Source organism: Humulus lupulus, chromosome 7, assembly GCF_963169125.1.
Source record: "Humulus lupulus chromosome 7, drHumLupu1.1, whole genome shotgun sequence".
NCBI lineage: Eukaryota > Viridiplantae > Streptophyta > Magnoliopsida > Rosales > Cannabaceae > Humulus > Humulus lupulus.
The window spans coordinates 205,931,479-206,003,567 of record NC_084799.1 but is presented as its reverse complement, the minus strand read 5'-3'; the positions used below and the strand labels follow the sequence as shown (position 1 = coordinate 206,003,567).

Below are 72,089 nucleotides of genomic sequence, written 5' to 3'. Positions count from 1 at the left end.
CCGGCCACCAATACAATGATCTCACATCCTGGTACATCTTCGTGGTGCCTGGATGCAAAGAGTAAGGTGTAGTATGAGATTCATCCAGAATCTCCTGCCTCAATGCAATGTCTAATGGAACACATATCCGCCCCTTATACCTCAGCAACCCCAAATCAGACACTGTATAATCCCTAGATGCTCCAGCCAAGACATCCTCTCTAATCTTGATCAGCTGTGGATCACCCAACTGACCCTCTTTAATCCTCTCTAGCAGCGTAGACTGTAGCGTAATATTGGCCAACTGGCCCACCAGTAACTCTATACCAGCTCTGGTCATGTCATCAGCTAACTCTCTGGCTATCAGCCTAATACCATGAATCTGTCCCAGACCCTTCCGGCTTAAAGCATCAGCTACCACGTTGGCTTTCCCTGGGTGATACAGAATCTCACAATCGTAATCTTTTACTAATTCTAGCCAACGTCTCTGTCTCATGTTCAAGTCCTTCTGAGTAAAGAAATACTTCAAGCTCTTGTGGTCTGTATAAATCTCACACTTCTCTCCATAGAGATAGTGCCTCCATATCTTTAAAGCAAAAACCACTGCTGCCAACTCTAAGTCATGGGTAGGATACCTCTTCTCGTACTCCTTCAGCTGACGAGAAGCATAAGCTATAACTTTCTCTGATTGCATCAAAACACAGCCCAAACCCTGATGAGAAGCATCGCAGTATATCACAAACTTCTCCTGGTCTGTAGGAAGACTCAGAACTGGAGCTGTTATCAACCTCTGTTTCAACTCTTGGAAGCTGCTCTCACACTTGTCTAACCACACAAACTTCTGACCTTTGCGTGTCAACTCAGTCAACGAAGTAGTAATCTTTGAGAACCCCTCCACAAAACGCCTATAATACCCTGCCAATCCAAGGAAACTTCTAACCTCAGAAGCATTCTTTGGCCTTGGCCAATCTCTGACCGCTTCAATCTTTGATGGATCCACTTTAATCCCCTCCTTACTGACAATGTGCCCAAGGAAGGACACCTGAGACAACCAGAACTCACACTTCTTGAACTTTGCAAACAATCTGTGTTCTCTCAACCTCTGCAGAACCAACCTCAGATGATGCTCATGCTCTGACTCAGTCTGAGAATACACCAGAATATCATCGATAAAGGCGATCACAAACTGGTCTAAATAATCCTTGAACACCCTGTTCATCATATCCATGAAAGCGGCAGGGGCATTAGTCAACCCAAATGACATCACCAAAAACTCATAATGCCCATACCTAGTGTGAAAAGCGGTCTTCGGTATGTCTCCCTCTTTGACCCTCAACTGATGATAACCAGAACGAAGGTCGATCTTAGAGAATACCGTCTTACCCTGCAATTGATCAAACAGATCATCTATCCTTGGCAAAGGATACCGGTTCTTAATTGTCAGCTTATTCAGTTCCCTGTAATCTATACACATCCTCAGAGAACCATCTTTCTTCTTTACAAACAGAACTGGCACACCCCAAGGTGAAAAGCTAGGTCTGATAAAACCCAAATCCAACAGCTCTTGCAACTGTACTTTTAATTCTTTCAACTCAGCTGGGGCCATTCTGTATGGTGCTCTAGACACTGGCTCCGTCCCTGGGGCCAGTTCTATAACGAACTCAATCTCTCTGTGTGGTGGCAACCCTGGCAGATCTTCTGGAAACACGTCCAGAAACTCACACACCAGTCTAGTATCCTCTGGTCTCACTGGCACGACCTTGGTGGTATCAACCACACTGGCTAAGAATCCAATGCAACCCCCTTGCAATAAATCCCTAGCCCTCAATGCTGAAATCATAGGAATACGGGGTCCATGCACAGTACCAACAAATACAAAAGGATCCTCACCCTCAGGCTCAAAGGTGACCATCTTCCTTCTGCAGTCAATGGTTGCCCCATACTTGGCTAACCAGTCCATACCCAGTATCATATCAAAGTCAGTCATAACCAACTCTATAAGATCCACCGACAACTCTCTGCCCTCTACTATCACTGGCAAAGATCTGACCCACCTCCTGGATACAACCAGCTCCCCAGTGGGTAACAAAGTACCAAACCCCACAGCATGGAAATCACAAGGTCTACACAATCTATCAATAACACTACTAGTAACAAAGGAATGTGTAGCACCTGAGTCAATCAATACATTATAAGCAGTTCCTGCACTAAGAAGCTGACCTGTAACAACTGAGGGGGAAGCCTCAGCTTCTGCCTGAGTCAATGCAAACACTCGCGCTGGGGCCGAGCTGTCTGCCTTCCTGGGCTCTTCCTTTCTTGCCTTAGGGCAATCCTTTTTCAGATGACCCACTGCTCCACAAGAGAAGCAGGCCCTTGCCTTACACTCTCCCAAGTGATGCCTCTTGCATCTAGGACACTCGGGATAGGACTTCCAGGCTTCACTGCCCCCAGGACGACCTATTGTAACACCACGTGGTCTCCTGTCAGGACATGGAACTGGGAAGGTATCAGGAACCTTCCTCTTCTGATCACTGGGGCCAACACCCCTACCAGAACCCACACCGATTCGATTCCCTTTCCGAGTCGTAGAAGAAGAAAGAAACAGACAGTCATGCCTATCCAGCCGGTTTTGATATATCCAGTCGGTTTCGAAACAGACAATCATGCCCATATGCCACTTTTCTGAATCTTCCAAGTCACTTTGATGCCCAATTAAAAGTAAAAAACATAGACTATGTGTCTATGCCTTTTCACACTACTGCTGCTTTCGGAAGATAAGATTAGTAGTAGTCGACCATTTAAATTTCCATTCCAATTCAAATACGATCGTCGAAAGAATTACACAAGCTACACTGTGTTCAATTGCTCTTCGCTTTGCAGCCTTAAATTGTTTCCTTCTAATGATGAGATTGATGAGGATTAGGACATGGGCTGTACCAAGATGTACGACACTCAATCTATTCCAGACAACATAAGCACGTCATATAGATATAGTGATTCAACTGTTGTTACATTGACATGGGCCAAACCGGATTATAGATCTTGTGAAGCCAATCGCATGGGATGCAGATTTAAACTACATAGCCATGACCAAGTTGAGTTTTTCCACATACCTATACACAAAAAAGGTAATTATTACTAGAGATTACTTTTTTAAAATTTTTAAACATATAGTCATTATATTATTAGCTATTAAATAATGATAATTTTGTTATAAATATTTCAAAACAGGTGCAGAAATTGTTTTGCAAGTGATCAGAAGTACTATATGTGAGTTTGGACTAAGTCCAATAAATATTAATTTTGTTGTAATTGATTCCTACAACAAAAAACTCAGCAATACACAAACACCAATGCAATAACTAATAAAACTGTCAAAATAATGCAAGAAACAATCAAACAATAAATTGCCAAGGTAATGCTACAGCAATTAAAGTCAGCAAAACATAACAATGAGCAATAATGCAGTAAAGTAATCAAAGACACAAGAATTATACAGGTTCGGCCAAACCAAGGACCTACTTCCTGTTTACTCCCCTGAGTAGTCTCTTTTATTGATTTAAGAGATGAAATTACAAAGCTAAAAAAGTTAGGTGCATCACTAGTCTCAAACTTCTCCAAGAACTCAATTCGAGTTCTTTCTTGAGTCTTCTTGAAGTCAATCGGCTGAACACTTCTTTACAGCTTCACAATCTCTCTATCTAGGCTCTCAAATCACTAATTCAATATGAATTACAGTACAATACAATGTGTATCCCGAGCCCCTTTTATAACTAAGTCAAAGAGAACGAAATGACTAAAATAACCTTGATGCACACTAACTAACTTTAACAACTAACTGTATAAACTAACAGTATGTTAGATTATCTTTTTACTGTGGATTACAATTCCACAAATTCCACCTTAATCCATAGTAAAAAGATCAATAGCTTCAAACTCAGGGAAGTGATCCAGCTTTCTTAAAGAGAGGTTATATTCAGTAGTTCCAAGCAATGTTGGAACTTACTGACTGAGAGAACTTTAGTACCTGCATCTGCAGGATTTTCTTCACTAGGTACCTTTCCAAGTTCTACTTCTCCTTCCTCTATCTTATCTCTGATCCAAAACAATCTGATGTCAATGTGTTTTGACCTCTCATGATAAACTGGATTTCTACAAAGATGAATAGCTGATTGGCTGTCCGAGAACACATTCACCTTGCCTGTTAACAATTGAATCTCATTCAATAATCCTTTGATCCAAACAGCCTCCTTGAAAGCCTCAGTGGTGGCCATGAATTCTGCTTCAGTTGTTGAGAGTGCCACCACTTGTTGCAACTGGACTTTCCAACTGACACAACATCCATTCAGTAAGAAACAGTAGCTAGTTATGGATTTCCTAGTATCTCTATTTGATGCATAATATGCATCAACATATCCTTCAAGATATACCTTTGTCTCTGACTTGACAAACTGTAAACCAACTTTGGTTGTAGCCTTCAAGTATCTCAGCAGCCATTTCAACCCTTTCCAATGTTCTACTCCTGGATTGGACATGTATCTACTCAACATACTCACTGCATAGGCAATATCTGGCCTGGTGCTAATCATGGAGTACATTACACTCCCAATGACTTCTGCATAGGGTACTTCCTTCATATCCTTTATTTCTTGATCAGTTTTAGGTGACTGATCTGTTGACAAATTAAAGTGCCCTGCTAGAGGTACATTTACCTCTTTTGAATCTGACATTTTGAACTTCTGAATCACCTTCTTCAGATAACCTTCTTGTGTTAGCATAAGCCTCTTTGCATTTCTGTCTCTAATGATATCAATTCCCAGAATTTTCCTTGCAGCCCCAAGATCCTTCATTTCAAATTCACTCTTCAACACATTCTTTAATCGAGTTATTTGTTGCATATCCTTGCTCATTATAAGCATGTCATCCACATAGATCAACAAGAAAACAACTGAGCTTGAATCCAAATCTGAGAAGTATAGGCAGGTGTCATACTTGGATCTTGTGTACCCCACTTTAGTCACTACTGAATTGAACTTCTTGTACCATTGCCTCGGGGACTGCTTCAGTCCATATAAAGACTTCTTGAGCAAACACACTAGTTCACCCCTCTTTGATTCCACCTTGAATCCTTCTGGTTGGGACATAAATATGGTCTCTTCTAATTGACCATTTAGAAATGCTGTTTTTACATCCATCTGCTCAATACTCCATTCAAACTGAATAGCCAAAGCCAGCATTATTCTGATTGTCTTCATCTTGACAACTGGTGAGAATATCTCAGAGTAGTCCACTCCCTCGACCTGTGTGAACCCTTTTGCTACAAGCCTTGCCTTGTAAACCTTTGGCTCCTTCTCAGTTATTCCTTCTTTTACTTTAAATACCCATTTGCAGTCTATAATCTTCTGTCTTTCAGGTTTGAATACCAACTTCCAGGTGTTGTTTTCTTTAAGTGAGTTCAGTTCTTCCATCATGGCCTGTTTCCATTTCTGAGAATCTCTGCTATTTATTGCCTCTGAGTAGCTTCTTGGTTCTGGTTCTGTTGACTGGTTTGCAATAGAAAGTGCATATGCTATGATGTCAGCCTCTATGTATCTTTCAGGTGCCTTGACATCTCTTCTAATCCTGTCTCGAGCTAGCTGGTAATTACTTAAGTCTTCTTCTTGAGTTTCAGTCTCAATCTCAGGTTCAAAACTCTCCTGTTCATTCAGTTCTATGTTGGGAGGTTCCACCTCAATCTGAACACCAGCTTTGCTTGGTAACTTGTTACCTGAAACATCAGAAACAGAACCTTTCTCATTTCTTTTAAAGGGGAAATCTAACTCATTAAAAATCACATCTCTACTTATTAAAATCTTGTTAGTTTCAGTAGAAAGTAACCTGTAACCTTTGACCCCAACTTGGTATCCCATTAAAACACATTTAATCGATCTCTTACCAAGTTTGTCTTCAACATTATGTGCATATGCTGCACAACCAAAGGTTCTGAGATGTGCAAGAGATGGTGGTCTTTTACTCCACAGTTCCTCAGGAGTCTTCAGATTAATTGCTCTACTTGGACTCCTGTTTATTAGATAACAAGCAGTATACAAAGCCTCTCCCCAATATTTCTTGGGTAAACCAGATTCAAGTAAAAGACATCTCACTTTATTTAAAAGTGTTCTATTCATTCTCTCAGCAATGCCATTTTGCTGAGGAGTTTTGACTACTGTCCTATGTCTTTGCATACCATTTTTAACACATAAATCAGAGAATTCCTTATTTATAAACTCTAGTCCATTATCAGTCCTAAGTGTTTTTATTTTTAACTCAGTTTGAGTTTCAACATAAACTTTCCAGTTTTCAAACTTGTTTAAACACTCACTCTTATGTTTCAATAGTAGTACCCACACCTTTCTACTATAGTCATCAATAATGGACAAGAAATACTGGTTACCTCCTGGAGTTTTAATCCTGCTTGCACCCCATAAGTCTGCATGTATGTATTCCAGCACCTTGTTTGCTCTATAATTGCTGTGAGAGAACTTTAGTCTATGTTGTTTACCCTGCACACAAATCTCACAGAAAGGTAGGTTAGCATGATTATAATTCTGTAACAAACCTTGTTTAGACAACTCAACTAAACCTTGTTCACTTATGTGCCCCAATCGAGCATGCCATAATTTTGAATTTGTTTTGCATTTGCTAACAGCAGTTGCCTGTGCAGGAGGTATGGTCTTTCCATCTAGGAAATATAATCCAAGCCTCTTAATGCCTTTCATGACCAATAATGACCCTTTTGTAATCCTCATAGTCCCTTTACCAGTTCTATACTCATATCCTTCATCATCCAAGGTGCCTAAAGAAATCAAGTTTCTTTTCAAATCTGGAATATGCCTGACTTTGTTTAAAACCTTTATTGTGCCATCTGCATTTCGAATAGCAATATTTCCAATGCCAACAACTTGACATTTATGATCATTGCCCATCATAACACTCCCACCATCTATCTCTGAGTAGTCCATAAACCAGCTTCTATTTGGACTCATGTGGTAAGTACAACCACTATCTAGAATCCATTCTTCATGGTCTCTAAGACCTGAACCTGTGCATGCATCTCCATTGCTCAATTCTGTATTCTTTCTTTGTATGTTGATTACAGCAAATACATCTCCATCTGAGCTGTAAATATCATTAACTACTGCATTCGAATCATTGCTCTTGTTTTCTTCTTCCTTGTCCCTTTTCTTTTTGTTTCTTAATTCCCAGCAGCTTTTGATCAGGTGTCCTACTTTGCCACAATGGTGACATCTTCTGGTCTCTTTTGATCTTGATTTTGATCTTGAATTCCTTCTGTTTCTTGAGTTGTTTCTCCATGGTTGTCTGCCTCGAGTGATCAAAGCCTCATCTATCTTTGACTCCTGTTTTGCAGCCTTCTGCTAGTTTAATTCAGCATCTCTCGATCTGAGAGTGCTCATCACATCTTCAAGAGTCAAGGTATCCCTGCTATACATTATAACAGTCTTCATCTCCTTGAATTGTTCGGGTAAACCATTCAGAACAATCACTGCTTGATCTTCCTCTTTTATGACCTCTCCCATGTTAGTCAATGATAGAACAATCTTGTTCAAATCATCTAAATTCTGTTCAAGTGAAACAGTAGCATTCATCTTGAAACCATAAAATTTACCTTTCAAGAAGATCTTTGTTGCAGTGGACTTTGCCATGTACAATTGATTCAATTTGTTCCAGATTCCTAGAGCCGTTTTCTCTCCAATAACTTGCCTCAGTACATTGTCTGCCAAATTCATGATGATTGCTGATCGAGCTTGTTTCATCACAGTGTCAGTCTCCTTCTTCTTTACTGCATCAGTTTCTTTCTCGGATTTCTCAGTGACCTCTTCCAATGCTGAATCGAGTTTTTGGTAGATCAATATGGCCACCATCTTTTCTTTCCACAGACTAAAGTCCCCTGATCCATCAAATTTCTCTAGATCGAATCTTGTTGAAGATGAAGCCATCTTTATGCAATTCTTGAATCTTCACAGCTGAGTTCTTTTCTTTTCTTTGAATCTTCAACCTGGCTCTGATACCACTGTTGTAATTGATTCCTACAACACAGAACTCAGCAATACACAAACACCAATGCAATAACTAATAAAACTGTCAAAATAATGCAAGAAACAATCAAACAATAAATTGCCAAGGTAATGCTACAGCAATTAAAGTCAGCAAAACATAACAATGAGCAATAATGCAGTAAAGTAATCAAAGACACAAGAATTATACAGGTTCGGCCAAACCAAGGACCTACTTCCTGTTTACTCCCCTGAGTAGTCTCTTTTATTGATTTAAGAGATGAAATTACAAAGCTAACAAAGTTAGGTGCATCACTAGTCTCAAACTTCTCCAAGAACTCAATTCGAGTTCTTTCTTGAGTCTTCTTGAAGTCAATCGGCTGAGCACTTCTTCACAGCTTCACAATCTCTCTATCTAGGCTCTCAAATCACTAATTCAATATGAATTACAGTACAATACAATGTGTATCCCGAGCCCCTTTTATAACTAAGTCAAAGAGAACGAAATGACTAAAATAACCTTGATGCACACTAACTAACTTTAACAACTAACTGTATAAACTAACAATATGTTAGATTATCTTTTTACTGTGGATTACAATTCCACAAATTTAACTCTCTCTTTTCACTTCTACTTAGTAAACATATATATATATATATATATATATTCTTTTATGTGTTTAATTTGCATGCAGTTGTGGTGTTAGCCTCATCAGTCTTTAGTTTAATGGCGGCAGCTGCATCATTTTATCTTTACGCAATATACGAAAAAGATAAAGAATATCGGCTAAGAATTGGAAAGTTTTTAGAGGATTATATTGCTCAAAAACCATCAAGATATACTTATTCTGACATTAAGAAGATTACAAATCGTTTCAAGGATAAGTTGGGCGAAGGAGCCTATGTAAATGGGGCGGGTCTGCCCCGCCCCGCTTCCGCCCCGCCCCGCCCCGCTTCCGCCCCGCCCCGCCCCGCCCCGATTAGTTTCTTGGAGCGGGGCGGGTCACCCCGTCCCGGCTTAATCGGGGCGGGTCTGCCCCGCCCCATTTAACTTTTTTTTTTTTTAAGAAACATTAAATTATAATTTTAGAATTTTCCCTACACCTAAATATTATTTTTTGTTGTAATCTTTATATTTTACACTTGGTATCAACTACACCATCAAATATTATATTTTGTTTTTTTATTTTAACATTTACAAAATAAATACAAGAATAAGGATGAATTATATAAAACATATTTTTCAATATTTATAATTCTTTATAGTCTATATAGAATTAAAAATATTCTAAACCACATATAAAATGTCAATTTTACGTACTATGTATATAAATAGCATGAGAGAATTAAATTAGAGTATAAAAAAAAAAAATTGAGGCGGGGCGGCCCCGCCCTGTTTAAATTCCTAGCGGGTCGGGGCTGCCCTGCCCCGCTTAAATTCATAGCGGGGCGGGGTGGGGCGACGCCCCGCCCCGAATTCCGCCCCATTTTTACCGGGGCAAAGATGCCCCGTCGGGTCGGGGCCCCGCCCCGCCCCGCCCCGCCCCGCCTCCCCATTTTGCCATCCTATGGAACAGTGTTCAAAGGAAAGCTTTCCAATGAGATTTTGGTAGCCGTGAAGATCCTAAACAATTCATCAAAGGCAAATAATGGAGAAGAGTTCTAGAATGAAGTGGCTACAATTGGTCAAATTCACCAGGTGAACGTGGTTCGCTTGGTTGGATATTGTGCCGAAGGATTTAGAAGAGCTCTCATCTATGAATTCTTACCAAATGGTTCGCTTTATAACTATATATCCTTAGAAGCCAGTCGAAGTGGAGACCGTTCACCACTAAGTTGGGAAAAATTACAAGAAATTGCCATAAGCGTTGCCAAGGGAATTGAGTATCTCCATCAAGGTTGCGATCAACGAATCCTTCATTTTGATATGAAGCCACACAATGTATTGTTGGACCACAACTTCAAACCAATTTTTTTTTATTTTGGGTTAGCTAAGTTGTGTTCTAAGGATCAAAGTTTGGTATCAATGACTACAGTTAGAGGAACTGTAGGGTATATGGCACCAGAAGTATTCTCTAAAAACTTTGGAAATGTGTCCTATAAGGCAGATGTTTACAGTTTCGGAATGTTGTTGTTGGAAATTGTAGGAAGGCGGAAGAATACTAAAATTTATTATCCAGAGTGGATATATAATCTCTTAGAAGAAGGAGAAGATCTTCGAAATTTTAAAAATCATTCAAAAGAAAACCTTAATTTCATAGAAACTTTAACTAAAGTGACTTGGATTGTGTTGAAATTTAAAGCGTGTTCATCATTTTCTTTATTAATCATTCATATATTTTCATGATATTGCCTATATAAATATATATTTATATATATATTAAAAAATTGACTAATAGAACATGACTTTGTCTATAGTCCTTGCATGATTTTGTCTTGGTCATTGTTCGAAAATGACAAAAAGCAATTAATACATTGAGTCTTCTTATCAACAATTGTCTTCTTCGTTTCATTAATGAACTTTATGAAAGTGGGCTCCTATTAACAACAAGTGTCTAGCCTCTTCTTCTTCATGGATACTTTATCAATTATATCATCGTATTTTCCACAGATTATACATCATCATTACGCGTTTTACATATCATATAGTATTAACAAGTTTTATTGATTGATGTAAGTTGAATCGACAACAAAAATAATTTATTTATAATAAAGACACAAATCAAACAAGTATGTTTACAATAAATATAATATAGAATATTAAACATTATAAATCCTAATGTCTAAATTAATTTCCCAAAACTGTGCAATTATTTCTTTCTATCTTGGACCATTAATTATATGACTTTCCCATCTCTTTTTTTCTTGACTCTTAACAAGTTTGGCATCCATAATGTCAAGACTAATTGGATTTTTGAGTTTGTGACAAAATTATTCTTGACTTTTGTGGGCCATGGGACAAATTAATCAACTCTTTTTTTTATACAAACATGTTTGTATATATACTAGATACAAGCAACGTGCAATATGCACGCTTGCTTAGTTTTATTTATAGAATTTATTAATTATTTTTATTAAATTTATATTAATGTCATATAAATTTTGAAATAAATATCTTATTTTAATTAAATAATTTATTTATTTTTGTTTAAATTTATGTTTGTTCTCGTTTTTGAATTTGGGAGTGACAACAAGAGATTATATAATATATATTTAACGTAATATTATATATTATACGTTGATTTTAAATTTAAGTTTCTTGCTAGTTTTTTTTTTTTTTTTAAAAATTTGTTACTAATTCACATTAGATTATATTATATGTTTAATATGATATTATTCTAATAAGTGAGTTTAAGTTTAAGTTTAATTAAATTTTATTTAAGTTATAAAACGTATGATTTTATTATTTTTAAATAATTATTATTGTAAAATATCTCAAATATATCATATTTTAATTTGTTTAATTATTTATTATTTAAAAATAATTATCATTGTAAAATATCTTATTTTAATGTGTTTAATTATTTATTGTTTTTAAGTAATTATCATTGTAAAATATCTCAAAAATATCATATTTTAATTTTTTTAATTATTTATTTTATTTTATTTAAGTTTAAGTGTTTACAAACTACCGTTGAATATAAAAATATTCTGTTAAATATAATAATATTCCGTTAAAGTTAACATTAAAAAAAAAAAACCGTTAAAACTAAGAATTTCCGTTACTCTATACACTTTTTATATAGAAGAGATATACTAGATGTTTTGTTAGTTATATTTATAAAATTTATTAATTATTTTTATTAAATTTATATTAATGTCATAAATTTTTAAATAAATATCTTATTTTAATTAAATAATTTATTTATTTTTGTTTAAGTTTATGTTTGTTGTGGTTTTTGAATTTGACAGTGAGAACAAAAGATTATATATTATATGTTTAATGTAATATTAAATATTATACGTGGATTTTAAATTTAAGTTTATTCCTATTTTTTTTTTTAAAAAGCAATTTATTGCTAATTCACAGTAGATTATTTATATTTTTAATATGATATTATTGTAATACGTGATTTTAAGTTTAATTAAATTTTATTTAAGTTATAAAACGTATGATTTTATTATTTTAAATAATAATTATTAAAATATCTAAAAGATATTATATTTTAATTTGTTTAATTATTTATTATTTTAAAATAATTATCATTGTAAAATATCTTAAAAATATCATATTTTAATTTGTTTCATTATTTATTATTTTTAAATAATTATCATTATAAAATATCTAAAAAATATCATATTTTAATTTTTTTAATTTTTAATTTTATTTTATTTAAGTTGAAGTGTTTACAAACTACCGTTAAATATAAAAATATTCTGTTGAATATAATAATATTCTGTTAAAGTTAACATTAAAAAAATAAAAAACCATTTAAACTAAGAATCTCCGTTATCTAAACACTTATTATATAGAATAGATACATGCTACTTAATAGGTACATGCATTCTTGACTTTTGTGGGCCATGGGAAAAGATTCTATTTATGAAATTTTAAAATATAATTAAAATCAACATATTATAAAACTTTGATGAAAAATAAGTTGAATAATATATTTGTAGGAATTATACTATTTTTATTATTATTATTTTTTATTTTCTTTTTGATACCAAAACATTGCTTAGTATTAGTTATTTAAATAAATTAATGTTATATGTTTATAAGGTTATTTTTTATTAATTAACAAATATGAGATGTCCAGTGTTTAAAATAAAATAAAAAAGATCAATATTTTTTAAAATTTTTTAAAAATTATTTAAATCAAATAAATTTAATAAAATTTTAACAAAAAATGAACAAAAAACTTTTGACAAAAGTGAATTTTGCTATGACATTAATCTTGCAGTAAAGCTCACGGCAAAAGTCTTGGTCTTCTACCAAATACCAAGACCCACTTTAGTTGTGAGCCTTACAATTAGGTTAAAGTTATAGAAAAATTCACCAAATTTTTGTCCCAATTGAAATATATGTATATATGTCTTGTATTAATATGAAAAATAATTGAAAGAAAAACCTTATATATTTATGTAGCAATCTGAACTAAGGTCACCTGGACTGTGTTGTAATTTCAAGCGTGTTCATCACTCTCTTTATTAATTATTCATAATCTTATTGACTTGAATCATCTAGGCAATATCCAAGTTTTGTGACATTGCCCATACACTTCCTCAAAATATGGCTTTCTATGCCTTTTTTTCTTTTCTTAATACATTGCCGTTTTCAAGACTAATGCGAACTGCAGTTTATTCGACTGCAGAGAAATGTTCACGAAAAAACTGCAAATAATTATATTTATAATATTATTTATTATATATTTTTCTTTTAATATATATTTTGATTTCAGATTAAATAATTTTCTTAATACCAATATAATTATATTTATAGTACTACATTCAATACCAAACTATGTTTAAATTTTTAATATAAAATTTTATCATACACCTAATTTTTCTAAATTATTATCTAAATAAACATAATATATAAATTAAAATTAAGAAAAACATTCACATATTATTACTAATTAAAAGATGTCATTTATATATACATATAAATAATATAAATATATATATATTTACCTCCTACAAACGGAATGGAGAGTGCAAGAGCACAAATCCGAAATGAGAGAGAACCTTTCCTTTTGTAGTGCCTCATTTAAGCAAAATACTTTCGAAGCCTTAGCTGTTTTTCTTTTATGAGTGCATTGCGTTCCAAGAAAGATTGATTGAAATGAGAGTGACAAAATCATATAGTTTATTTTGGATATAAGTTTAAGTTTCAGTGCTTGATTATTGAAGTATGCTCTAAAATTGTAGAGCAGCGGTGGAATATGAGCAAAAAGCTAGGGAGTTTGTTAAGACAGCCATGAAAAATCTCGGATTTCCAGCCAAGATTCTTTGTCCATGCAACAAATGTCACAATCTAAGACATCAACTTTCAGACGAAGTTGTCGAACACTTAGTTTTGTGGGGCATGGACCAATCTTACAAAACATGATTTCATCATGGGGAAGATCCAGTTCAAAGCAGCACGACAAACACAAGTTTTGAATATGATTTATTTCGGGCAGCGGGAGTATTTTCAAGTAACGCCAATGATTTTGGTGATGATAACAATGATGCTGATTTTCATAGTCTATTAGCAGATGCTGAATCTCCATTGTATGAAGGGTGTTCAAAGTATACAAAAATTTCTTCTATCGTTGGGCTGTATAATCTAATAAAAAAGCATGGAATCTCAGATGTTGGCTTTAGTGAGATGTTGGAGATGATCAAAGAAATGTTGCCGAAAGATAATCTCCCACCGACATCAATGTATGCAGTTAAAAAGTTTCTAAAGATGTTTGATCTGAGCTATAAGCATATCCATGTTTGTGTCAATGATTGTTCTTTGTATACAAAAGAGAATGCTGATGCCCAAGTATGTCCCACTTGTCAATATCCAAGATGGAAGCAAAATGAACAGACAAAAGAGATTCTACAAGGGCAACCTGCAAAATTGTTGAGATATTTTCCTATTATACCAAGGTTTCAAAGGATGTTTAGAAAAGAAGAGACGACTTTAAGCTTAAAATGGCATTCAACCAATAAAAGAACAAACGGGAAAATGCGGTACCCAGTAGATTCAGAGGCTTGGGATGCAGTTTATGAGAGATGGCCAGATTTTCAACTTGAACCTAACAGCCTTCGATTAGGACTTGCTGCTAATGGGATCAATCCTTACAAATATATGAGTTCTACGTATAGTTGTTGGCCTATAATGCTCGTTGTATATAATCTGCCACCTGCATTGTGCATGAAGGATGAATTTACCTTTCTATCTATGTTGATTCTTGGACCTAAACAACCCGAGAATGACATAGATGTTTACTTAGAGCCCTTAATAGACGAGTTACTAGAATTATGGAATGGTGTTTATAAATATGATATCTCTACAAATAAGTTTTTTCATTTAAGGGCCATGTTACTATGGACCATAAATGATTTTCCAACTTATGAAAACTTAGTTGGATGTGCAACTAAAGGGAAGTATGGTTGTCCTGTTTGTGGCGAGCACTCAAATGTTGTTTGGTTGAAGCATATTAAAAAAATGTCCTTTTGCAATCATATTCGATTTCTACCACAAGAACACCGTTATAGAAAGAAGAAATATACAGCAGCTAGGGCAAGGGAACGAGCACCACAATGTCCAATTATATTGACAGGTGTTGAAGTAGCTCAGAAGTTAAGCAAAGTGACTAATGACTTTGGAAAGGGAAAAAAGAGGAGTCGCGGTATAGACACAGAAAAAATATGGAAGAAGCAGTCTATTTTTTTAGGCTGCCTTATTGGGAAATATTAGTTGTTCGTCATAAATTTGATGTTATGCATGTTGAAAAGAATGTTTGTGAAAGCATACTTAACACATTGCTCGATTGCAAAGGAAAATCTAAAGATCACTACAACTCGAGATTAGATTTGGCAGAGATGGGAGTTATGCCTCATCTCCATCTGTATGAAGAAAATATTGTTACTTGTCTTCCTGCTGCAGCTTACACTCTATCAAAATCTGATAAGAAGTTTCTTTGTGAGAGGCTATTTGATTTGAAATTTCCTTATGGATATATCTCTAACATTAGAAACTGTGTAGATGTGAAGAAACAGAAGCTGACAGGACTTAAGTCTCATGGTTGTCATGTGATTATGCAACTACTGTTGGCTTTTGCTATAAGGGGTTTAATGGAAGAAGGTTGTAGAGAGACAATTCTTCGGCTCTCTAAGTTTTTCCATGGATTGTGTCAGCGTGTGGTTGATAAGGAGGAAATTATGAAATTGGAAGTAGAAGCCTTTGAAATTATTTATAAACTAGAAGAATATTTCCCTCCTTCTTTCTTTGATCCAATGATTCACTTGGTTGTTCATTTAGCACGAGAAGTTAGACTTTGTGGTCCGGTGCAATTTCGATCGATGTACCATTTTGAGAGATATATGAAAGTATTGAAAGGATTTGTAGCAAATTATGCACGCCCAGAAGGATGTATTGCAAATCGCTATCTTGCTGTTGATTGTGTACGCTTTTGTGAAACCTTTTTAAAGCAAAATGATAATCAAGATAGTACATTACTAGAAGAAAATCCACTATCAGCAGTAGAGTGCTTTGAGCTTGACCGATTGAACTTGGCAGTAGCTCATTGGTATGTGTTGTTTAACTCAGATATTGTAGAACCATTTCTCAATGTCCATATGGATGAGCTCAAAGAAAGGCACTCAAATCTGAATAACAATCAAACTTTGTTGTGGAATCGACATTCTGAAGGGTTTCCATTATGGTTTTATGAAAAGGTTGTATTCTATTGCCAAGATAAAAGTTTACGTTTTGTTTTAGTGTACAAATTTCTTACAAGTATATTTTTATTTTCAGATTTCTAACTTGAACAAAGTAGATGACATGTTAGCTCAATTGGCTAAAGGTCCAAGTCGCGGTGTCACTTCCTATAAAGGGTACATGATTAATGGAATTCGATTTCATAAAAAAAGAGCTGAAAAAACAACTCAAAACAGCGGTGTATACTTGGAAGCACATGACAGTGGGCAATTGAATGATAAAGAAGAGTATTTTGGTGTTATCAAGGATATAATTATGCTTGATTATCATACTTTTAAAGTGCCATTGTTTTGGTGCGATTGGACGAATATTCGAATGGGTGTTAAGAAGTCGGAGTTCTATACGCTTGTAAATTTTAATATAGGACAAGCTCAATCCATTAGGGATCCATTTGTATTAGCTTCACAAGTGAAAAAAGCTTTTTATGCAAGGGAGAATGAGTCAAGTAATTGGTATATAGCTTTAAAGGATTCAAATAGAGGGTGTTTTGGACTTGAATCCAATGAAGAAAATTGATTTTTCTGTTGTTTCTTATGTACTTTGAATAAAACAAATCTTCTTACACTTTTTGTATGTAATTTTGGTGTATTATTACTCTTTTGTTGAATGAAACAAATCTAGTTTTATTACTCTCTATGGTGTAACGACCCGACTTTTCTTAACTAGACCCACTGAACACGACTATGACTATTCGGGGTCGGGTCAACTGCTCAGTACAAGGCCTTGTGAGGGTGGATCCCCATGCAGTCGTACAATGGGGTTATCTGCCAAGTTAGTAAAGTCATCGTGTTTTAGCGGAGTGTACCCCTTTGGTACGGGAGGTGAGTATTCTCTGGGCCGTGGAGACCACACGGGGATTAAGACCCCACAGATAACACGATGGTTCAGTTATATGATTTTAGTATGTTACGTAACACTTTGACTTATGTGAATATGCTAGAGGTGTTGCTCAGTTTGTAGTTTCTAGATATGCATTTCTATTATGAAAAGTTTATTTTGAATAGTATAATCATGAGTTGTAGCTAGCTTCCTTACGGAGCGTTATAGCTCATCAGTTACTATGTGTGTGTAAGTAAGGGCAAAGCTTAAGGAGCAGTGCCATGAGCTGGAGGGGATTCTGTCTGAAGTATGCATACTGTGAAACAACCGACCTGCAAGGTTGTCAGGGTTCTCTTAAGTTTTCTGCTGAGTCCAGTAATAGTTTTATCAATTTTATGTTTACTAGTTTATCTAAAGAAAGCCATGTGGCTACAGACTATTTCTTAAGTTACGTTTAAACTACATTTTTTTTTTAAAAAAACTATGGGATCCCATCCAAATACTATGTTATTTCAAAGTACTCCAATGTAAGATTTTCCAAAGTTTACTTTAAAGTTTATTTAGTTTCTAACGTCCGATTTTTACAAAAGTTGACCGTAAAGGTCCAGTTGACCCCGAATAGTCATAGTCGTGTTCGGTGGGTCTAGTTAAGAAAAGTCAGGTTGTTACAGCTTTTACTTGGATGTCAAAGAAGCAACCATTCGTCACGCTATCAACTTGTGAAGTTGAATATGTTGCTGCTGTAGGATAAAACTCATTGCAGGATCTTTATTTATTTTCATGCAATTTACATATTATCAAACAAACATGCAAATTCCTAGAACATGCTCCTATGAAATTGATACAAATACAAAGTAAAGTAAAAACTTACATTACGCAGCGGAACTGGAACAACTCCATCCTTCAATCTCTCTAACCCTTGATTCCTTTCTGTAGCAGAGTATTATCAAGAGATTGAACAAGATCAGCAACACAGTCTTCCTCACCAAGCCTTTGATCAACCTAGAACTAGTGTGGGCTGGTTCTCAACACATGAGACAGAGATCTAGAAAAGAAGAAGATATTGTGGCTAAGAAGGGATTAGAGTGTCTAGGTTTTCACTTACCCAAATCAACTGAGACTGACTTGCTTCTGAAAACCCTAGATATCATATTCCTTATATAGGCAACTTAATGAGATTTATTTAAATTTAAATTTAAATTAATTAAAAATAATAAACAAAAATAAAAGCATTGGGCTGCCATAAATGGACTTGGGCCCAATCTCTTTGTTTTGAATTTAAATCCCAACTGGGCCTAAATTCAAAACCTTTTATTTATTTATTTTTAATTAATTAATTAAATCCTTATTCAAATTAACTAATTATAATTTGAAACTTGATTTAATATTATTTATTTATATTGATACCAATTTATCAATATTAATAAATTTACCCAAAAATTCTCTTTTATTTTCTAAATCTCATATCTCTGTAAATTTTTCAAAATTGACCTAGTCAACTTTTAAAAATCCTAATTGATAATTAAATCAATTAATTGAGACATTCTAGATGATTTACTCAAAGGTGATGCGGGGACCATGGATCCATGAAATCAAGCTCCAACAAGTTACCGTGAATTTATTTACGAATAATTTCACTACCTTATTAATTCCTCGTGACTCCACTATAGACTCGGAATTGAACTCTTGAATTCATAGAACGTATTTTCAAAACCATAAATACGTTATCCATTGTTATAACCATTACAATCAGTCAATCCTCTATCGATGACTTACTAATGAGCTGGGTGCAAATTACCGTTTTACCCCTCATCAGTATTTTATCCTTAACTCCCACTAAGTTCCTTATAAATGATATTTCCGTGAACTTAATCACAGAAATGAGATCTCAATCATTTAACATTTTGAACAAAGCAATTAAGGAAATCATCTTTTCACTTCTCATACAGAAGTTATAGATTTCGTATCTATGAATAATACTCCCACTCAATTACACTAATAAATCTGCAAGATGTAAGTATGGGCTAGACCGTAGGGTAAGCTGGTAACGAACAAGTCAAAAGATTTAAATAATATAATTAGTAGAATATTATCACTCAGAATTAAGATCGACTTAATATATGGTCAACGTTGTGACATTGATTAGATTTGATAACAACGATACTTATTTATCAATCAATAATCAATATCGGTCCTAGTCCGATGTAACTAAATACATCCGATCTTATCTACTTGGTCGATGCCTTGGACAAGACATCACACCCTGAATGTGTAAGTAGATCATATCATAGATTGCCTAATCAGTGAAAATCCAATGCACTGATCTAATCTTAGGACTCGTTCTTTTGAACATATAATTACAACTATAATCCACTGTGACCTAGTAACTATAATTGTAACTATCCATATGTTCAGGATTTTATAAATGTTTGTATTATTTCAATAATCATGTAATAAAACAAGCAAGCAACACAGTTGTCAAACTAAATGATTTCTACTACTTTTATTGATAATATGAAATCGTGCTACATGTCCGACATGGTTTTATAAGGGCATAAAACCCAACAAACTCCCACTTGCCCTTTTAAAACAAATGGGACATGTTTCTCAAAACCATGCATTCTACATGCTTCACAATTATGTTTTCTGCTTATATCTTTGTAAAGGGATATGAAAGATTGCCTTACAATGCTATCTTCATCACCTTCACTTCACACCTTTGCCACACATCCTCGATAATGTGGTACTTTCTCTCTATATGCTTTGCTCTTTTGTAGCTTCGAGGTTCTTTCGAATTCGCTATTGCCTCATTACTATCACTAGACAAAATGAGTGGTTTATCCATTTCTGGAACAACACCAAGATCCGTATAGAACTATCTTAGCCAGACTATTTCCCTAGCCGCCATAGACGCAGCTATGTACTCAGCCTCCAAAGTGGATTCTAAAATGGCAGATAGCTTAACGCTTCTCCAAATTATAGCTCCACCCCTAAGAGTAAACACATTTTTCAGAAGTAGACTTCTTGTCATCAACATCAGTCTAAAATCTGAATATGTGTAGCCTAACAGGTACAAAGATCCACCTGAAAAGACTAACATATAGTTTCTAGTCCATCAAAGATACCGACTTCCATCTATTGTTTATTTCCAAGGTTTTACTGACACTTGCTCACCACTCCCACTGCATAGAAGATCTTCGATCACAGCACACAACATAGCATGCATTAGACTTCTGATTTCAAATGCATAAGGAATTCATTACATCTTTTCTTTCTCTTAAGGAGTCTGTGGAGACTGCTTCTTAGAAAAATAAATTCCATGTCAAGACACTAAACATCCTTTCTCAGAATTTGTTACAGAGTAATGAACAAGCACCTCACTAAAGTAGGTCGCTTGAGTTAGAGCTAAAGTTCAGTTATTTATTTCCCTGATGTTCTGGATACCAAGAACATGACTTGCTACAACGAAATATGGAATTTCGTTTCTAGCCAGTTCTTTATGTTTGATAATTTCTTGACATTGTTTCCAATGAATAAAATATCATCTACATAAAGGATTCAAAACACCACAATGTCTTTTTCCTTAAGTTGTCAAACACAAGGGTCAACTACATTTTGTTCAAAAACTCAGGTCTTAATGTTTCCATTTAACCTTAAGTTCCAGGAGCGCGAAGCTTGTTTAAGTCCATAGATTGACTTACTTAGCTTGCCGAATTTCTTGTCCAAGTACTTTAAATCCTTCTGATTGATGCATGTTAATTGTCTCATCAAGATATCCATTAAAAATGCTTCTTTGATGTCCGTTTGCCTTATCTCTTAATCAAGAGTTGTGGCTATGGATAAGAGTATACTAAATGAATTTTAACATGGCTACCGGAGAAAAAGTTTTCTCTAAGTCAAATTTCTCTCTCTGCCACGAGTCAAGCCTTTAATGTCTCGACCTTTCTATCAGCTGCTCTCTTCTTCTTATAGATCCTATTGCACCCCATGGGCCTAAAGTCCAATGGCACATCTACAAGATCTCAGACAAATTAAGAGTACTTAGACTTTATTACCTGGTACTTGGCTTTGAGTCAAAAATCCCTTTCAGACTTACCCATTGCCTATTTAAAGGCCAACGAATCATTGTTACTTGTGTCCCCAACCAACTTAATAAACTAGGAAACTATTTTTTCTATAATTCAAACTCGGATAAACTCTAATAAAAATATTTAAAATATATGAAAGTAAAATTGCAATCAATTTCTAATTACATGAGGCATGTTAGGAATCATGCAATGAAGAAGCAGTTCAGCAGATACATATTAAAAAGGTAAATATATTAATTACCTGTTCTACACCTTGAACTGGGGACCTTTCCTTTCTGGAAGCATCACCATGTTCAGCTTCAGCAGCTAAATTGTCATGGACGTCCACAGCATCCTATTAACAATGGCAAATGTGAGAAGTAGTGAAGCCATGATCAATCAGTCAAGGGTAAAGGACTTGTCACTACTAAAAAAAATCGAGTTCTAATTTTTATTTATTTTAGAGCCTTAAAAAGTGAGGTCTTTTAGGACTCGCAACTCACATTGAGAGTCCTGAAAAGTTTTATTTTTAATTTTTAAAAAATTAATTGGTGGGTTTTGAAGCCCAAAGCACGATGGTGGTCACCGGCTGAGACCCACGGTGGGGCTCAGGCGACGACGGTGGCACCACCATTCAAAGGTGGTGGTTTGAAAAACAAACTATTGGTTTTTAAAGCCCAAGCCAAGGGAAATGTCATGGTGGCGGTGGTTTAGTTTGAAATGGCTTAGAAAAGCTCGAATCTATGCTTGAAGGTTCGGAAATCACCATGGATTCTGACGAGCATTGACTTCCAACTCTAGTGACCATTGAGTTTGATTCTTTAGTGGGTTTTGAAGCCCAAGAAGCAAGAAGTATGGTGGTGGTGGTGGTTCAGCTCGTGGTGGCCGAAAAGTGCTCGGAAAGTTTGGGAGAAACCCAAAATCGCAGAACTTCGAGTGCCCCGTTGAGGGCCTTAGGCCGCGCGTGAGGTGCTAGTCTTCAGGGGGTTTCAAGGGACGGTACGTCGATTGGGCTGGTGCGTTGCGGTGGCCGGCGACAGGAGGGCGATCGTTCGGCTCTTGCAGAGACGACGCATGGAGAGAGAAAGGGATCTGAGGAGAGAGAGAGAAAAAGCGGCTGAGTGAGTTTTTGTTTTTGTTTTAATAAATAATAATAAAACTTTTGTCAAAAAAATTATTCAAACTTTTAGGACACACATAGCTCGCACTGCGTGTCCTAGTTTTAGGACTCGCACTGTGTGTCTTAAATAAATTCTTTAAGAACTCTAAGAAGTCCAGGAGCTGTTTTTAGGGCTCGCATCTAGGTGAGTGCCCTTAAAAAGCATCATAAAATCATATTTTTTTAGTAGTGTGTCTTTTCATTTTCTTGAAAAAAAATAGTAAAGAGAGGACTTGTACACCTATTATATATACTCTCAATATCAACATTTGTTTTCTTTTTTCCTTTCACAAGTCCATATAGAATTTGTTTTTTTTTTTTAACTTAATTTCAATTTTTAACATATAATTAATGCATAGTTAAAGAATTTTCAAAGTGATGATCAAATATGTGCAAGCGGACTTGAATCTTTGATGAAAAGATGATCCAAATATTAATTTATCCTTACAGAGATTAATTAATACTATATAACATTTGTTTTAATTAATTTCTATATAAGCTTGATTTGAATTATGTATTGATCTCTGAATCTGTTTGTGTATATTTGTTTTCTCTAATTTTATTTTTTTTTAGGGAAAAAAATGTCATAAATTTTAAAGCTGTAGTATTTAAATGTACGTACACGCCTGCATGTGCATTTATTATACTTGTCCAAAATTTTCAACGTCAAATAATGTTGAATGTAATAAAAGTCTTGATCCTTACTTGCCTACATGTACCCACCCACCCACCTACTAAAACTATTACCACATTTATTAAGATAATTAAAAGTGGGTATCTACTACATGTGGCTGACAATTATTGAACTCTAATAATGTATTAAATATTATTCATTAAAGGGCATATAATTTTATTTATTTTATTGATTAAAATGGTGAGAATTATTGGAGTGCAATAATATGAGTGGTCCACACAGTCATCAAAATAATAATTATACTGTGAAACGAATAATAACATGGAAATTGGTATTTTCAAACTTTACTTTCTTCTTCTTCCTCTCAACTTTCACCTTCTTCTGTATTTCTTGCGTTTGAATTTTCAGTATTTAAAAAAACAAAAACAAAATTATCTATACACAATTTGAATACATCATTAGTTGCTGTCGGTCATTGTATGCATACAATCACCTATACACAAAACATATATATATATATATTTGTTAACATTTCTTAAGAGCTAGTTTGATATAGCTTTAAAAAAAGTAAGAATCTACTTTCTAATAAAGTTGTACAATAAAAGTGAATGGTAAACAATAAAAAAACGATTATTAAAGAATTTATGTAAAAAATTTAGTTTTTCTTAAAAGTTGCTTTTTGAAGAATTCTACTATAAATGTATTTTTTTTATCTAAATATATCTACTTATTTATTATATATTAACTCAAATTAAAATATTTAAAATAAATTAATATGATAATAACATAAAAAATATTTTAATCTTAAATATTTTTATTTTGATCTAAAAATATTTTTATAATTTTGTATTTATTAGATATTTTTAAACATTTCTTTTATTTTGGTAATTTTATATTAACAAACTACATTATTATAAAGTTATTTTAAACATGTTTAATATAGAAATTATTATACATTATAATATTATTTTTCCATCTCATAGCAAAAAAAAAAGGGGAAATATTTAAAAACATAAAAAGTGAGATATAGAGTCCAAGAACTTTACTTAGCTAGTTAGATAGTAGTAGTAATAGTAATAACTAGTAGTAGTTATACTATGTTTATTACTGTGGATTTTGGTTCAAGTCGGGACTTAGTTGGAAACTCTTAGCAATAGTTATGGATTTTATAAATTTGACCTATTGTTTAAGAATATTAATTATAATATAAGGTTTGATTAATATTGCTGGTTATTAATATGATAATTATTATATTGTTACTCGTCTTCCTGCTGCAGCTTACACTCTATCAAAATCTGATAAGAAGTTGCTTTGTGAGAGGCTATTTGACTTGAAATTTCCTTATGGATATAGCTCTAACATTAGAAACTGTGTAAATGTGAAGAAACAGAAGCTGACAGGACTTAAGTTTCATGGTTGTCATGTGATTATGCAACAACTGTTGACTTTTGCTATAAGGAGTTTAATGGAAGAAGGTTGTAGAGAGACAATTCTTCGGCTCTCTAAGTTTTTCCAGGGATTGTGTCAGCGTGTGGTTGATAAGGAGGAAATTATGAAATTGGAAGTAGAAGCCTTTGAAATTATTTATAAACTAGAAGAATATTTCCCTCCTTCTTTCTTTGATCCAATGATTCACTTGGTTATTCATTTAGCACGAGAAGTTAGACTTTGTGGTCTGAGACAATTTCGATCGATGTACCATTTTGAGAGATATATGAAAGTATTGAAAGGATTTGTAGCAAATTATGCACGGCCAGAAGGATGTATTGCAAATCGCTATCTTGCTGTTGAATGTGTACGCTTTTGTGAAACCGTTTTAAAGCAAAATGATAATCAAGATAGTACATTACTAGAAGAAAATCCACTATCAGCAGTAGAGTGCTTTGAGCTTGGCAGTAGCGCATCGGTATGTGTTGTTTAACTCAGATATTGTAGAACCAATTCTCAATGTCCATATGGATGAGCTGAAAGAAAGGCACTCAAATCTGAATAGCAATCAAACTTTGTTGTGGAATCGACATTCTGAAGGGTTCCCGTTATGGTTTTATGAAAATGTTGTATTCTATTGCCAAGATAAAAGTTTACGTTTTGTTTTAGTGTACAAATTTCTTACAAGTATATTTTTATTTTCAAATTTCTAACTTGAACTAAGTAGATGACATGTTAGCTCAATTGGCTAAAGGTCCAAATCGCGGTGTCACTTCCTATAAAGGGTACATGATTAATGGAATTCGATTTCATAAAAAAAGAGCTGAAAAAACAACTCAAAACAGCGGTGTATACTTGGAAGAACATGACAGTGGGCAATTGAGTGATAAAGAAGAGTATTTTTGTGTTATCAAGGATATAATTATGCTTGATTATCATACTTTTAAGGTGCCATTGTTTTGGTGCGATTGGACGAATATTCGAATGGGTGTTAAGAAGTCGGAGTTCTATACGCTTGTAAATTTTAATATAGGACAAGCTCCATCCATTAGGGATCCATTTGTATTAGCTTCACAAGTGAAAAAAGCTTTTTATGCAAGGGAGAATGAGTCAAGTAATTGGTATATAGCTTTAAAGGATTCAAATAGAGGGTGTTTTGGACTTGAATCCAATGAAGAAAATTGAGTTTTCTGTTGTTTCTTATGTACTTTGAATGAAACAAATCTGCTTACACTTTTTGTATGTAATTTTGGTGTATTATTACTCTTTTGTTGAATGAAACAAATCTAGTTTTATTACTCTCTATGGTGTAACGACCCGACTTTTCTTAACTAGACCCACCGAACACGACTATGACTATTCGGGGTCGGGTCAGCTGCTCAGTACAAGGCCTTGTGAGGGTGGATCCCCATGCAGTCGTACAGTGGGGTTATCTGCCAAGTCAGTAAAGCCATCGTGTTTTAGCAGAGTGTACCCCTTTGGTACGGGAGGTGAGTATTCTCTGGGCCGTGGAGGCCACACTGGGATTAAGACCCCACAGATAACACGATGGTTCAGTTATATGATTTTAGTATGTTACGCAAAACTTTGACTTATGTGAATATGCTAGAGGTGTTGCTCAGTTTGCAGTTTCTAGATATGCATTTCTATTATGAAAAGTTTATTTTGAATAGTATAATCATGAGTTGTAGCTAGCTTCCTTACTGAACGTTATAGCTCATCAGTTACTATGTGTGTGTAAGTAAGGGCAAGGAGCAGTGCAATGAGCTGGAGGGGATTCTGTCTGAAGTATGCATACAGTGAAACAACTGACCTGCAAGGTTGTCAGGGTTCTCTTAAGATTTCCGCTGAGTCCAGTAACAGTTTTATCAATTTTATGTTTACTAGTTTATCTAAAGAAAGCCATGTGGCTACAGACTATTTCTTAAGTTATGTTTAAACTACATTTTGTTTTTTAAAAAACTATGGGATCCCATCCAAATACTATGTTATTTCAAAGTACTCCAATGTAAAATTTTCCAAAGTTTACTTTAAAGTTTATTTAGTTTCTAACGTCCGATTTTTACAAAAGTTGACCGTAAGGGTCCAGTTGACCCCGAATAGTCATAGTCGTGTTCGGTGGGTCTAATTAAGAAAAGTCGGGTTGTTACAGCTTTTTCTTGGATGTCAAAGAAGCAACCATTCGTCACGCTATCGACTTGTGAAGTTGAATATGTTGCTGCAACTTCATGTGTTTGTCATGCTATTTGGCTAATAAACTTGCTGAAAGATTTGAATGTGCCACAAAAGGAACCTATCGAGATTCGTGTTGACAGCAAATCAGCATTTGCACTAGCAAAGAATCATGTCTTTCACGAGAAGTAAGCACATCGACACACGTTATCATTACATACGAGAATGCATTGGAAGAAAAGAAGTGAGGTTGGAGTAAGTGAAGTCTCAAGATCAAGCAGCAGACATCTTCACCAAGCCACTCAAGGGAGAAATGTTCGCCAAGTTACGAAGCATTCTTGGAGTCACAAATCAAGTTTAAGGGAGGGTGTTGAAATATTAAACTTGATTTATTATGGTTAGTTTCTAGAATTTTCATGAATTTAGAGTTTCTAGAGTTTCCATGTATTTACTAGAGTTTTTAGTGTCTTCATATATTTTTAAGAATTTCTAGAATGTACATGTAGTTACTAGAGGTTGTTGAGTCTTTAGCATTCTAGAACTATCATTTCTTAGTTAGAATTATCTAGAATAATCTATTAGCTAATAATTTAATTTTGTGTTTCTAGAAAAGTCCATAGATTCCTGTAAATAGAGATGTAGTCCCACCATTTTGTATCAAGCCAAAAACACAAGTTGAGTTCTATAAAATAGCCTCTTCCATCATAATATTATCTCCCATATTAACATTATTAGTTTTCAACAAAGTCTTCAACTTCTCTCCCAAATTCATCTTAATTTCAACAAGCTGAAATTTCGTAATTAAATAATCTCATAATACATCTCTTATAAATAGAGTTGGGGCATGGAAACATACTGTATCTATGACTTCTTTAACAGACACCTTGCCACCAACATCAGTTCCAGTTTCAGACGTTGCTGTAGACTCTTCTATCACTTGTGTTGTGTGCTATATAGGGAGACATCGATGCAAAAGAGGTTCAGAAAATGAGAGGAAACACAAATGAAAGTGATACTTTTATAACTAAGTCCAAAAATATTTGATAGATAGCTATAAATAAGCCGTCTTAAATAAACTAGGAAACTATTTTTTCTATAATTCAAACTCGGATAAACTCTAATAAAAATATTTAAAATATATGAAAGTAAAATTGCAATCAATTTCTAATTACATGAGGCATGTTAGGAATCATGCAATAATCTAAAATACATGCAATGAAGCAGCAGTTCAGCATATACATATTAAAAAGGTAAATATATTAATTACCTGTTCTACACCTTGAACTGGGGACCTTTCCTTTCTGGAAGCATCACCATGTTCAGCTTCAGCAGCTAAACTGTCATGGACGTCCACAACATCCTATTAACAATGGCAAATGCGAGAAGTAGTATTTGAGGCAAAAACATAAATTTTGAGGCATCCAAAATCAGGAACAAACTTAAAACGATGAAAACTTGGTTCGATCAATTCAAAACTAGAACAGAAGATAGACCCAGTTCAGTTTTCTGAAATACATATACAGAAAAAAGGACCCGAAAAAAGAAGTTTCAAAAACAGAGAAATCTAAATCATTTGAATTCTTACATGAAGACATATTTCACAGATTGTATTCCCTTTCATTTTTTTTCCAAACCTGAATGCATCAGGTGTTGTAAACATTGACAGATTTATACACCAAAAGTTTTACAATTATATACAACATTAAATTTTTTTTTAAACAAAACTGCTTTGTACTAACCAACACAACTTACCTACAACATTAAAAAATCAACACAACTTACCTACTGTAAAATTCCTTCAAAGGAAGAATGAGATTGAGCATTACGATATCCCCTACTAAAGCATGCATGACTCCAAATCTCACAAACCACCGGAATTCATAGATGTAGACTTTGGTCTCCAGACCAATCATAACCATCATAGAACACCAAGCAAGTGCCTCGATTATGACAGAAACTATCTGTTGAAAGAGGACACAAGATGGAGTCAAAATTTAAGGGAACTGATTACAAGAGCTAAGTTAAACATGCTTGCATGGGCTAATATGCTCTCATTTAAATGTACTTTATGGGAGATCACATATGATTTCCCAAACATTGTATTTCATTAACTATTAATACAAAGTTGTTTCTTTTTCAAAAAACGTATGCTTGCATGGGTTATATACATGGCTTGTGCTAAATCTTGAACAATAAGTTGCACTTTTCAAAACAAAAAAATACATATATACATAAGAAACAAATAAACTAACACTTGAATCGCATGCTGCCCAATAATCAGATTGCTAAGAATGATAATATCGTGGCCATAGAAATAGCCTAGTGGTAATACATTAGTTCTCACAAGAGGAGGTCCCAAGTTCAAATCCACCCTCCCCAAGTCAAAAAGAAAAAAAAAAGAATGATGATATCCAGTTCACTCACACAAAAAATAGAATTGAGACTTGATACCAACTCCAAGACAGCTTTTGTTACAAAGACAAAATACTTATAAAAACAGAAGACAATGCATCATCAAGAGAGGACCATGCAATTTGCTGCAAAATCCCATTAGTTGGTTCCTAGCCAAATCATTTTCATTCACATCCACATTTTCTTTGGCATCCTTAGTGGTCTCTCCATCTTTCACCTACCATAAAAAATTAGAATCATACAATTTCTAGGCTAAAGTTGTATATATTAGATAAAAGTAGAAAAAGGCTTCCCATTGGTTCAAAAATAGTGTTTTTGTTAACTTGTTTTTATATCTCTTCAACCCCATAGAAAACTAAGTATAACTAAGATAAACCAAAGCCAGAGAACTCTATCAATACCTAAAACTTAATGAAAATGAAAGAAACATTCAGCAGCATATAATTCTAAAGCACAACAGAAGACTTTCTTCTTTATACCTTGACAAGGGCTGATGAAAGTCTTCTTTTTGTTGGTCGTTCGTCTTCTAACACGGTCATATCAGCCTATTATGAAAGAAAAATCTAAGCATATGAATTTTCCACAAAACAAACAGTTAAATTCAGAAATGAAAGTGAATGAGAAATTCAGAGAGGATAGAGAATGAATGAAGAAATATATAGAAGTGTTAAATAGAAGAAGAGAATACATCACTTATAATGAGCTAAAAATTAGAGTAAGACTAACAGATTCATAGAAAACCATAACAGATCTAGCAGCTACCACTTAATAGATAAATTTTGTAGTAATAAAAGTACTACAATCTTTCCATTAATCATTTATAGTGTGCACAAGGGAAATAAAAAGCCCACCTGTTCAGACGATGTTAGAATGCCCTGTATAAAGCCCTGACAGTATATCCATGGAGATCAAAAGCATTGCTTGTCTCAACAATAAGGGCAGGCCATACATCATCTTTTACATAATTTCCAGCCTCCTAAGCATGGCATAAAAATCAGAAACTTCTTAGTTAAAACAAAAAATCATCTTATATTAGTCCAATTAAAGTTTATTACATTTATATTGAGAGTCAATACTATTATGCTTAGATTCACCATTGCAATTGCTCAAAAGGGAGCATCGCTGTCGGCTTTCGCAAGTGGCGTTCCTCGGGCACATTATATCAAAGGACGGAGTTGCAGTAGACCCATCAAAGGTAGAGGTCGTGAAGGATTGGCCCAGACCAAAGAACGCATCTGAAGTAAGAAGCTTTCTAGGGTTAGCAGGTTATTATAGGAGGTTCGTAGAGGGCTTTTCTAAGATAGCACTCCGCTCACCAACCTGACCCGGAAACAACAAAGATTTAACCGGAATGATAGATGTGAAGAAAACATCAAGTTGCTTAAGGATAAGCTTTGCTCAGCACCAGTACTCTGTGTACCGACACCCAATGATAAGTTCGTAGTTTACTGTGATGCATCGAAGCAAGGATTGGGTTGCGTGTTGATGCAAAATGACAAGGTGATAGCCTACGCCTCACGACAGTTGAAGGAGTACGAGCAGCGCTATCCAACTCACGATATGGAGTTGGCAGCGGTGGTCTTTGCGTTGAAAATCTGGCGCCATTATCTTTACGGAGAACGGTGCGAGATTTATACGGACCACAAGAGTTTAAAGTACTTCTTTACTCAAAAGGAGCTTAACATGAGGCATCGTAGGTGGTTAAAGTTAGTAAAGGATTATGACTGCGAAATCTTATACCACCCAGGGAAGGCGAACGTAGTTGCCGATGTGCTTAGTAGGAAAAGTTATGGAAATTTAGCAGCTTTAGCCGGAATAGAAAAGCCGCTACAGCAGGAGCTGATCAGTGCCAAAATAGAAGTAGTTGTAGGCAAGCTGGCTAACTTGTCTATCCACTCGAATCTGCTAGAAGACATACGGTTTTGTCAGGACATGACGACACACTAGAAGCACATATGGATGCAGTCAGAGAAGGCAAGGCTACAGATTTCTCAATATCTAGTCAAGGTTTATTGAGATAAAAGGATCGGGTATGCGTGCCAAATGATCAGAAAATTAAGAGGACGATTCTGGAAGAAGCGTACAGTACCCCGTACTCAGTTCACCCAGGGTCTATCAAGATGATTCATGACATCAAGGTAATTTATTGGTGGCCATGGATGAAGAAGGACATAGCAGAGTTTGTGTCTAAGTGTCTTATATGCCAGCAAGTGAAAGCAGAGCATCAACGACCTGCAGGCTTATTGCAACCGCTTAGCGTACCAGAATGGAAGTGGGACGATATAGCCATGGACTTCGTGACAGGTTTGCCAAGAACGAATAAGCAGCATGATTCCACTTGGATAGTAATAGATAGACTAACCAAGTCGGCTCATTTCCTGCCTGTTAAGACTTCATATACGGCAGACCAATATGCATACATCTACGTCCAAGAGATAGTACGGTTGCATGGAATCCCCAAGACAATAGTGTCAGATAGAGGATCGGTGTTTACATCGAGATTTTGGGGAAGTTTACAACAAGCTATGGGTACTAAGTTAATTCTTAGTACAACTTTTCATCCTCAGACAGACGGGCAGTCCGAGCGTACAATTCAGATTTTAGAAGATATGCTACGCGCATGTGTACTTGATTTCGGAGGATCATGGAATAAGTACTTGCCGCTGATAGAGTTCTCCTACAACAATAGCTACCAGTCAATGATCGGGATGGCACCTTATGAATTACTATATGGAAGAAAGTGCCGATCACCGTTGCATTGGGATGAGGTAGGAGAAAGGCAGCTTCTAGGTCCCGAAGCTGTTAGACAAGCTCAAGAAGCAGTAGCGCTTATTAGACAGTGTATGCTTGCTGCTCAAAGCTATCAGAAAAGCTATGCGGATGCCAAGCGATGCGATGTGGAATTCAAAGTCGGAGATCAAGTCTTCTTGAAGATATCTCCTATGAAAGGTGTAAAGCGGTTTGGGAAGAAAGGCAAGCTTAGTCCCCGATTTGTAGGTCCTTTTGAGATATTGGACAAAGTGGGAACAGTTGCGTATAGACTAGCCCTACCGCCAGCACTAGCAGATAGTCACAACGTGTTACACATCTCGATGCTATGCAAGTATGTGTCAGACCCATCTCACGTCCTCAAGTACGATACGATAGCACTCCAGAAAGCCTTGAGTTACGAGGAACGAACGGTTAGCATCCTGGATAGGGGGTGAAGCAGTTATGGTCCAAGAGCATTCCTATAGTCAAAGTCCTATGGAGTAATAGTTCTGAACGAGAGGCAACGTGGGAGTTGGAGGAGGACATGCAAGACCGGTATCCGGAGTTATTTGGTAAGAAAATTTCGAGGACGAAATTCTTGTTAGTAGGGGAGAATTGTAGAGTCCAAGAACTTTACTAAGCTAGTTAGATAGTAGTATAATAGTAATAGTAGTAGTATTCTTATGACTATGGACTTTGGTTCAGACCGGGATTTATTTGGACACTCATAGTAACACTTGTAGATTTTCTAAGTTTAACCTATAGTTTAAGAATATTAATTTTAACCTAAGGTTTGATTAATATGACTGATATGGATGATGATATTCATTATATTGTAAGGTTTAGATAGACCCAATAAGAAAGTAACACTTGTCATGTGTATGTTTAATGATAATTAAGTATTTTTGAGGAATAAGTTTATTAAGATTAAAATTTGAATATCCTAGGGTCTGTCAACAGCTTTGAAAACGTTAGAGGACTTAGTCAAGGCTGTTTACTCAATTCAAATTAAGCTTAAAATGTGCAATTTCGTGTTTAAATATTCATCGTATGCTGATATATCGCAGCTATAGGGGGCGATATATCGCAGCTATAGGGGGCGATATATCGCAGTACAGGGATACGAAAAACACGTAACTTCGCACGAGCACCTCGACGAGCCTCGGGCATGCTAGCCCAGGCGATATATCGCCTACAAGGGGCGATGTATCGGCTCCTTCAGTGTACTTTTGAATATTTTTGAAAACATTCCCATTTTAATCTTTAACCTCTTGATAAGTCCAGCATCTTTCTGACCGAGTCTTCAGCCTCTGCTGAACGATAATTCAAATATTTTTCACTTAAAAAGCCATTATTTTATTCAAGTTAAATGAAGATCTTTTCATTCTTGAACTCTATAAATAGGACCTAGTACCTAGCCATTTATTCATTCATCAAGCTAAGTTCAGAGGCTGCAAGCTGCTAGGTTATTTTTTAGAGTGTAAACACTTGGGTTGGGGATTATAAGCTTACCAAACACTTGGGAAGTAAGGTTTATAGCACATTTCAGTTCAAGGTTTAGATTGGTCATAGAAGCATTCAAGGTATTCCAAACTCTAGTTCATTTGGTATTGTTTTCTTTAAGTTCTTATAGTTTTCTACTTAGCACCCTAACTTTATTCTTTATTCTTGAATAGGAAATCTAAGATCTTGAACATAAGATTCTTGGTAAGTGTATTTTGATGGTATAATTCTTTCATCACTTTCATCCCTTTTTCTTTAGTATACTCACCCTTTCATTTATGGTTTTTAGGAGTGTTCCAAAGTCCCAAACTTGTCCTCATATCCCGGTACTTTTGGTAAGGAAAATAGGATAGAATTCTATATGTTATGTTATGTGTTATCTTATAATGTATGTGTTATGTTAACCTATGATTTATGTGATGTTATGTATGTTTGTAGACTTGGGCATATGACCTGTACAACTAACAAGCCCCAATAAATTTATGGGCATATGACTTGCTTAGCTAGCAAGCCCCACGAATCTAATGGGCATATGACTTGTTTAGTTTATGGGACCCCAAGTAATAATGGCCATTATAGTATGTATGTGACATATGTTTATGATATGTTTTATGTTGCATTATGAATTTTATGTATATGGTTTACGTGTTAGGTTTTCCTTGCTAGGCATTAGGCTCACTCCTTTATGTTTATATGTCCAGGAAAATAGCTTTGGTGGCGGGAAAGGTTCTTGGTAGCTTGGGGATGTGTATTGAGGCGGAATGGAGTCAAAGGACCAAGAGTTCAATTCGAGGATGAAGTTTCTTTAATTATGGTTTTATATGTATTTTCCGCACTTAATTATGTAATCCATTTTATTTACAATTATGTTATGTTTTTCTTTTAAAACAATGGGATCCCATATCCTACTTTAAGTTTTATGTAGTTTAACATTTGTTTTTACAAGTTTTTAATGAAGTAACGATTATTTCACTTGTAAGTGTTATTAAAGATTAGTGTCTATGTATAGTTGTCGTTAATGGTCCAAAGTCTAGAGTGTTGGGTTTTTTGCCCTTATAAAACCATGTCGGACATGTAGCACGATTTCAAATTATCAATAAAAGTAGTAGAAATCATTTAGTTTGACAACTGTGTTGCTTGCTTGTTTTATTACATGATTATTGAAATAATACAAACATTTATAAAATCCCGAACATATGGATAGTTACAATTATAGTGACTAGGTCACAGTGGATTATAGTTGTAATTATATGTTCAAAAGAACGAGTCCTAAGATTAGATCAGTGCATTGGATTTTCACTGATTAGGCAATCTACGATATGATCTACTTACGCATTCAGGGTGTGATGTCTTGTCCAAGGCTTCGACCAAGATAAGATCGGATGTATTTAGTTACATCGGACTAGGACCGATATTGATTATTGATTGATAAATAAGTATCGTTGTTATCAAATCTAATCAATGTCACAACGTTGACCATATATTAAGTCGATCTTAATTCTGAGTGATAATATTCTGCTAATTATATTATTTAAATCTTTTGACTTGTTCGTTACCAGCTTACCCTATGGTCTAGCCCATACTTACATCTTGGAGATTTATTAGTGTAATTGAGTGGGAGTATTATTCATAGATACGAAATCTATAACTTCTGTATGAGAAGTGAAAAGATGATTTCCTTAATTGCTTTGTTCAAAAGGTTAAATGATTGAGATCTCATTTCTGTGATTAAGTTCACGGAAATATCATTTATAAGAAACTTAGTGGGAGTTAAGGATAAAATACTGATGAGGGGTAAAACGGTAATTTGCACCCAGCTCGTTAGTAAGTCATCGATAGAGGATTGACTGATTGTAATGGTTATAATAATGGATAACATATTTATGGTTTTGAAAATACGTTCTATGAATTCAAGAGTTCAATTCCGAGTCTATAGTGGAGTCACGAGGAATTAATAAGGTAGTGAAATTATTCGTAAATAAATTCACGGTAACTTGTTGGAGCTTGATTTCATGGATCCATGGTCCCCGCATCACCTTTGAGTAAATCATCTAGAATGTCTCAATTAATTGATTTAATTATCAATTAGGATTTTTAAAGTTGACTAGGTCAATTTTGGAAAATTTACAAAGATATGAGATTTAGAGAATAAAAGAGAATCTTTGGGTAAATTTATTAATATTGATAAATTAGTATCAATATAAATAGATAATATTAAATCAAGTTTCAAATTATAATTAGTTAATTTTAATAAGGATTTAATTAATTAATTAAAAATAAATAAAAGGTTTTGAATTTAGGCCCAGTTGGGATTTAAATTCAAAACAAAGAGATTGGGCCCAAGTCCATTTATGGCAGCCCAAGGATTTTATTTTTGTTTATTATTTTTAATTAATTTAAATTTAAATAAATCCCATTAAGTTGCCTATATAAGGAATATGATATCTAGGGTTTTCATAAGCAAGTCAGTCTCAGTTGATTTGGGTAAGTGAAAACCTAGACACTCTAATCTTTTCTTAGCCACAATCTCTTATTCTTTTCTAGATCTCTATCTCATGTGTTGAGAACCAGCCCACACTAGTTCTAGGTTGATCAAAGTCTTGGTGAGGAAGACTGTGTTGTTGATCTTGTTCAATCTCTTGATAATGCTCTGCTACAGAAAGGAATCAAGGGTTAGAGAGATTGAAGGATGAAGTTGTTCCAGTTCCGATGCGAATGTAAGTTTTTACTTTACTTTGTATTTGTATCAATTTCATAGGAGTATGTTCTATGAATTTGCATGTTTGTTTGATAATATGTAAATTGCATGAAAATAAATAAAGATCCTGCAATGAGTTTTTCCAACATAGAGTAGTTGGGTCATTACAGGCACAGATAGAGGGAATCGAATGGAGGGTCATGGTACACTTTTTGGGCTCGGCAATAGGCTTTCAAATCAAGTGGAATAACAAAGCATCATAATATCTTTAGATTTCGTTGTTCACTTTTTAAGTGAAACATGGAAGTTTTTTCAAATTTTAGCTAGAAGTTTATTATAATGACTTTGATTCTCTAAACTTTACTTTGTGAAAATTGTTCACTTCTTAAGTGAAACATGTATTTGGACCGAGTTACCTAATATGATGATATTGACATTTTTGTTATCATGTATTTGCAGATCTAATGTTTTTTTTTATCATTATATTGTTATCAAGGTACAAAAAATAAATTTTATTAAAATATAATATAAATAAAAAAATAACAACTATAACCAAAAGTTATCATTAATATAATAATAACAAGCACAAAATGTTATAAAAGAATCTATAATAACATTTTTTTACAACTCTTAAATAATCACATGAAATAAGCATAATGTTTGACTCTTGACAAAATATAACAAGCACAAAATATTATAAAAGAATCTATAATATCATTTTTTATAACACTTAAATAATGTCATGAAATAAGAATAATGTTTGACTCTTGACAAAATATTTATAAGCTTGATAAATAGATATTGTATGTATTTTATAACAAAGAAAAACTGTTATGAAATGGTCAAATATAACACTATTGATAACACTTGAAAATTGTTATAAAAATGTCCAGACTTTTAATAACATGGGCTATGTTAGCATTGGGTAAAGTGTTATAAACTGTGTTTTATAGCACTTTTTCAGAGTTATCCATAATATTTTTTCTTGTAGTGGTTGTTGTTGGAAATTGTAGGAAGGCGGAAGAATACAACTGAAACAGATGAAATTTATTATCCATAGTGGATATATAATCTCTTAGAAGAAGGAGAAGATCTTCGAATACAAATTGAAAACGAGGAAGACAACAAAATTGCTAAGAAACTTGCAATTGTAGGACTGTGGTGCATCCAGTGGCACTCAATGGGACGTCCAACGATGAAAGTTGTTGTCCAAATGTTAGAAGGTGAAGAAGCTCTCAACATGCCGCCAAATCCATTTGTGTCAACAGGCCAATCAAATACACATACAACAATACCATCAAGAATAATGACCCCTGAGTTAGAAACAATTTTTGAATGAATGCAATGGTTCTGTGTTATGTAGTTTATTTTGCACTTTATGTTTTCCCTTTAGAATATGATTTTTTTGCATGTCGTATTAAAGTAATGTAAGGAACAACAATAAAGTAGTATGTTTAACATCTTGCTATTTTGTTTAACTGTTACTTCATGAATTGATTGAACTATATGAGTAAACATTAAAGTCTATGTAGGACGCCCTTCATATATGAGGGCGCTCGACATCAAAAATTATAGAATTTTGTTATGGTTTGTTTATCTAATTAGTCCACATCTGACGTGTTTTGAACCAAAATATTCAATGAGTTATAACTTCATTAATCATAAATGAATTTGGTTTGGTCTCTACTCTCTACCAATTATATAAGAGCACTTATTTGACACCTTAAGGTATAGGTAACATTAATGACAACGAGATGAATCAAGATCCTTTGTCGAATTAGAGTGCCTCGTATTGTGTCTAACCAATGGGATAAGGGTCTGCTTACTCTGTAATTCATGCATACATTAAAAGATTTTTCAATCACGTGTATAAGTCAAATTAGACAACATATGCTAAGACTTTTGCTTCTTATTTCGACTTATCCATATTTCAGATCATTATTAATAGTCTATCTTTTATACCATTCCCAACATCACAACACCACACATAAGTGTCATTTTGTCTTAATGAGGGGTTCTAAGTAAAAATAAAATGCTAGGAATTTAAATCATTTAAAAAAAAATGACAATTCTTTTAACAATACCCAAAATATCCCTCTCATAAATTTTCTCATTCACTTCCTCTTCCCTCTTCCCTCTCTCTCCCCTAACCCATTCATCTCAACTCCCTCTCTAGAAAAAAAATTCATGGGTAAGGTAAAATATAATAGAAATCAATGTAACAACAAGTATTCCTCACTTAGGATACTAAGGGTGTGATTGGTAGGGGATTCAAAAACAGTTTTATCATTTTCAGATTTAAAAAAATGAAAACAGCAATGAAAACTTGATTGGCACACTTGTTTTAGAAAATAAAAAAAACCATTTTTGAAAACTAAGTTAAAATCCTTCAGCAAAAGAGAAAACAACAAATTGTTGTTTTCTTTATTTTCAAATCATTTGATTTGAAAATAATTTTCTAAAATTATATTTTTGAATTAACTACCAATTAGCCCCTTAATGTTTTCAGTATAATCTTACTATTTAAAAAAAAAAAAATTCTTGCTATTTTTCTTATAGTCTTGATTTTTTTTCTTTTGTAATTTTTACAAGTCAATCTACTTTTTAAAATTTTTATCTATATAAATTTAGTAAAATAATTAATTATAAAATTATATAACAGAATATAATTTAATTCTAATTTACAATATATTTGCTAAAAAAAATCATTGATCAAATAAAAATTACAACAAATAAATAAAAAAATATTTTCACTTCAATTATTATTATACAAAAAATAAAATATATATATATTACATATTCAATTTTTAGATTTTCTACCAAAAAATTATTCAATTTTATAAAACTAAAAAATAGTTAACGGACAATACATTCAATCACATTTTCATAAACATATTTTCAGACACTAAATCTAGATTCTTTTTTCAGAATCATACTTTTTCAAAATACAATTTTTAAATCACTAATCAATCGTGTCCTAAAAAAATATAACTTTAATATAAAAAAAATCAAAGTTAATGACAATGCAATATTGTTATGAATTTAATTAATGCAATATTATTAAATTTTAATTTATCAATATAATTAAATTTTACTTTCAGCTAAACCAATCACATATTCAGTTTCTGTTATATTTTCAAATTTAATCTCAATTACAGATTCAGTTTTTTAAAACTCAAAAACAGTTTACTGACATTAAACCAATCACATTTTCAGAAACATGTTTTCAGTCACTAAATTCAGATTTTCATTTCAGAATCCCACTTTTCAAAAATACAGTTTTCTAATCGCGAACCAATCAGACCCTAAAATACTACATTTCGAACAGATCTGGGCATGATTTTTGGGTTTTTTTGCGATTTTTTTTTTCAGATCTGAAACTTTGAAATCTGCAGAAAATCGACGTGGTTCGAACCTCCATCGAACCACCATCGAGCAACATCGATTTTTTCATGAAAAACTTGATTTTGAAGGCCCCATCGAGCTGGCATCGAGCACTATCGAACCACCATCGAATCACGTCGATTTTCTACAGATTTCAAAGTATCAGATTTGAAAAAATCACAAAAAAAAAAACTAAAAAATCATGCCTAGATCTGTTCGAAATGCAATATTTTAGTGTCTTAAGTAAGGAATATCTGCTATTACATTGAGCTCTCTTATATTTTACCTTACCCATGGATTTTTTTCTAGAGAGAGAGTTGAGAGGAATGGGTTGAGGGAGAGAAAGGGAAGAGAGAATAGGAAGTGGATGAGAAAAATTATAGGAGGGGTATTTTGGGTATTGTCAAAAGATTTGACATTTTTTTCAAATGATTAGAAGGCCTAGCATTTTTTTTTAAAATTTTAGACACCTCGTTAAGCATAAAAACTCAAATTTCCCTATTATAATGACAAAGACATGGTTTTAAATTCACCCATATTAATCTAAGCACTCAAAACCAAATATGTAATGAACAATATTTTCAAAAGTCTATTTTCATTATTTACTCCTTATATAACGTTTTTGTCTAAAGAGACCAATAATCTCACTACATAAATCAATTTCTGGTTTTATATTTTGTTTCGTGGAAATAGACACTTTTAAAATTAAGTCTTATGCTAAATTTACTGAGTTAATACTTTGTCATTTAAAAGAAGAGGACCAAGAGTTACTTAATAGTAGAAGACCAAAACTTTAGTAGTGAACAATAAGGTTAAAGTGATAGCAAAATTTATCAAAAATTTGACCCGATTGGAAATACATGTACATATGTCTTGTATTAATTTTAAAAATCATTCAAAAGAAAACCTTAATTTCATAGAAACTTTAACTAAAGTGACTTGGAATGTGTTGAAATTTCAAGCGTGTTCATCACTTTCTTTATTAATCATTCATATATTTTCATGATATTGCCTATATATATATATATATATATATTAAAACATTGACTAATAGAACATGACTTTGTCTATAGTCCTTGTATGATTTTGTCTTGGTCATTGTTTGAAAATGACAAAAGGCAATTAATGCGTTGAGTCTTCTTATCAACAATTGTCTTCTTTGTTTCATTAAATAAACTTTATGAAAGTGGGCTCCTATTAACAACAAGTGTCTAGCCTCTTCTTCTTCATGGATACTTCATCAATTATATCATCGTATTTTCCATAAATTATACCTCATCATTACGCGTTTTACATATCATATAGTATTGGCAAGTTTTCTTAATTGATGTAAGTTGAATCGACAACAAAAATAATAGATTTATAATAAAGACACAAATCAAACAAGTATGTTTACAATAAATATAATATTGAATATTAAAAATTATAAATCCTAATGTCTAAATTAATTTCCCAAAGTGCAATTATTTCTTTCTATCTTGGACTATTAATTATATGACTTTCCCATTTCTCTTTTTCTTGACTCTTAACAAGTTAGGCATCCATAACGTCAAGACTAATCGGATTTTTGAGTTTGTGACAAAATTATTCTGGACTTTTGTGGGCCATGGGAAAAATTAATCAACTCTTTTTTTTATACAAACATGTATATATATATATATAAATATATATAAACATGCCACTTAATAGGTACATGCCTAATTGTAATATTTGTGTTTATCCTTTTTGTTGAACGAAAAGATTCTATTTGTGAAATTTTAAAATATAATTAAAATCAACATATTATAAAACTTTGATGAAAAATAAGTTGAATAATATATTTGTAGGAATTATACTATTTTTTTTATTTTCTTTTTGATACCAAAACATTGCTTAGTATTAGTTATTTAAATAAATTAATGTTATATGTTTATAAAGTTATTTTTTTATTAATTAACAAATATGAGATGTCCACTGTTTAAAATAAAATAAAAAAGATCAATATTTATTTTTAAAAATTATTTAAATCAAATAAATTTAATAAAATTTTGACAAAAAAAATGAACAAAAATCTTTTGACAAAATATTTTGGTGAATTTTGCTATGACCTTAATCTTGTAGTAAATCTCACGGCAAAAGTCTTGGTCTTCTACCAAATACCAAGACTCACTTTAGAGCCTTGCAATTATGTTAAAGTCATAGAAAAATTCACCAAATTTTTGTCCCAATTGGAAATATATGTATATATGTCTTGTATTAATATGAAAAATAATTGAAAAAAAAACGTTATATATTTATGTAGCAATCTGAACTAAAGTCACCTGTACTGTGTTGAAATTTCAAGCGTGTCTCTTTATTAATTATTCATAATCTTATTTACTTGAAACATCTAGGCATTCTATTGTGTTTATTATGTGATCCAAGTTTAACGCAATTAATAATAGGTTAAATATTAGGTTAAATATTCAATGCAATTAATAATAGCATTGGCTTAGTCTGTCTCTAGCTAGCTAATGGGGTCCTATTGTATGTTCAACATCATCATATAAATAAGTAAACATAATTTTATATTTTCTTGAATAGTGAATAGATCATCACATGGTCTCTGATAAACAAAAGGACTTCTCCTGCTATTTCTATGGAGTATTGCTGTTTTGATTGACAACTTTTCTTTGTAATTTCACTCAGTAATAATTGTACTACTTCGCAAGTTCTGAAGTTTCGTAGAAATGTTTAACAGGAAAAGAAAGAAAAAAAAACCATTTTCCAGTCAGTTTTTTCAAACACCACTTTACTAGTAAATACAGTTCTAAAACCTAACAATTTGAAAAAGAAAAATTGAGAAAAAATAATAAGTATTCATATTAAAAATAATATTTATGGTCAATATTCATCACATGCCATATGCTCTGGCACAGACTGCATTTGGTTACAGAATTTCAAAAAAAATATTTCGCTACTTTCAAAATATAATAATTGGAAAAATAAAGTGGGATAATTCTACGGTAGAGACTTCAAAAAGAGCCTTATCTTATCGGTAGGGCTTTTTTGTATTCTCAACCTGTAAATAGTTTTTGGCACAATTTTTTTTATGACTATGTATATTATAGTTATTTAGAACATCCTGTAAATTTTTCAGAAAATTCCGAATAATTTACAGTGCCGAAAACTAGTATAAAAATAGGTTGTTGCACGCGTGACTAATTTTTTTATGCGCGTGGAAAATAGCATGTTTGAACTTAGTTTTAGGCACTCTAAATTATTCAGAATTTTATGAAAATTTGCAGGATACTCTAAATAACTACAACATACACGGTCATAAAAAAAAATTACACCGAAAACTGTTCAAAAGTTGATAACACAAAAGAAACCTACCGATACGGCTCTTTTTGAATACCTTACCAAATAAATTTCCAATAAAGTGAGGGTTACTTTGTTGAAAAATTAAAGAATATTTATAGGGTATATATTTAAAATAAAGGGTAAAAATACAATGCATATGGTCATTACTCATGGTAACACGTTTTCTGACAAACAAAAGGGTACAGTGCTTTGACTACTTACTTTTCTTTTGTTAAGGGCAAGTTCGGGAAGGTTCGAGGAATAGTTAGTCAAAGAAAAGAAAAATAAAATACTTTTCCAGTCAATAACTTGCACTAAATACTCTCTGCTTTTCAAACCAAGATACATCTCTTAAGCTCTTTATAATCCCCACCCAATTTCTTGTGATGAAAAACGGAATTATATTATAGTGCAAAAATGAATGAAGATGTGTCTGGTCCCCACCCAAATATTAATCATGTTGACCTCTCTTTGAAGCCAAGTATGGATGCAGATGATGATCAGCATCAGAAGAAGAAGAAGTACGATGTTTTTATCAGTTTCAGAGGAGAAGATACCCGCAGAACTATTACTAGTCATCTTGAGAAAGCACTCAAGGAAAGAGGGATTGAAACGTACATCGACAATAGACTTGAGAGAGGAGAAGAGATTTCCAAAGCTCTTTTGGATGCCATTGAGGACTCCAAATTCTCTATAGTTATTTTCTCGACAAATTATGCGACTTCGTCGTGGTGCTTGGACGAGCTTGAGCATATTATCCAATGTAAGAAAGAGGAGATGCAAATGGTTCTGCCTGTGTTTTATAATGTTGATCCAGCTAATGTGCGCAGACAGAAAGAAAGTTATGCAGATGCGTTTGTGAAACTTGAACAGCGTTTTTCTGATACCAAAACACGAAAATGGAGGAGTGCTCTAACTGAAGCAGCTAGTCTTTCTGGATGGCACGTTTCAGAAAAGGACAACAGGTTCTCTCTAAATTCAATTCTATTATATGTATATATTTATATCTATTTTATATAAAAAGTGTTACGCAGATAACGAAATTTTTTTGTTTTAACGGTTTTTTCTTTTTTTTTTTAATGTTAATTTTAACGGAATATTTTTATATTTAACGGTAAATTGTAAATTCTAATTAAATTTAAATAAAATAAAATAAATAATTAAAATATGATATTTTTGAGATATTTACAATAATAATTATTTAAAAATAATAAATAATTAAAATAAAATATTTTTTAGATATTTTACAATAATAATTATTTAAAAATAATAAAATTATACATTTTTTAACTTAAATAAAACTTAATTAAACTTAAATACACTTATTAGAATATCATATTAAACATATAATATAATCTATTGTTAATTAGTAACAAATTACTTTTAAAAAAACTAGCAAGAAACTTAAATTTAAAATCCATGTATAATATTTAACATTATATTAAATGTATAATATACAATTTTTTGTTGTCACTCTCAAATTCAAAAGCTAGAACAAACATAAACTTGAACAAAAATAAATAAATTATTTAATTAAAATAAGATATTTATTTAAAATTTATATGACATTAATATAAATTTAATAAAAATAATTAATAAATTTTATAAATAAAACCAAGCAAAACGTGTATATTGCACGTTGTTTGTATCTAGTATATATATAGGGAGAGAATTGGACTCTTAGGGTTATCGACCTATAAACAGTTTTTGACACGATTTTTTGTATGACAGTGTATATTGTAGCTATTTAGAGTTTCGGCGCGATTTTTAGAAAATTCTGAATATTTTACAATACCGAAAACTAGGTTCAAACATATTGCACGCGTGATTAATTTTTTTTATGCATGTGGAAAACAACATGTTTGAATCATGTTTTCGGTACTGTAAACTATTTGGAATTTTTTGAAATTTGCATGATGTTCTAAATAGCTACAATATATACGGTCATAAAAAAAAAATCGCGCCGAAAATTGTTCACGAGTCGAGAAACATTGAGAACTCCACCGGTAGGGCTTAAAGTGAAGCTCTTATAAAAGAATTGTCCTATATGTATATTGATTTTCAACAAAACTTGTAAATATTTCATCTTTTCATTTAAATGTACTTGTTGAACTATTAAACTTGATTTTAGATTTTTTATGTATTTACTAGAGCTTCTAGTGTCTTTTATGTATTTATTAAAGTTTCTAGAATGTTCATATATTTATAAGAGTTCGAGTCTTTAGTATTTTGGAACTTTCATTTCTTAGTAAATGAGAATTGTCTAGATTAATCTACTAGCTAATAATTTAATTGTGTTTTTAGAAAAATCTATCCTATAAATAGAGATGTAGTCCCACCATTTTGTATTAAGCCAAAACTCAAGTTAAGTTCTATAAAAAAACCTCTTCCATCATAATATTATTTCCCATATTAACATTAGTTTTCAACAAAGTCTTCATGTATTTACTAGAGTTTCTAGAATGTTCATGTATTTACTAGAGGTTGTTGAGCTTTTAGTATTCTAAAACTCTCATTTAGTAAATGAGAATTATCTAGAATAATCTACTAGCTAATAATTTAATTGCGTTTCTAGAAAAGTCTATAGAGTCTTGTAAATTAGGATGTAATCCCACAATTTTGTATCAAGCCAAAAACACAAGTTGAGTTCTATAGAAAAGTCTCGTCCATCATAATATTATCTCCCATATTATCATTAGTTTTCAACAAAATCTTCAAGTTCTCTCTCAAATTTTTTCGACAGTACTCCACCAATTATAATATTTTGTATTAGTGTACCAATTTACATAAATTATTTAACTGTACACAAAATCTAGGAATTTTAATTTATTGCATATATAACATACCTTTACTATTACTGCATTAATTTTCATTATAGCGTGTATTTTAACTATAATTAATATAATATAATCTAGGAATGATGCTGAGTTAGTTGACGAAATTGTCAAACATATTAGAGGGAAATTGAAAACTCCATCTTCAATTGATTATTTAGAGAAAGGCTTGGTTGGAATCGATAAGCGTGTTAAAGATCTCGACAAATTGTTAGCAAATGCTTCCAAGGTAGGAATTTGTGGCATGGGCGGGCTGGGTAAGACCACCCTAGCTGAAGTTGTATTCGAACGGTCTCGTCATCAATTTGATCATGGGTGCATTTTAAAAAATGTTCGAGAAGAAATCGAAAAAAATGGATCAAATCATTTGGCAAAAGATTTTATCAAAAGACTATCAAAGGAAGAAAATGGAGATTTGGATTATGCAAAAAAGAGAATGCTAAGTCATAAAAAGTTGCTGTTAGTTCTTGATGATGTGGATAGCTTGGAACAATATGAAGCTTTACTTGAAGATGAACATGATTGGTTAAACTCTGAAAGTAAAGTTATCATAACAAGCAGAAATAAACAAGTACTTCGAAATATTGTTAGAGGCAACGAAAACATATACGACTTACAGAGACTAAATGAAGAAGAAGCTCTTCAACTCTTCTTGTTGCATGCTTTCAAAAGGGAAAATGTTGAAGAAAAGGAGAGAGAATTTTCAAGAAAGTTTGTAGACTATGCTAAAGGTCTTCCAATTGCTCTTAAAGTCTTGGGTTCTGATCTTTATTTAAAGAGTATGAATGAAGGGCAAAGCTTGTTGAGTAAGCTGAAACAAGTAGAACCCGATCAAGGAGTACAAAAGGTACTAAAAGTAAGTTTTGATGGACTGGAAGAAAAAGAGAAGAGCATATTTCTTGTTATAGCATGTTTCTTTCGAGGTCAGGACAAAGATTTTGTGAAAGATAAATTGGGTGGTCGTGGTTCTTTTGATGCTGTTATTGGAGTTCTTGTTGACAAGTGTTTGATAACTATATCTAAAAGCACATTTGCTCATGGGCTAGTCCTTCAAGTGCATGATTTGTTACATGAAATGGGCCAGTCCATTGCTCGTGGGTTAGGTCGTAATCATTTGCAAAATCAAAGTAGATTATTGATGTCTAAAGATATTTGCCACGTCTTGAAGAATGATAAGGTAAGCACTAATTAATATATATATATATATATATATATGCGTGAATTATTTCGTACGTATTCTCTTAAATAAGTTACCCTTAATTTCATTATTATCTCTATCAGTTCAGACTTCATCTAATAATATCATTTATTACCTCTATATATCTTAATTTTAACATCACTTAATTTTCTTGAATTAATTTATTTATTTTCTCTATCAGTTAGAACTTTAGTAAATAGTTTAGATTTGTAGTCAATTATTGGAATTTTTATTTATAAGATGAAGTACTGTTTTCATTGGTAGCAATTAATTATATTTTGCTATTGAATTATGGTAGCAAAATAATTTAGTTACAAAATATAAAAATATAAGACCAAATATTTCTACTACCAAAATTATTAGTAGCTATTTACTAAATTTAGCTACCCATTTTCTTTTGGTAGCTAAATCTATTGGCGCCAAAATATAAAATTCACAACTTTATATATTATTTGCTACTATTTTGTTTTGGTAGCAAAACATACATTGTTTAGCTACTAATCTTTTAGTAGCAAAAAGTAAAATTTATTTTTGTTAAATTATTGAAATTTTTTGCTACTAATTATTTATTTGTAGCAAAAATAATATTTGAACCACAATATTATGCTACTAAATTATTAATAGCTAAAAGTATACACATATAATACACTACTTAATAATAACTTAATAAATCATACTTCTGCTTAAAATATATGTAAAAATTTGTTTAATGACATAATAATTATAATTATACATCCATATAGTTATAATTATTTAAAATTATGTATAATAATATATACTTATAAAATTATTAACACGTATAATAAATATAATATTCAATATAGTTTACTATCAATATATAAATTTAAGTTATATAACTTATACTATTTTTCACTATCTTGAAAAACTACCCACTACTCTGTCTCCCACACTCTGTCTCACCACTAATAATCACTCTCTAGAAACTGCTCCTATTTATAGAATATATCATCAATATATAAATATATGTATATATATATGCATATATAAAGAATTAAATACTTATCATTCTTGACATTGAAGCAAAGGAATCTAGCAATGTCGCATCTCTCTCTCTCTCATATAATTCATCTACTAGCAACATATATCTCTCTCTCTTATAGTTATATATTTCTTCTCTCTGCAATGTCTTACTCGAAAATGTATGAATGTTCAGTTATTTCATTGATAATTCATCATAATTATATATTTTTCCCTTTGTACAGAATTGGCGCGAAAGATTGAAGATGTTTATAGTGTTAGCTGGTAGATTGAAGATTAAATAGCTGATGTTCTACACTTGAATTTGGAGGAAAGCCACTATGCATTACACGATTTTTTAATTTCTTTTATTAATTAATCCAGAAATCCTTGCATCTTGTATATGAATTTTGTACCTTGTAAAGTTGTAATATTTTTACTTAATCTATCCTTCTTTGTTTTCGTCATCAATGTAATGTATATAATATATATTTATCATAAGTTTATATTTATTTTGATATTTTTCATGATATTTTATTTACATTAAAATTATTGAATAATTATAATTAATTAATTGCAAAAAGAACAAAGAAAAAATACAATACAAATTACCAAATAAAATATTTGTCAATTTGCTAGTAGAAAATATTTTTTTAACTACCAATTTTAAAATATATTGCTACCAATTAATATACCATCAAAATCATATTACTAATTAATCATTATGTTAATTACTCGATTAAAACATTTGCTACCATTTTGTGGTAGCAAAAACAAAATTAGCGATGCAAAATCTAAGTATTTTGCTACTAAATATAATATGTATTGCTACAAAAAATTAGTAGCAAATAAAGAGCACTTCCTACTAATTTTTTTGGTAGCAAAATACTTTTAGCGACGGAGTATTAGCTACGAACTAGCTACCAAAAAATTTTAGTAGCAAAAACTATATTAGCTACCAAAAAGATATTATTTGCTACTAATATATTAGTAGCTAAAAGACTTATTTTTTGTAGTGATTGGTGCCCAACACCACAAGGAGATGATATTATGTTATTGGTGCAATCTAATATCGAGTGCCACATATTTGAATTTAATAAATATTATAGAGTATCATTAACCAATCATGAGATGCTACCTCATGTGGTGTTGGACACCTTAAGGTGTCAAATAACAACACTATATTCGTAATTTCATTCTTATCAATATAATAAACCGAAAAGTAAATAAAATGAATATATGTACCACTATTAAACTATTTGAAAAAAAAATCTAATTTTGATATAAGAAATTATGTGTTACATAAATTGAAAAAAATATATGTATGAGCATTTAATTTAATTGAAATTTTCAATTCTTAGGCTACTACCACAATTGAAGGAGTATATCAAGTTGATGGTGGCGATAGAGTATGAGACAATAGAAGTGAAGAATTTTTTGATGGTGATATTGGTGATAGAGTACAATTTACAGAGGTGATAAGCTTGGACCCTTCAACCTTTAAAAAAGTACCATGCCTAAGATTGCTTAAACTACTGAAGAAAAATTCGCAAATTGAATTTGAATTCCCTCGTGGTCTTGATGGCACTTTTCCCGATAAGCTTAGATTCTTGGAATGGTACTACTACCCTTTGGAATCTTTAGGGTCAAATTTCACACCGCATAATCTTGTTCATCTTAGTATGGTTCGAAGCCAACTTAAGAAACTGTGGAATGAAACTCAGGTATGTAAAATAATGTTATACTTTTATATAAATTTTATTGATGGAGCATGTTTTCTGGGGGTTTCACTTTAAGTTCTATTGGTAGGGTTCTTCAGTTCTCGACTCATGAACAGTTTTCAGCGTGATTTTTTTTTATGACCGTGTATATTGTAGTTGTTTAGAGCATCCTGCAAAATTTCAGAAAATTCTAAATAGTTTACAGTACCGAGAACTAGGTTTTTTCCACGCGCATAAAAAAAATTAGTCACACGTGCAACATGTTTGAACTTAGTTTTCGACATGTAAACTATTCAGAATTTTCTAAAAATCGCGCCAATGCTCTAAATAGCTACAATATACACGGTCATAAAAAAAAATCATGCCAAAAACTGTTCAAAGGTCGAGAACACTGATACCCCACTGGTAGGATTTAAGTGAAGTCCCTGTAAGAGAATTGTAATATATATTTATATATTGATGATTTGATTCAATATCCATTTTCTTTTTGTCACGTGCAATATATATGCATGCAGGATGTTAACAACTTGAAATATGTCAATCTCTCTCACTCAAAGAATCTGACTTGTTTTCCAAATCTCGCTAAAGCAAATCTTCAAATGCTGCGCCTCCATGGTTGTACAAATTTAGTTAACCTTCCCCCGTTAAGGTTTCACAACATTCTTGATAATGCAGAGAAAGAATCCGAAGTCATGCACAAATATAATTGTTTAATGCTACAATTTATATATCATAAGGTGTATGATGAGCGTAAAAGCATTCACCAGAATGTGCGACATTTTGCTGTGCGACAATCTGTTGAGCAACATTCTCTTAAGCAAGATTCTGATGTGTTCATGAATATAACCCCATCCCTATTGGACTATGTGTGGACAGACGGGGCCTATAGTTGCTTGCTTGATCTCAAAGGGTGCTCCAACCTTAGAAGTCTTTCAGTGATGTCTGGTAATATAAAATTCATATGTTTGCGTTCAACTGCAATAAAAGAATTGCATTCCTCAATTGGCTATCTCAAAAATCTTCTTGTGCTTGATCTCTGTAATTGTAAATGTATCAAGAATCTTCCAACTAGTATTCGTAATTTGGAGTCATTGGAATACCTAGATATGTTTGGATGTAAATCCATTGAAAAGTTTCCCGAGCTTCCAAAAAATATAAAAGGACTAGATTTGAGTAGAACATCAATACAACAAGTGGATTCATCATCCTTTGAGTGTCTACCTTGTCTCCATATTTTATACATGAATAGTTGTATAGAGCTTGAAAGCCTCCCAACTAGCATATGTAAGTTGAAGTCTCTTGTGAGACTAGATCTTGGAAAGTGCTCACGATTGAAACTTTTTCCAGAAATCTTGGAGCCTATGGAGAAGCTAGAGAAACTTTATTTAGATGAAAGTGGGATTGAAGAGATGCCATCAACAATAGAGAACCTTGTTGTGCTTCGTGAGTTCAACTTCACCTACTGCAAAAATCTCAAGTGCCTTCCAACCACCATTTGCAAGTTGAAGTCTCTTACAACATTATATGTTCATGGTTGCTCACAATTGAAAAGCTTTCCAGAAATCTTGGAGCCTATGGAGAAGCTAAAGAAACTTTGGTTAAATGGAAGTGGGATTGAAGTGATGCCATCAACAATAGAGAATCTTGTTGTGCTTGATGAGCTAAACTTGTGCAATTGCAAAAATCTCAAGTGTATTCCAACCACCATTTGCAAGCTGAAGTCTCTTATAGCATTATATATGAGTGGTTGCTCACAATTGAAAAGTTTTCCAGAAATCTTGGAGCCTATGAAGAAGCTAGAAGTGCTTTGGTTAAATGAAAGTGGGATTGAAGTGATGCCATCAACAATAGAGAATCTTGTTGTGCTTGATGAGCTAAACTTGTGTGATTGCAAAAATCTCAAGTGTATTCCAACCACCATTTGCAAGCTGAAGTCTCTTACAGCATTACATATGAGAGGTTGCTCACAATTGAAAAGTTTTCCAGAAATCTTGGAGCCTATGGAGAAGCTAGAGAAACTTTATTTAGATGAAACAGGGATTGAAGAGATGCCATCAACAATAGAGAATCTTGTTGTGCTTGATGTGCTAAGCTTGCGCTATATCAAAAATCTCAAGTGCCTTCCAACCACCATTTGCAAGCTGAAGTCTCTTACAACATTATATGTTATTGGTTACTCACAATTGAAAAGCTTTCCAGAAATCTTGGAGCCTATGGAGAAGCTAGAGGTACTTTATTTAAATGGAAGTGGGATTGAAGTGCTACCGCCATCAATTGAACGTCTAGTTACTCTTAAATATTTAGGTTTAACTAGATGTAAAGATCTCAAGTCTATTCCAACCAACATCTACAATATGAGAAACATTTCTAAAATCATTATTGATGACCCAGAACTAAAAAATTTGTCATATTGTGGTTTTTCCTCATTAATACTATCAGGTCCCAGTGAAGCCATTGCTAGTCAATTACGTGCAGAAGTTCAAAATTCCAAGTGCAGAAGTTCTTGCCCTATCACAAGTATAAATGTTTTATTCATATTACATTCTGATGGACTCAAATGTGGCGCCGGCATTCCATTCGCTTGTTGTGAGTGCTTTCTATTTTACTCGGTGCATAATATTTTGGCGAGCCAATATTTTGAGTATAATATTTACCGGTGTCGCGAAATTTCCAAAATTTTGCGTGATGAATGTTATTATGGTGAAGAAGAAGATCAGGTATGTCTCTTCCTTAATTTTATTGAATAGTTCGAATAAATTTGATATATAGCTTTTCAGAAAAATATTATAACATAATTGCCTCTTGTTTGTGATGTACTGTAGGATTTAATAAGTTGTCCAAAAGCAAGTTTTTGCTATTCAGGAAATGCAATTCCTCGATGGTTTACTTATCAATCTGTGGGTTCATCAATAGAAGTAAACTTGGTTCCCTCTTCGGATAATTATTTCAGCTTCTTAGGCTTTGCTATATGCATTGTCGTTGATTTTGATCCGTGCACTTCAAATCCTGGTGTGGTGGACTTAAATTGTGAATACCATCTCAAAAGCAATGATGGTCAAAGTTCCAAATTCTGTTCAATTCTACTGCGACAAAAAGCTACTCATGATTCTGATGGAGATTCTAATGTAGACAACAATGACATTTTAGACTGGTCATCGGGCAATGTGTTCATATCGTATCTTTACCGAAAAGGTAATTGGAAATTTTTATCTGGAGTTGACAAGGCTTTCTTTGAATTTTACTTTGGGGAATCAAATGATAGCACCGGCAAAGGGAGAATAAAACAATGTGGAGTTCGCTTGGTATATCGCCAAGATGCAAAGGAGTTTGATAGAGCAGAACCACACATTTAAACTGAGTTCAAATATCAAAGTCTTCTTAGTATTTCTTTCTCGTTGCAGGTAATATATATATGTAAACCTTTTCAATTTGATTAAACTATTAGTTATTAACATGCTATTTTTATTATTTCTACAATCACATAAATTTAATACATATGCTCATTTTTCTGTGGAAAATATAATTGCATTTTCACGAGTTTTAGGCAGGTTTAGCAGGTATATATATACATGTATAGATATGTATTAAGGTGATGAAAATACATTCTAGTCAAATTAAATTATATACAATCAAATTATTTTGTCTTTTGTGTGATAAAGTACTAATTATAAGTTAATGTATGAAAGTTGGAGCTGTTTTTTTGTGTTGAAGGAATCATTTATTCAATGATTTTTGTTGTTCTCTTTTTTAATGCCTTTGTCATGTTCAAGTCTCTCATATTTACAGGAAAGGAAATCAAATCAGCTAATAACGGTGTTGCTTCCAAAATTCTCTGCGACTTTATGTGGTGGTCCTCAACTACTGCTTCGCTATCTTCTTTTGTTTCAAAAGACTTTCTAGTTTTTGGGTTCTTTCATTTTATATATATTTTCGTTGTAATGCATCGCACTCTTTTTCCCCTCTAGAGCTTTTTCTCACTGAGTTTTACTCTTTAGGGGTTTTAACGAGGCTTTGTTATAGCATATATTTAATAGTTTTGTTATGGATTTATTTTGGGGTGTTTAGTTTGTTTGATTCTTATTTGTAATCCTAAACTCTGTATTCTTATATATATTGGATAGAATGCATAAGATAGCTTTAGAGTTGGGTGCCGACCTAGTTGGGATGCTTCTCTATTAGCTTGATGCTTGTGTATTCCTCAATAACTATATATCGATTTGTGTTGACATTTTGTTGTGCTAAATTAAATTATAGGCAAATTAAAAGCATGGTTAATTTCGAACAAACATCAGTTTCTCTTGTTGTCCTAACAAATAATGCCTATCATAACATGTTACAAAATTTGGTTGCAAAACTTTTAAGTTGGAGCTTGCTATGGACAAACAGAAAAAGATCTTGTTGTTCATATTTTGAGCTACACATTGGCTATCATGGTCTTGGGTTGATCTGATCTAAGCCTAACCTGAAAAACAATACAACAAAACAACTCATATTATGTAAAACAAATCAAAACCAAAAATTTGGGTCTAATCTAAACTAAAATGATGAGAATAAGTCCCTTTAAACTTCTATCAGGTCCATTCCAACACTTATCTCCATTCGAAAAGATCATGACTCTGTATGAGTCCTCAAATTTGTCCCATTGCCTAGTTCTATAAAAATGTATATAAGATATAAAACAGAGTCCAACAAGTAAACATAAAAAACATATAAATCTATCACAAGAAATTGAACATGAATAATATAATAGAGAATTAAAATAATGTGTTTAATTATTTTAATATTTAATTCTCCTAATATCTTTAACTGAACCGATTCTTTAGTCATTAGTTATATATTAGTTTTATGTTAATTCTTTTTATAATTAGATTAACGTGTTCCTAGTTATTTAGTTATAACAAATTGATTCTTTATGTAATTTTATATATACACGATAACATCAATGAAAGGTGTATGCCATTGTTCATTTACTCATATGCTTGTATATACTTCTATATAATATGTAATCAATATCAAACTCATTACTAGTAATTTTCTAAAATGCTTTCCCTAACATCAAAAAAGAGAATTAAGCGGAAAAAAAAATATACATTCATCTTAAAACAATTTTATTAACACTTAGAAGAAAAGAAAATCTAGATCCTTCTTAGACATAAATATTATAGACGAAAGAGATTGAAAAAGTGTAGTAAAAAATAGAAAAAGGGTATGTGAACATTTATTGATACTTTCTCTTTATCTTTTAGAGTTTAGTTCCAATATTTATATATATAAACATCAAAAGCATAACAAGAGACACTTACCCCAATCAAGTTGTGTTGTGTCCATCGACCTGGGAAGCTTGTTTAAATGGGCACACTTTGTAAACATACCTGACCCAAGAATTTTACAAGCCAAGGGTGAGGTTCATCAAAATTATCAAATCCAAAAAATTCTCTATAAACTATCTATATATTACATTATGAGGAAAAAGAAAAACAGACAAATTTATTACTTGTTTTCCTTGCCCTCAAAACATTGACCATAGAATGAATAGAACTCCTTATCCTGAAATTTACAAACCGAGTTTAGCCATCAAATTAAGCGAGAAAAATATACTTCCAAAGTACAAAATGCAGCTAATTCTTACTGACCAAAATCATGTTTTAGCTTTTGTGTCAAACTTGATATTCTTGATTGGATTTTAGACAATTTAGTACTGGATTCGTCGTATTCCTTGCGTATACGAGCAACATCTGAGGAAGTGAACATATATATAATTACTTTTGATACACTTATTTCCAAAATCAAAAAACAACAAAACTAAAAGTTTTTGGCTTCTACTTGACTGATTCACTGGAGTCTGGAATAAATTAACAACTTGAAGAATGCTCCGCACCTTTTGTTGTATTATCTCCAACCAAGAAGGATTACTTGTTGTTGTAACATCTAAATTGAAATTATGTATTTTAATGTTACTAACTTTATATTTCATTAAATTAATTAATTAAATGCGGATTAAATTAAATTATATATGTATAACACTACTATATATATGAATTCTTCAATTATACATTTATTAAAAAAAATTAACTAATATTTTATAATTTAGCAATTTGAATCAGTCTTCAACACCAAATATATAATTGTAATAGGTCTACATACTATAGACTTTAAAGAACCTTCACTACGTATTATCATTTTGCTATGTTAATGGCAGTGGTCCAATGGAATAAAGACAAAGAAAATAATGGTAATGGTTCATCTTCGTCTAGTCACTCTCTTTATTTAAGAGTGCTGCTAGCTATTTGGTAATTTAAAATAAGTGTTGCGATATTTTTGCTATGCAAGTGCACACAGTCGCAATTCGTAATAAAGTGGTAAAGACCAAGTATCGTCCTCAAGGACTGATTTATCAATTACCAATCAATCAATCTTTTTAATTCTATTGGATTAAACAATTTCAGAGATTTCAAACAAAGAAGAATACTAACCAAGCAAAATGAAAATTTAAACAAAATAACAGAGAAAATGAAATTAGGACAATTATGATCCTCTATTTTCCACCCTTTTATTTCCTAATGCAAGAATTATCTCCCCTTCTCCCTATTCAAGAACAAGTTGCAAAAACAATTCATAATCTGGTTAAAATTTACAAAATTCAATCTAAATGACAACTTCCTATATTTCTATGGTAAGTTGAATCATGAAGAAGGCATTAAACACGCAACTCAGTAAAATAGGCAAACAATTTAGATACTTTCGTTCTAAATTGAATTTGCATCCAAACAATCAAAGCATATCAAGTTTCACTTTTCAGATTTCAATTTGATTCATGAAATAACAATTAGAGGTGATCAATCAATAATTGCACAAGTAACACAGATTGTAAGGAATTGAAAGAGATGAAGAAGAACATGAATTCTGCATTAATCCATAAAAAAAAGGGTTTCCAAAAGATTCACATAATAGCCCTAAAGGAGAAATTAGCCCATAATATTCATTCTAGCAATCATAGAATTCAATTACAAACATAAAAATTGAAGAAGATGATGAAAAACACAAGAATGGATCCTCCAATGGGGTTCTCCACTCTCAGCCGTCGTCTCCCTCCCTTCGCCCCCTTCCAGTCGCAACATTATGTTTCTAAAATAACCCTCCAATGTTCCCAAGTGAATAGACCAAATTGTCCTTCAAAAAGTGGTCAAAAATGTGAAAATCGTGTCACTAGCGCTGTAGCGCTACTTCTGGAGCGCTATAGCGCTATTAATAGTGGAAAAATGCCTCAAAATCTGGTGCACTAGCGCTGTAGCGCTCTTATTATGGCGCTGTAGCGCTAAAATCAGAATGGAACGAAACTCGTTTCGAACAGCCTGCAGCGTCAGCTCATCGTATTTTTATCATAACTCCTTCGATATAACTCCGAATTGAATTATTAAAAAATATATGGAAAGCTAAGAGAAATATCTACAACTTCTATTTCTAGAAGTGTTTCCAGAAAGTGAATACATCATGGTAAAAATGCAGCTTGAAGTTTCAGACTTGCATTATAGAGCATAAATGACGTGTGTTGAGCATCTTCAATGTATTATTTTTCACACATAATGTCTTGAAACTCCACAATCAACACAAAATCCATCGTATTTATCATATTTAACATGTTTCTTCTCATTTCACTCCATATTATGTAATTGACCATTAAAACCTGAAACAAAAAGAAAACAAGCATAAATCTGCACTAAACAATCCTAAATAACTAAAAACACAACCTAAAATGATCTCTAAAACAAACCTAAAATGAAACTAACAATAAGTAAGTAGAAAAATAAAGATTTAAATTATCAAATTAATTAGTCAAAATATAATTGATTTATTAATGAACAACAGTGATAGTATATGGGCTAAAATAAATATAACTTTAGATCGATATAACACATACGATTACATATGTGTATTATATATATGGGTGCACTCTTAATGGTTACTACCCATGAATGGTTACTTTAATATTAACCATTAGATTAAGATCAAATGTCCATATTTATAGTTGTTAATTAATATTTCTAAAAATAAATTTTGACTTTTTTCAAGTTTTTTTAAGGGTTACCTGATAAAAAATATGTATTTATTATGAAAATATAATATTGTAAACTTTTCATTTTTCAAATGCATGTCAATTTCTAAATATAGCTAGTGTCTCTCATTGGTTGGAAACAACATTAATTATCGCAAAAAAAAAAAAACTAAATTCGAAATTAATGTAGAAAAAAAATATTTACCTATTGGTGACTTGCTATACCAAGTCACTATATTGCCACATCATCATAATTGTTAGTACCCATCTATGGGTAATAACCATTGAGAAGTCTTCCATATATATATGTAAATAAGTAAACATAAAGTGTCCTTTACCAATAATAATACTTGTTGAAAAAAGATTATATTTTTATAATTAATGAAGTGTATATTGTTGACGCCGTTTTTCGTCAACAGTGAATATAGAGCACGTAAACAATAAATAGTTATAGCCAGAAAAATACAGTAAAACAAGAAGGATTTTTTACGTGGTTCAGCAGTTAACCCTACCTAGTCCACGAGTCTTTGTTATTAGAACTTTAAGATATTCCTGGAAATTCTTCAAAGATAAATTCTCCAGAGTTTCTTCCAAGATTACCAAATTTCGGTCCCTTTCAAAGGTACAGGACTTCTCTATTTATAAGGGAAGTCTCAGAATACTATCCCACACCTCTCTGGGAAGTTATCCTTTATGTCAATTAATTTAATGGCTTTAAAAGCTTGTAACTCCTATATACAAGGAAACGTCCCCTGAAGACCAGGAGGCGTATAACTGAATAATAAATATCCCTTTATTATAGGGAAGTTACAACAAGAAATATAGATTGCGTCTCTCCAAGTGACTCATTAAGATGTTCGAAGTTATCAATCTACATCGTCAGTGCCGTGCCAACCCAGGTCTCTTAGTGACTTTCGAGTTGTAATATTTTCCCCGAGATCATGTGGTTTCGAGCTCATACTTATGTCAGGCTCGGAACTCCTGATCCAAGGCCACCCAAGAATAAACGTACTCTGATGTCTGCCTTTCGAGCTTGTGAGGACTTCGAGGCTACCATCTTCGATGTTGCCACCTGCTTTGTAGGTTCGGTGCCTAGGTTGCGGACACGTATTCTAGATATTGCAAGCTCACACCTGACGAATCCAGCTTTCGAGATCACAATTCTCAAGGCTCGAAATCGGGGTGTAACATTTTTCCCCCTCAAAAGTATTTGTTCGAATCCTATGAGAAGGAAACTTTTGAACTACTTTTCTCGGGAACTACATCGTCACACACGTTCGAATATGGTCACGTGCCAGTTGGGCATTGCTCACTCAAGGTACTCGAGTGCATTGGAAACCTAACCACGATCGTTCACCTGCCACCTTTTCGGCGCCATCTTGTCATTTTTCCCTCACCGTCCGATTTTATAAGGATCCTGATCAATGGCCCGGATCAACCCTTTTTTTCCATCTCTGATCGCCTATATATGAGGCTCTAGTCATCTTCCTCATTTTATTTTTACGCTCATCAGAGGAAAAAAGAAAAGAAAGAGAGAAACCAGAGGATATCCCAGAAAGTTCTTGCTTTTTGCATGTTTTCCCAGCCAAAGAAACAAAAGACCGCCAGCTTGCTCGAGATCGTGGGATTGTACTTGCAGCCTCTTCTTCAATCGACGATTTCTCTGCAATCATCGTCTTCATTGTGTAAGTATCTGATATATGTGTACATGTTCTTTATCAGTTGCTGGCTTTGCTGTTTTTTTGTTTTTGTTTTTGTTTCTGGGAATGCACTGGTTCACTTTGTAGTTTTGCCATACTAGGATGCCTTGACCAATAAGTATTTAGGTTTAAGTTTTCCCATTACTGGTTCTAAATCCAGTATTTATGTAGAACAAACTCAAACATGGTCTCTTTATTCTGGGTTTTCAAAATTTAAAAGACATATCTTGCACACCAACATATCGGGTACAAAATCTTGGTTTTAAAGAATGCATGATACTCAAGAATATCATTTTTGAACAACCGCCACCTTTTTCCCTGATATTTCGGGATTTTCAAAAATTAAATCCACTTCCTTCCCTTTTTCGTGAAATACTCGTCGTGACACTTAATCGGGTCTTCGGGATCGAACTCATCTCGTACCCAAGCATTTCCGAGCTTGTTTCACCAAGCTCGGTATTCTTAATTCCTTACTTGCATGGCCCTCACCATTTTTTCTTTCTTGCTAGATGTCACAGAATCTGGAAAGACGGTGGGGGTCGCTGCTTGCAATTCCGTATTCGCCAAAAACTCCGAGCCCAAAATCGCTGTTTGCTTGGAACTAACGTCTGATTCATGAATACGATCTCGCGCGCGAACAGGAAGAAACCCGAGCTCACTATCGCTGCCAAATCGTCGAGGTCATAGAAAAGAAGAGAAGAATCCTTCGAGAGGCCCTTTATCCGGAATCTGATTCAGGGCCAAGGCCGATCCTCCTTGATCCTAGGTTAAAAGTGACCATCGCGTACAACCCGGGAGAGCTCCAATTCTCACTGATGGGGGAGCCTTCTACCTCGCAGCCACGGAGGGAGTTCTTTGAGGCCGAGCACTAATGGAGCTCGGTTACCTCGCTAGGTCAGATAAACGATATCCTAGCCTTCCACGGTTTCAGACTGTCAGGCTCCTTAAGGGGTCGAGCCCCTACTTCCAGCAAGCGAAGCTGCTATGCCTGTAACACCCCAATTTGCTAATAAGGTTTAGGACCTTGATTAGCGTGCTTGGAGGGAAATAAATGAGTTAACATGTTTATATATGAATTTGAATGAATATGTGATTAGAATGCATGTGTTAGGTGGTATAAATATGCATGTGAGCCCCGTTTGCATGATAGGGGTAAATTGGTAATTTTAGCCCGTTGAGGGCATAAATGTGATAATTGAATTATGTGGTTTGTACCACGTGAGTGTGGTGATATTAATGTGATGCACGTGCCGAGACGGTCCTAGAGAGCTAGATAACTCAAAAGTCACAACGGGATTTTATACCCGGCTTGGGAGGAGCCTAGGGGTACTTTGGGGATTTTGTGAGTTGAGTTGAGGATTTGTGGTTAATGGTTATTGGTGATTGAGTAACCTGGGTAACCATTAGTAACTGCTGAAGTAATTAGTTTAGGTGGAATAAATGGTAGAAATGTAATATTGGTGAAAGGACAAGAGTGCCCTTGAGGTTTAGTTAGGAGAGGATAACTATGGGAGGATAGGATAGTAATTTGGTTGGGATTTAGATCACTACAGCTGAAGGAAAAGGATCATTCACGTTATTTCACTTGGGGCATGTTTTGTTTATGCTGAAATTGGGAGAAACCTATAGGAAAAGAGAAGAAAAGGAAGGAAGCTGAGTTTGGGACTTAGGGGAGGAATCAAGGTGGCTTGAAGCAATTGAAGTAAGCAGAAGTCAAGATTGATTAGAGGTAAGTTTTATCCCTGAAATCTCTGTGTTTTAGTAAGTTTCTATAGAATTTGGGTTGAAATTGAAAGATGGTTTGTGGCTGGTTTGCTTGGGAATTCATCTTGTGGAATTAGAAGGCATAGCTTGGAGCTGGAAGCAAGGGAGCTCAAGGTTGGATTCTCCATTTAAGGTAAGGATTCTATGCAATTATAAGGTTCATTATTGCTATGGTTTAAGGAATTTGGGGTATGGTTTAAGTTTGGTCTAAGTTTCTAACTTTCTGGTTTGAATTATTGAGGCATGGAACCTAAGGTGTGATTATGGGAATGATTGTGTAATTGAGCTGGTTTGTGATGTTTATAGGTTGTTAAATGGTTTATTTGGGGTTTTAAACTGATTTTGGGGTTTGGGTATGTGTTGGGAGTGAATTGGGAGTGTTTTGGCTCGGGGAAAATGCAGGGGAAAACCAAGCTTCTGGGTTCGCGAAGGAGCGCCGCGGCCCTGTTCTTTGGCGCCGCGGCGCGAGGCTGCTTCTGGGCAGGGGAATGCTCTCTGACTTGCTAGGCGCCGTGGCGCTAGGCTATTTTCAAAACATGGAAATTTTGCAATTTTGAGCTTTTGCTCCGGGGGTTCGGGGGATGTTTCCGATGTATTGTTTTAGGAATTTGGGGATTCCGAGAGTGTGGGATTGGCCCCGAGAAGTGGTTTTGGATTGGTTAGCATTAAAGGGTGTTTTATATGTGTTGTGACTAGGTTTTCGAAGAGGCTCGGGATAGAGGACCGTGCTTGAGATCTTGGTGCATCGGGAGGCTCGGGATACAAGTAAGAAAATTGTAACACCCGTAGAGCAGGGCGTGGGCCCATAGTGTTGTTGCAGGGCACGACCCTAGATTGTATTATTGCTATGATATAGCTCTAAATGAATTATTATATGTTTGATTGTTGATTGCGAATACTATATGTGGTTATAGCTGAATGAACGGCAGAGGGCCGAGAACGGCAGAGGGGCCGGGAATACCATTTAGCACAAGAAGTGCCTATGGTTAGGGTGAGACCCCAATGGATACATGGGATATCCTTACGGTGTAGACCGAGATCCTAGGCTTTGGAAACGCCTCTGGGACGGCATGGTCGTATATGTGTTTAATCTTATGGTATGCCTAATTAACTGTGAACTATCTGTTATAGCAATTGTGAGATATGCATATGTTATGTGATGTATGAGTTTTCTTGCTGGGCTTCGGCTCATGGGTGCTCTGTGTTGCAGGTAAGGGCAAAGAAAAAGTCAACCAGCCATGAGTACGGAGAGCGTGGGGGCGGCGCGTACATGTTTGGCCTGCCCAACTGCTTTGGTTGGGGGTATTTTATAAAAAAGGTTGTATAAACCCTAATTTTGATAGTTAATTACTTGTAGACTTGTTTTGGAGTTGTAAATATTTTATAAACTGTATTTTGGGATCCCAAATGTAAGACACTTGAAATTTTCAATGAATTAAGGGATTTTCAAAGATTACAGCCTTAACATCAGTTTAATCACACTTTTATTCTAAAAACCTCGTTTAGCGAGTTGTTAGCACATTTTAAACTCACCTAGTAACGGCTCTAAGGTAGTGGGGCGTTACAATGCCCCAGGAGATGGAAATCCTGATAACAAGCTGAGGTATGCGGCTTGGAGCCAGGAGCATATGAAGGCAGGAGCGTTACTGCCTTTGAAGTCTTTCTTCAAGGACTTCACGGACTTCGTTGGACTGGCTCCATTCCAGCTCAACACTAATTCATATAGGGTTCTGTCTGCCCTAAATTCGATTTACAACGAGCTGAAGTGGGAAGGACCCACACCAGCAGAGATCTTGTATCTCTTCTGTTTGAAAAGAAATCCCTCCCGAGCTCGGGGAGGAGATGGCTTCTATTATCTTTCGAGCTACCTGAAGGAGAAAAAGATGTTTGAGGATCTTCCCAATCATCCTCCTCATTTTAAGAAGGCATTTTTCTGGACAGATGGCCTGTCTCCGTCAGGATGCTATTCGTTCAGGTGAATCCGTAAGTACCCCATCTCCTTTATCTCTGTGCACGAACATTTATCTATAGGCATGTACTTAGTTGAAATGTGTTTTATTTTCCAGCCAACTATCCTCGCCCCACTCCTTCTGCCGAGATGAAGGAGCGCAGGGAGGTCTTGCTCCAACTCCCTTATGGTCGGAGATCCTTCTCGTACCTTTTGAACGAGGATAAACTCCGAGCCTACGGGCTCTTGGAAAATGGCCAGTCCACCTCGGACTGGTCCAACAAAAAATATGATCACTGGAAGCTTGTGCCTCTGCCAACAGGCATCCTCCCCCCGAGGAGAGAGGTAAGGCCCCCGCCTCTAGTTCGCCGAAGGAGCCCACAATCAGGGAACTAGGCCAACGATGAAGCCTCGAGCTCGAGCTCGGATGATCAAGGTACAGTCATCCTAAGCTCGAAAATGTGGTCCCCTACCCTGTAAAAGCACAAACCCGATAGGCTAGTTCTGTGCGAAGACGATAGGAACCACTTTTTTGTGTGGACTTAGGTAGATGAATGGGTTCATAGGTTCGATAGCTGGCTCGGGCAATACAATTCTATGTATAGCCTGGACGAGGTATGGAATAGAATAGTCGTCCAATACGGGACCAATGATTATAGGGAGCTTTCGAGGTTGACATCCACCTATAAGGAAGGTACTCCCCCCGCCTCTTCTGAAGATGGGGGAATTTCATGGTCTCCGAGCTCAAGCTCGGGGGAGAGTTCTAGTTAGGTCTTCCTCCACTTGTGTGTGTGTTTTTTTTATATATATCTTCTAAGTTTGTTAGCACTATGCTTAACCTCGATTGGAACTGTGCAGGTGCTATGGACTCCGACCTTGACGCCATGCTCTTTAGCGATGAGGGAGCTCAAAAGAGTAAGCGCCCGAGAGGCTCACGGAAGTCAGATCGACCCTCTAAAATCCCCAGGCGCACTGAGAAGACCCCACCGGCTCCAACTGCTGCAAGCACGGCTGAGGACCCGAATGCCCGGGTCGACGCATCGGTCTCGACCGCACCTACCATGCTTCCTCCAGCCACAACTCTCCCAACACTCGGCCACTCCCAAAGAAACCCTCAATCTCCAAGGTAGTCCTGTCGTCGGCCGACCTCATGTTGAGGAGTTCATGCTTGACGGTATTGCTGGGACCCACGGAGCCGTACTTGGCTCGGACGTCCTTTCTCGAGTGGGTCAGAGTCTTTCAGGATTGGGCACTGACCATTGGGATTTCGTGAATAAGGCCCCAGACTGCAATACTCTCTACAATAAGAGTATTGAACTCACTGCCGTAGTAATTTTTGCATTTTACCTTTAATACCTCACATGCCTTGGTTTTTGTTCTAATTCAATCTCTGTGTTTCAGGCTCTTGTCGTCTCGGCTCAGCTTAATTATAAGCTGACCAATGAGGTGCATACGAGCATGTCTCTGGCCCAGGAGTCGAGGGATCTCCAGCTTAAAACTGCTGACGAACTCAAGGACTCGAAGGCAGAGATCGAAAAGATGAAGGCTTGCCTTGCGGAGCTGGACAAAGCTAACGCCAAGCTCGAGGAGGAGAAAGCTGCCACTTTCGAGCTAATCGAAAATGAGAAGGCACGCCTCCTTGACGAGTTCAAAGAGAATAAGGAAAAAGCGGTCGACCAAGCCATGTACAAGATCTGGGTCGATAATGCTGACCTCGACACCAGCTTCCTAGGTCCTCTTGAGGCGAAGTATGTAGAGCGGTGGAATGCTCGACTTGAGGCGGATGAGGCTGCTCGGGAGGCTGCTCAGAAGGATAGTCATGCTATTTGTCCTGGAGAGTCTAGTGCAGCTGGTGCTGAGAAGGCTAAAGAGACTGCTCCTTCTGGAATCCCACCTCGGGGCTGTGTCCCTGTATTTTTGTAATTGTTTCAACTTATGCCCGTGGGGCTGACACAATTTTATTTTCTATCTTTCTTTTAATATATATGCTTTACATTTCTTGATTCGAAATATTTTTCATATTTTATTTAAAGAATCGCGTATGCTTGTTTATTCGTACAAACATAATTTTGGACTTAGGCTCGAGGCTCAAGGCATTCATGCACAATTTGCTCGAATTATCCACTTCCGATCTCGTTATTTGTCAAGGTCAGATATTACTTTAACCATGAACTCGAAAGTACTTATATGGTGTGTAATGCAAACGGTTTAGTTATATCTTATGAGTTTTTTAGTTACTTTCTCTCGTCCTCGGTTATCTCTCCGAGGTTATGAGTTCGAAACTATTTTTTATAAGATACTCCAGCCTCGATTCTCGACTTAACTCGAAGTAGGTTTATGTTCCAACTTATCGTCGATTAGTTTTAGCGGGTTTGCTCCAAACCTTTTAAGGTCGTGATTGGTTTGTAATCCATACACTTATATGCTTTTTTGATAATTCGGTTTTATCCAAACTATCTTAACTCATGCATTTGGTTACATCCAAACACTTTATGTTTTTAATAATTTGGTTATATCCAAATTATCTTAGCTCACGTATTTGGTTATATCCAAACACTTATGCTTTTCGTATATCTTAATTTATTTTTCAAGCTGATGGTATTTATATATATATACCAATGATGCCCCCTTAATATCCTATGAATGTGACCATAGGTTATTAGATTAAGAGAGATTGCAATATCAGACGAAATAACTCTTTATTTGATAAAATACAAGAGTAGACAAAACAGTACAAATAGACAAGCATGGTTTTAGGCAACATCCTTCCTACACTACTGATAGTAAGGTCTTAGGTGTTCCCCATTCCATGCTCGCGGTATTAGGCCCCCATCCAATCTCGCTAGCTTGTAGACACAGGGTCGGATGACTGACTCTATCTGGTACGGTCCTTCCCAATGTGGCCCGAGCACACCAGCTGCTGGGTCTCGCGTTGCCAGAAATACACGCCTTAAGACCAGATCTCCCTCACCAAACTTCCGATATCGAACCCTCTTGTTGAAGTACTTGGTAGCTCGCTGCTAGTAGGCAGCGTTCCTCAGCTGTGCTTCATTTCTTCTTTCTTCGAGCTGAGTGTGGTTCGAGCTTTGGTCATAAGCGTGAGTTCGGATTGTAGGTATCTCGACCTCAATAGGCAACATAGCTTCACAACCGTATGCCAGAGAGAACGGGGTATGTCCTGTTGATGTTCAAGTTGTAGTCCTATATCCCCATAGGACTTGGGGCAATTCTTCGGGCCATCGTCCTTTTGCTTCCTCCAACTTTTTCTTTAGCGAACTCTTGAGAGTTTTGTTTACAGCTTCGACCTGGCCATTCGCTTGGGGATGAGCTACTGACGAAAAACTCTTTATTATTCCATTTTTCTCGCAAAAGTTGGTGAACAAATTGCTGTCGAACTGGGTTCCGTTGTCGGATACAATTTTCCTTGGCATCCCATATCGGCATACAATGTTTTTTACCACAAAGTCAAGGACTTTCTTGGAAGTTATTGTTGCTAACGGTTCAGCCTTCGTCCACTTTGTGAAGTAATCTACGACAACTACAGCATACTTCACACCGCCCTTGCCAGTTGGGAGAGAGCCTATGAGATCGATTCCCCATACCACAAATGGCCATGGGGAGGTCATCATGGTCAGCTCGGATGGTGGAGCTCGAGGAATCGTGGTGAACTGCTGGCATTTATCGCATTTCTTTACGTACTCGAAGGAATCCGATTTAATGGTAGGCCAGAAATAACCTTGGCATATGATTTTCTTGGACAGGCTATGCCCCCCAGTATGGTCTCCATAGAACCCTTCATGAATTTCTTCCATGATCTTCTTGGCTTCGGGTGGAGTCACGCACCGAAGTAATGGCATGGAATATCCCCTTCTATACAACTTTCCTTCCAGAATGGTGTAACGGGGAAGTTAATACATTAACTTTCGAGCCTGGTTCCGATCTTTTGGAAGGACTCCGGTCTCGAGATATTCGACTATCGGGGTCATCCAGGTAGGCTCGGACTCAATCATACACACGTTTTCCTCCTCCGACTCGTTAATGCTAGGTGCCGAGAGGTGTTCTATGGGCACAACGTTTAGCTCATCATTCTCGGCGGAAGTAGCGTGCCGAGCTAAGGCATCTGCATTTGAGTTTTTCTCTCGGGGAACCTGTTCGATTGTATAAAACTCGAAATGTTCCAATGCGGATTTTTCCTTCTCTAAGTAAGCTGCCATTTTCGTGCCACGAGCCTGGAATTCTCCCAAGATTTGATTAACCACAAGCTGGGAGTTGCTGTAGCAATGTATTGCTTTAGCTTTGAGCTCTTTGGCTATACGAAGTCTCGCCAGTAAAGCCTCGTATTCGGCCTCGTTATTTGATGCCTTGAAGCCGAATCTTAAGGCGGAATGAAATCTGCTCCCTGCGGGGGTAATCAAAATGACCCCTGCCCCCGATCCATTTTCATTAGATGAACGATCGAGGCCGGGGTTATAACTTCATCGTTGGTCATGCCAGTACATTCCACTATAAAGTCTGCCAATGCCTGTGCCCTAATGGTCGTCCTCGGGATGTAGGTGATCTCGAATTGTCCGAGTTCAACCGCCCATTTAAGAAGTTGACCTGAAGCCTCCGGTTTAGACAGGACTTGCCTAAGTGGTTAATCAGTCAACACATGGATGGGGTGCGCCTGAAAGTAGGGTCGAAGTTTACGAGATGAATGAATTAAGTTGAGAGCCATCTTTTCTATCAAGGGGTATCTCGACTCTGCCCCCAGTAACCTTTTGCTGATGTAATAGACGAGTCTCTGTAACTTTTCTTCTTTTCGCACGAGCACTGTACTTATTGCGTGTTCGGTGGTGAAAAGATATAAGTATAGTACCTCTCCCGTAATAGGTTTTGATAAGATGGGGGGTTCTGCGAGGTGCTTTTTAAGCTCCTGGAAGGCCAGCTCGCACTCCTCCATCCATTCAAATTTCTTGCCTCCCCTCAATAGGTTGAAAAACGGAAGACAACGGTCTGTAGATTTCGATATAAACCTACTTAGTGCCGCCATCCTGCCGGTCAAACTTTGGACATCCTTGTGTCTTCGAGGTGAGGGCATGTTGATCAGGGCCTGGATCTTATCAGGGTTGGCTTCTATTCCACGAGCATTTACAATAAAGCCCAGGAATTTTCCTGATGATACCCCGAAGGTGCACTTCTGAGGATTTAGTTTCATGTTATACTTCCGGAGCATGCCAAAGCATTCTTCGAGGTCGTCAACATGGTTATCGTTAAGTTGAGACTTGACTCGCATGTCATCAACATAAACTTCCATGTTGTTCCCTATTTGCTCTGAAAACATCATATTCACGAGCAGCTGGTATGTGGCCCCAGCATTCTTGAGCCTGAATGGCATGAGATTATAACAGTATAGCCCCTTATCCGTTATAAAGCTCGTATGTTCCAGGTCGGGGGCATGCATGGGAATCTGGTTATATCCAGAATAGGCATCCATGAACGACATCAGTCCATGCCCCGCCGTGGCATCTACGAGCTAATCAATCCTCGGTAAGGGAAAACAGTCCTTCAGGCAAGCTTTGTTGAGGTCTGAATAGTCGATACAGGTTCGCCACGACCCATTAGGTTTTGGGACCAACACTGGATTGGCTACCCAGTCAGGGTAAAAAGCATCCCTAATGAATCGGTTTGCTTTTAACCTGTCGACCTCCTCCTTCAGTGCCTTCTTCCTGTCATCATCCATCTGTCTTCGCTTTTGTTGCTTCGGAGGGAAGCTTTTGTCAATATTTAGTGCGTGGCTTGCTATGTTCGGACTTATTCCTACCATGTCCGAATGTGACCATGCGAAGACATCCTGGTTTCTCTACAAAAAGCAAATTAGTTGTTATTTGGTTTCTTCCTGGAGGTGTTTTCCAAGCTTTACCTTTTTCGAGGGATCGGACTCTTCGAGCTCTTCTAAGGGTTCGAGGTCAAACTTCTCCTCAACCCTTGGATCGATTTCTTCATCAATCTCCAAGATCATCCCGTCTTTATTCTGAACAATGACGAGTGCTTGTGCGCTCGTCTGTTTCTTTCCTCTTAAGGAAATGCTGTAGCATTCCCTTCCAGCTAACTGATCTCCCTTCAACGTCCCGACGCCACTAGGGGTTGGGAACTTAATGGCCAGATGCCTTACGGACGAGACTGCCCCCAGCCCAACCAGGGCTGGTCTCCCGAGCAGCACATTATAGGCTGAAGGTAGATCTACTACTATGAACTCCATCATCTTGGTTGTTGAGACTAGGTAGTCTCCCAAGGTCATGGGGAGTTCGATGGATCCCATGCAGGCGGTTCCTTCTCCTGAAAAGCCGTATAGTGTAGTCGCACATGCTTTCAGGTCACGAAGGGAGAGTCCCATCTTTTCTAGGGTTACCTTATAGAGAATGTTAACTGAGCTCCCATTTTCTATGAGAACCCGGTGAACTCTCTTATTTGCAAGCTGGAGAATGATGACCAGTGGGTCATGGTGAGGAAACTGGACATGAGATGCGTCGTCCTCAGTGAAGGTTATTGGCTGGGATTCAATTTTTTGATTTTTTAGAGCTCTAGGTTCGGGTTCATAAGGAGACCCATCCCCAGTTATTAGCTCTTTCACATATCTTTTTTGGGCATTTTTTCCCATATCAGCGGGATGAGGCCCTCCCGAGATGGTTATCACGTCTTCTCCATCAATTGGAGGGGACCTATCTTCTTCCCTAGCTCGGGAATTGTTGTTTTGTGTGGGCTGTGGCGCAGCTGCTCTCTGGCTCGCGGACGCTTGATTAGTATTCTGGTTCTTGACATATTGTCTGAAATAACCTCTCGAGATCAATCCTTCGATCTCATCTTTCAGCTGTCGACATTCATCAGTCGTATGCCCGGTGTCTCTGTGAAATCGACAATATTTGCTGAAGTCCCTTTTGGACTTTTGATTTCTCATTGGGTCTGGACGCCTGAAGGGGACCTGGTTTTCATTAGCCAGGTATATGTTCTCCCGAGACTCATTGAGCTTGGTGTACACTCTATACACGGAGAAATATCTCCCCCCCTTCTTTTTCTTTCCTCCCTCGACCTCGGGGTTACTCCCTTCGTTCTTTTTTCTCTTGGAAGGGTTTTCCGCAGCAGGCTTTGAAGCTGGTGGGTCTATCGAAGTTAAGGCAGAATTTGCGTTTATCATTGTAGTTACGGGCTGGGAAGTCACATTAAGTGTCGACCTTGCTTCCTCTACATTGACAAACCTCTGTGCTTGTTTATTAAACTCAGTTAGGGACCTCACCGGTTTTCTCTGCATGTCGTCCCAGAGAGCACTTCCTGGCATTACTCCGGCTTGGACAGCCATTAGGTGATCGCTGTCATCCACATTCCGAGCTCGGGAAACTTCCAAGTTAAACCTTGTAAGGTAACTTTTTAATGTCTCACCCGTCTGCTGCCGAACGTTAGTCAGGGTCGATGCCTCAGGTCTAACCCCCATCATGGCTTTGAACTGCTTCTTGAAGTCTTTAGACAGCTGATCCCAAGAAGTTATTGAGTGTCTTCTATATTTTTCGAACCAGCTTTTGGCTGGTCCTGTCAGTGATGCTGGAAATAACATGCATCTGTGACGTAACCCACGTTACTTGCTCTCATTATGGTATTGAATGTACTCAAATGGCTGTATGGGTCGGACTTTCCCTCAAACGTTGGGACATGAGGGATCCAGAATCCTTGGGGAAATGGAGTATTGGAAATATGGGGAGCAAATGGTTCTAGCTCCTCATCAGAATCTTCATATTGATCCTGACCTTGCTCATTTTTCAAAAGCCTAAAGGCCCTTTCTAATTGATCAATTCTTTCCTGGACCGGGTCTGCGAGGGGTCTTGTCTGGAATTGGTGGTCGTCAATCACTATTCCAGGTTTGCATCTCTGCAGGGGGTCTTTACGTCTATTTAAGCGATCCCTCAGGTCAAGGTTAATTGGGTTAACACTACCCCGACTCTGATTCAAGTGTTCCCGTAGGTCGGAGCGATTCCTGCTGCTCCCAGTATTCTTTCGACCTCGATCATGCATGCTGACTGAGTTGGTATCTCCAGAGTCATCATTAGTAAAACTTGTCGCATGATTATTTCGAGATGGGTCTCTTTCATGCCGCCTCGTTTCTGCAGTGCGTGATTAGGACGTTTGACTTTTTTCAGATAGGGCGCCTCTCCGCTCCCAGAAAGCCTCCCTGTTCCCTTGTCTCCTACCCGCACGTCTTTCATCCTCATCTCGAACTAGTAGAGCATTCCTGCGAGGAGGTGAAGGATATCTTATAGGCGATGGAGGGAACCGTATGGGTGACGGTGGCTGCCACCCATTTCGCAGCCTGGATGGTCCGGAGTATTCCCGAGATGGGTTGGTTGCATTTTGTGTGTTCCCAGGGACTTGAGTCCGAGCCTCTGCAGGGGCTCGATTGTTCTCAGTTCCCGCAGGTACTTCCGCAGGTGGATTAACCGGGGCCCTAGCTCGGGTACTTCTCTAGGGTCTCGAGGGAGCGGATGGATCTGCTGGTGCCGGAGGTTGTTCCGGCCTTCTTGTGGCAACATTCTTTTGTGGACGCCCACGAGGTTTGCAGGGAGGAACATGCACGTCCCTCGGAGGAGGAGCTTGGTTTTCATGCGAAGGCGGGGGCTGAGCCGCCTGCGCCTCTGCGGCTATCCTTGCTAACTCCTCATTCCGCTTGTTGGCCTCTGCCAACTGCTGTTTCAGCTGCTGGTTTTCAAGTTCCACAATGGGAATGTACCACTCAGGATTGTAATACATATCCTCATCCCTTGGTGGTGCGGGTGGTCCCCGAGAATCGGAGGATTTGCTTCTCTCTTCAGCATCCGAGTTTACCATTGGCTGTTTCCCAGGGCGTCTCGGATAATTTTCTTCAGGAACGTTCTGATCGTTAGCGGCCATAACTTGTTCAAGGGCTGAATGCTTAAGGCTCTCAATGAAAGCACCAAACTGTTGACGCCGCTTTTCGTCAACAGTGAAATAAGAGCACGAAAACAATAAATAGTTATGGCCAGGAAAATCCAATAAAACAAATGGGATTTTTTACGTGGTTCAGCAGTTAACTCTGCCTAGTCCACG

General features: G+C 35.1%; 3 protein-coding genes and 1 long non-coding RNA gene across 4 annotated transcripts; 3 read left to right on the top strand and 1 right to left on the bottom strand.

The window, feature by feature from the left end:
* Positions 1 to 27,411: 27,411 nt before the first annotated feature.
* On the bottom strand, positions 27,412 to 28,093 carry LOC133789239 (uncharacterized). The gene is made up of 2 exons (XR_009873517.1): positions 27,999 to 28,093; positions 27,412 to 27,680 (listed from the first exon to the last, which is right to left on the bottom strand). It is a non-coding gene; the product is annotated as an uncharacterized LOC133789239 (long non-coding RNA).
* A 15,013-nt stretch (positions 28,094 to 43,106) lies between these two features.
* LOC133789238 (TMV resistance protein N-like) lies at positions 43,107 to 48,330 on the top strand. Its single transcript, XM_062227005.1, has 3 exons — positions 43,107 to 43,765; positions 45,716 to 46,811; positions 48,056 to 48,330. Exons 1-3 carry the CDS (start codon positions 43,218 to 43,220, stop codon positions 48,113 to 48,115), a joined length of 1,704 nt encoding a protein of 567 aa, XP_062082989.1. The 5' UTR covers positions 43,107 to 43,217; the 3' UTR covers positions 48,116 to 48,330.
* A 936-nt stretch (positions 48,331 to 49,266) lies between these two features.
* On the top strand, positions 49,267 to 51,037 carry LOC133792652 (probable disease resistance protein At4g19520). Its single transcript, XM_062230559.1, has 3 exons — positions 49,267 to 49,534; positions 50,047 to 50,978; positions 51,034 to 51,037. The coding sequence occupies exons 1-3, from the start codon at positions 49,493 to 49,495 to the stop codon at positions 51,035 to 51,037; spliced, it is 978 nt and encodes a 325-aa protein (XP_062086543.1). The 5' UTR covers positions 49,267 to 49,492.
* Positions 51,038 to 51,068: 31 nt separating this feature from the next.
* LOC133789237 (disease resistance-like protein DSC1) lies at positions 51,069 to 53,759 on the top strand. Its single transcript, XM_062227004.1, has 3 exons — positions 51,069 to 52,248; positions 52,354 to 52,723; positions 53,318 to 53,759. The coding sequence occupies exons 1-3, from the start codon at positions 51,106 to 51,108 to the stop codon at positions 53,494 to 53,496; spliced, it is 1,692 nt and encodes a 563-aa protein (XP_062082988.1). The 5' UTR covers positions 51,069 to 51,105; the 3' UTR covers positions 53,497 to 53,759.
* Positions 53,760 to 72,089: the final 18,330 nt, after the last annotated feature.

What these genes read in the sequence shown, in the direction of transcription:
- LOC133789238 (XM_062227005.1), top strand. Translation starts at nt 43,218, where the DNA reads ATGAATGAAGATGTGTCTGGTCCCCACCCAAATATTAATCATGTTGAC. An exon ending in GTTTCAGAAAAGGACAACAG is followed by an intron (nt 43,766 to 45,715) that starts GTTCTCTCTAAA and finishes AATATAATCTAG; the next exon opens with GAATGATGCTGAGTTAGTTG. An exon ending in ACGTCTTGAAGAATGATAAG is followed by an intron (nt 46,812 to 48,055) that starts GTAAGCACTAAT and finishes CCCTTTGTACAG; the next exon opens with AATTGGCGCGAAAGATTGAA.
- LOC133792652 (XM_062230559.1), top strand. Translation starts at nt 49,493, where the DNA reads ATGGTTCGAAGCCAACTTAAGAAACTGTGGAATGAAACTCAG. An exon ending in AACTGTGGAATGAAACTCAG is followed by an intron (nt 49,535 to 50,046) that starts GTATGTAAAATA and finishes ATATGCATGCAG; the next exon opens with GATGTTAACAACTTGAAATA.
- LOC133789237 (XM_062227004.1), top strand. Translation starts at nt 51,106, where the DNA reads ATGGAGAAGCTAAAGAAACTTTGGTTAAATGGAAGTGGGATTGAAGTG. An exon ending in ATGGTGAAGAAGAAGATCAG is followed by an intron (nt 52,249 to 52,353) that starts GTATGTCTCTTC and finishes GATGTACTGTAG; the next exon opens with GATTTAATAAGTTGTCCAAA. An exon ending in ATCGTATCTTTACCGAAAAG is followed by an intron (nt 52,724 to 53,317) that starts GTAATTGGAAAT and finishes TCATATTTACAG; the next exon opens with GAAAGGAAATCAAATCAGCT.